Source organism: Martes martes (genome assembly GCF_963455335.1).
Source record: "Martes martes genome assembly, chromosome: 3".
Lineage (NCBI taxonomy): Eukaryota > Metazoa > Chordata > Mammalia > Carnivora > Mustelidae > Martes > Martes martes.
The window spans coordinates 75,161,958-75,233,896 of NC_137890.1; the positions used below are offsets into that span (position 1 = coordinate 75,161,958).

Genomic DNA, 71,939 nt, shown 5'->3' on the forward strand with positions numbered 1-71,939 from the left:
GCCCCAAAGTGGAAACAACCCCAGGCCCATTAACTGCCAGACATGTAAATAAAATGTGGTACATCCAGGCAGCAGTAAAAAGAAATGAGCTAACAGACCATGAAAAGACACAGAGGAAACTTAAATGCGTATGGCTGAGTGGAGGAAGCCAATCTAGAAAAGTTACATATTATAGGATTCCAACTCTATGATGTTCGTGAATAAGAAAACTTACCGAGGGGCACCTGGGTGGCTCAGTTCGTTAAGTGTCTCTGCCTTCAGCTTGGGTCATGATCCCAGGGTCCTGAGATGGAACCCCATGTCAGGCTCTCTGCTCTGCTGAGTGGGGAGTCTGTTTCTCCCTCTCCATCTCCCTCTGTCCCTCCTTCCGCTCCTGCTCACTTGCTCTCTCCAATAAACAAATAAAATCTTAAAAAGAAAAAAAAAACTTACGGAGAAAGTAAAAAGATTAGAGGTTGCCAGGGGTTAACAGAGCAGGAGGGATGGGTGGGATAAGTACAGAATTTTTTAGGGCAGTGAAACTATTCTGTTATGATCCTGCAATAATGGATACACATCACAAGCATTTGTCAAACCCTGTAGACTGCACGACGCCAAGAGTGAGCCCCAGCGTAACCTATGGACTTGAGTGACATACCTGTGCAGGTTTTTTAGTTGCAATAAATGTGCCCCTTTGGTGCCAGATGTTGATAGAGCGGGGAGACTGGCCATATGTGGCAACAGGAGGCTTATGGGAGATGTCTGTACTTTCCAATCAATTTTATGATGAATCTTAAACTTCCCCAGAAATTAAGTCTATTTAAAAAAAAAAAAAATGGAAGGAGACCCCAAGCCAAGGAACCCAGACAGCCTTGAGTAGCTGGGAGAGACAAATGGATTCTCCCCAGAGCCCCCAAAAGGAACACGGCCCTGCTAACACCTTGACCTGAGCCCACTGAGGCAATTAAGGAGCTATGAGGCCATAGTTCTGACCTCCAGAACTGTAGCAGAATGCATCTGGTTGTTGCAAAGCTCCATATTCGGGTGACTTGTTACAGGAGCTACCGGAAGCTCATACATCTGCATTTTTTGAAAATGCACCATGGCAGGCACGTAACAGGATAGCAATAGACAAAGGACACCAGGGCAGCATCTACACCATCTTCACAATACTTCTGTAAATCCAAAATTATCTTTTAAGTTTTTCTTAGAAAGAGGCTAAGAGTTGCCAAAAACCAGCAGGCAAGGCCACTTGTACACAGACCCGATGTGCCCGGGCCCTTGCTGGCTTCTTGTTCCCAGTCCCACCCCATCTCCCCACAAGGAGCCAGGACAGAAAAACCAAAGAGGAAGAAAACCACCAGTTTCCTGAAGGCGCTGCCCAGAAGGAACCCAAACAACTCATTTTAAACCACCAGTTTTAAAGAAGAGGCAAGTCACCCGTAGCCGTGACCTACAAGCCCCGTGCAAGAGAGAAATGTGGTAATTATTCAAAGGTCCCCCCTTCTTGTCAGTCTTAGTAGATTATCATAAAATTAAGTGAATTTATGGGGCGCCTGGGTGGCTCAGTGGGTTAAGCCTCTGCCTTCGGCTCAGGTCATGATCTCGGGGTCCTGGGGTCGAGTCCCGCATCGGGCTCTCTGCTCGGCGGGGAGCCTGCTTCCTCCTCTCTCTCTGCCTGCCTCTCTGCCTACTTGTGATCTCGCTCTCTGTCAAATAAATAAATAAAATCTTTAAAGAAAAATTAAGTGAATTTACAAGAAAAAAAATTAACATTTAATTCTCAGCTAAAGCACCTGACTCTCTTCACGGACAAGACCACCCCCCACTCCAGGGCTGTGGAAGTGCCCACTCCCCAAGGATGCACACCTTCCCAAGGCCACTCCACTCATGGGTCCTGCCTTATCTTCTGAATGGAGGGCATCTTCGTAACTCCTCAATTCAACTGCCCAGCCCCCTTGGGGTGCCCTCATTGGTAAAGAATGTTTCTTTTTCTCCAGTTGCCCCATGCTAAACAGGCTTGGTCACCTGTCACGCCCCTGTCTCCCTCACTCTAAACCTCCAGGCGTCCTCTTTCCTGTGAACTCTGACTTTAAGCCTCCCGCCACTTGCTGCTCACTCTTCCTGCCACCCCGTGATTAGGGAAAGTAGAGATGGTACTTTATTTATGTATTTATTTATTTATTTATTTATAAATTTGTTATATTATTTATATATTATACTATAATATATATTATGTTATAAATATTATAAATTAATTTATTTAATTAATTATTTATTTATTTATTACAGTTGATATAAAATGTGATGTTAGATTCAGGTGCACGACAGAGTGATTGGACAACTCTGTGTGCTATGCCGGGCTCCCCGCCAGCGGAGCTCCCCTCTGTCACCACACAGCGCCATCACAACACCATTGACTGTATTCCCTGTGCAGTGCATTTCATCCCCGTGACTTACTCATTCCTCAACCGGGAAGTCTGTGTCTCCCGCTCTCCTGCACCTGTTTTGCCCATCCCTCCTCCCCTTTGGCAACCCTCAGTGTGTTCTCTGGAGTTTTTGGTCTGAATCTGCTTTTCCTTTGTTTGTTCATTTGTGTTTTTTTTTCTTTTTTCTTTTTTCTTTTAAGGTTCTACGTATGGACAAGCTTCTACTCCAAATGCCTCCTTGTCTCTGAGCTTGTTTGAATCCCTTCCATCGGAAAGACGGGAACCCCCCTCACTGGCCATCCTGTCTGCTCCAGGAGCCCATGGCTCATCCCTTTCCGGTAGCTTCTGCCTGAGTTTGCTCTGAACTCTGTGAGATGCTTGTCTATCTTATCTTCTTTACAAAAGTGCGAGTCCTATCAGGAAGACTGTTTATTTAAGCCGCCAGCAGAATGGCTGGGTCGTGGCTGATGACAGCCTCTTGGGAAAGTCCTAGCAGAGAGCCAGGGACCCACAGCCAAGGTCAACTGGGCCTGGATCACAGCTCTGTCTCTCCCAACTGCTCGACCTGGGAAAAGCCTTGCAGCAGTGGTGGGCCCCTGTTTGCACTCTGGGCATGTTAAATAGTACATGCTGTTAATAATGTATTAGGAACACTAATTAGTACCAGTGTACTAATAATAGTACATGGCACAGGATCCTTGCGGGATAAAATTAGTTAATCCACGAAAAACTCTTCAGAGCAGCGCTTGGCTCTCAATAGGTTTTAGGCATTTTTCTTGGGTGATTTCCTTGGCCATGTGTCTGGGAATGGGCCCAGGAGACTGCATTTTCAGTGCACATCTCGAGGTGAGCCTACCGCAGGCTGGAACTTTTGGGCCACTAACGAAATGCAGACCTCTCGATTTATAACCGAGGAGTTTAAGGGCCAGGGAGGGGACAATGAGTCACCCAGGCTCGGCCAGGACCCGCACAAGCCACTGTCTAGTCTATCTTTCTTCATTCAGGGGCTTGAACAAGCCCAAGGAGACAACTTGTGGTTTTCAGACACATTCCCCACCCAGGGGTGCTTTTAATCTCGTGGGCAGCCCCAAGGAGACCAGAGGCTATAGAACCGGCCTAGATGGGAAGACCCATTCAGGGACAAACTTCCCCTTCCTTCCTCAGCCAGACACAAAGGAAACTCGTCTCTTCCTTGTCCTTTACTAACTCGTGAAAACCCAGACAACGAATCTGTCTTGAGATGGGTTTGGTGCCAGTGACTGCTGGTTGTCTCCAATATCCATTCTCTTGCCCCTTAATAATAAATGGCAGTAGAATTTTTAGCAGGGAGCAAGCTGCCCAGTGGAAGACGGCATCCCTCAGTCCCAGTATGGAAGGTGAGCGGAGGGGAAGGACTCAGCTTTTGGGTCTCCATCTTAAAGGGAAGGAGCCTCCCTTGTCTCATTCTTCCCAGTGCCTTTGTGCTCTCTAGCTGCAAACTGGCTGAAAGCTATCTTAGACCCCAGAAAGAGGGTGACACCAGAAAAGGCAGAGTGACAGAGTGGGGAGCCCAGGCCACCAACAGAACCTCAGAGCAGAACCGCACACCCAGCTTGAACCATATATTTGGGGAAGCAAATTCTCTCACACTGGGCCATTTAGACTTCATGTTGGCTAAGCCCACATCCTGATACAGAGGTCAAGAATGGAAGACAGGGTCACATTTCCTCTGCTCTGGGCTGCCATGCCTGGGGCAAGGTGTGCAGTGGGTAGAGCTCTGGCTTTAGGTTCCGACTCAAATATGGGCCCAGTCGTTTTTTTAACCAGACTAGTCTGGGCTGCCATAGGCAAGCGTCCCAGCCAGGAGGCTTAAACCACTGAAATGGACTGTCTCCTGCTTCTGGAGGCTAGAAGGAGCAGGTCAAGCTGTGGATGGAGCCACACCCACCAGATTCTATGGAAAGATCTGTCCCTGGCCACTCTCCAGCTTCTGGAAGTTCCTTGCCATGTGGTACATCACCCTAATGTCTGCCTTCGTCCTCATGTGGACTTCTCTCTGCATCTCTTCTTGTCTGTCACCTTCCCTCTGCACATATCTGTCTCTGTGCCCAAATATTCCCCAACTTTTTAACTATTTTTTTTTTCTAAAGTAAACTCTATTCCCAATGTGGGGCTTGAACTCACAACCCTGAGATTGAGAGTTGCGTGCTCTACTGACGGAGCCAGCCAGGCACCAAATTTCCCCCTTTCATAAGGACACCAGCCATACTGATTTAGGGTTCATCCTAAATGTGATTTTAATGTGATTATCTCTGTAAAGACCCTCTTTCCTAATAAGGTCACATTCTGAGGTACGAGGAGTCCAACATATGGTTTTTGGGAGGAACATGTTTCCACCCTTAATACTAACTCTCTTTACTAATAGAATTTGGGTGTTTACCTAATGCCTGAGAACCTCAGTTTCCCCAATGTCAGATTTATATGTATTCTCAGGGTCTAGTATTTAGCAAGTCCCTGGGACGTGCCTTAGATCTGACCTTTGCCAGTGTCACATCTGCAGTGGAGGACAGTCATCCCTTCCCGTCATCCAGACATCGTTAGATGGGTGTAGTGGTCTTTGCCACCTTCTCTGCCTGCTCAGTCTCTGAACCCCTTTCCAGTGTCTGGGGAGAGACTGAGCCTTATAGGGCTAGGTGAGAGGCTGGGACCATCCACCACAGCAGATGCCAAAAATGCCAGCCATAGTTTCAGCAGAGGCTGAAAACGCTGTGCAGCCCCAGACATGGTTCTCCTGCTCAGCCGGTGATGTTGTAAGCTACTTAGGAGCCTTTTATGGTTTTTTTTTATGATTTTATGTATTTATTTGAGAGAGAGAGTAAGAGAGAGCAGGGAGGAGAGGGAGAAGGTGAAGCAGACACTGCTGAGCAGGGAGCCAAGGTGGGGCTCGATCCCAGGACCCTCAGGTCATGACCTGAGCTGAAGGCAGATGTTTAACTGACTAAGCCACCCAGGCGGCCCCTCAATAACCCTTTAATAAAATCCTTTTTTATTAACGAGGCAGGACCTTTCCTATTGCTTGCAAATGATAGCCTTGACCAAGACACCATGTACTTTTCAAGGCCAAAATGCTTGATTAGGAGGATGGTAGCAGCTTCCAGATGACCTCTGACAATTGGCATGGGACGCGATACAGTCTGGTGGCCTTCCAGAGAGATATGGACTGGAATCTCCCCCATGTCCCTTATTAGTTGAGAGATGATAAGGAAGTTAATGAACCTCTCAGGGCCTCATTTTCCTGCTCTGTCCAGTGGTGGTGGGAACAATAAGCCGCTGGAGCTGTTTGGGAAGATTCAGTGAGATAATACAGCTAAGACTCTTACTGTGTATAATGGTTATGTGGACCTTCAACTTGACCGAGCTATGGGCTACCCAGAGATTTGGTCAAATGTTATTCTGGGTGTCTGTGAGAGTGTTCCTACATGAGGTCAACACTGGACCCAGTGAAGAGAGGCGGGCAGACCGCCCTCCTTGATATGCAAGGGTCCCATCCAATCCGAGGGGCTCCTGCATAAGATAGAAAGGCTGACCCTCCCTCAAGTTCGAAGGAGTTCGCCCAGCTTGCGTGCCTTTGGAGTCAGACTGTATCACTGGCTCTTCTCGGATCCTGAGCCCGCCAGCTTTCAGACAGGAAGTTCACCATCTGCTCTCCTGGGTCTCCATCTTGGGACTTCTCAGCCTCCATAATCACATGAGCCAATTTCTTATAACAAATCTCTTTATATACATATATATATATTTTTTTCCTGTTGATTCTATTTCTCTGGAGAGCCCTAACTAATACATTACATGGGAATACATGGAGTAGCACATACTCAGTAATTATGGTAGCTATTTGCTGTGTGAATTTTATTATGCGACAAATGACAAAGCCAGCACATGGCCCCCGGCAAAGGCCCCTCAGCCACCATGGTAGCATCCTTATATTGTCCCCACCTAGAGAAATTCATTGACCTTTCTCTATAAACCCTGAACCTGTTCCCTCTCTCTTCCCACCCCACCTCCCTCACATAGACACACACACACACACACAGACACACACACAAACACACACACACACACACACACACAGCGCACAATTCCTGGAGATGCCCTGGGCCACACTGAGTTGGACTGAGGAGACATCTTTAGCTCCCAGATGTGCATCGGCAACTTCTGCTCTGGCACCTTCCCTCCCTGTAGTGTGCCATTGGCTCCCACAGCCCCTTGGGGACAGTGACATTCGGTTGTCCCCCTCCTCCTCCGCCAGGTGCTCCAGGAGAAAAGAGAATGCCTGACATTCTGGGGGCCACTGTGAAGGCTGCTTCTCTGGTTGGGTCAGAGAAAAGTCTGAGGAGAGAATGCAGCCAGAGGAGGGGGATGTCTCCGACCTGCACTGACTTAGACAGAGCCCACTGCCCATCCCCCTCATGGCTTTCAAAGCAGTGACTCAGGGAGAAACCTCCCACCCCCACCCCGCCAAAGATGACTGCACTCTACCAGATGTGCTGAAGACTCCTGGGTGCAGCTCAGTGAGAGCAGTCCACCCCAGCCACCGGGGCCAGACACAGGGTCTCCCACCCCTCTGGTGTGGCACTCCCACCTTTCCCCCTCCAAGTCAGACATTCCTCTGGATAAACAGGAAGCATGGGGGAGCCCAGACTGGGATCTTGCTGAAAGCTCCAAACATGAAGCATCCGGCCTCAGTATCACTCAGGGAGCTTTTTAAGGCAGACTCCTCCTCCACAGCTGGAACGCAGAGCAGCAGAATCCCTGGGACTGTGCCCCAGAATCTTCCTTTTTAACAAGTTCTCCAGAAGACATTGGCAGGCTCATGTCTGGCCAGGGAAGAGTCCTGAGCTGAAGGGACCCCTTTCCCCTTCCTGGAGCCAGACCTGGTTTCTGGCTTCTGTGATTTTGCTCATGGCCTGACTTCTCTGAGCCTCAGTTTCCATGTCTGAAAGATGGGAGTGAGGATAGCTCTACCCCAAAGATATTATTGAGAAAATAAAAGTGCCCAGCACAAAGTAAAGGATCAATAATTGTGAGGAAATAACTGCTCCCCAGAAAACTTTCTTTTTCCCACATGTGACATGGAGAAAGTCATATCTTGCCAAGCAACGACTATAATTTTTAGACTATACAAACAAGTTCGAAAAGCATTCTTTTTCCAAAAACAGCTTCATAGTGTACCAAGGTACTTTTAAAATGACTACAACTTACTGAACACCTTCTGTGTGTCAGCTTTGTCAACAGATCTGCCTGATGAGCAGTATTACGTCCATTTTCAGAGATGGAAACTTAAAGTGCGCTTTGCCCCAGGTAAAGTGGGACTCGAACCTAATCTCAGTCTGGAACCCACACTCGGCTGCCTTCATAAAGCTGGCAAGTGACTGTCTCCTCAGCAGGACTTTCTGAAATTTCCCTGTTTTTCCACAGTCATAAATACATGTTAGTATTTCCAGGCAAAATTTGTTTATGTAAGTAAACATTGCTGTTAACAATGTTCTTCCAGTTTAAACAAAGAATGCCAACAAAAAAAGTGGCGTTAAATATTTTACAGTTTTAACTCATTCATCCTCATCTGAGCAAGTAATGCTCAAAAAAAAAAAATCCTTTCTAGTTTGTAAAGTAAGAAATGTCATTTTCTTTGGAAGGTTGCTTTTGCCCCATGTGGAATATTTGCCTCCACCCCGCCCCCCTCAGCTCTGTGATCTGTCCCCTCCCCTGATTTTGTCAACACCTTCAGATTTGGGTCAGAATTGTATTTTGCCTTTCATCCCACAGAATCCCGTCCTCGAGGCCGAGCCCCCAGAACTCCCACGGGACTGAATTTCTGGAAAGAGAGCGCTATCTTGATCACATTTAGCACAGAGCTTTGTAGGAAGCAAATTCTCATCAAAATGGTTCAAAATCAAGCAAATCACTATTGAGGCAGTCTTTAGACACATGTGAAGCAATAATAAGCCAAAGCAATAATACCTATTTGTGCAAGCAGCCCTGCCATGGAGAACGGGAAAGGACCAACTCTGCTAGCTGGACAAAGGGAACTCGGCACATAGACGCGCACCCCTGCACTCACAGCCATACAGAAGCGACTGGAGGGACGGACTCCTTGAGTTTTCTAATGGTTCGCCTTAGCAAATGTTTCTGGGGATCCTGTCTTATAGCGAACACTCCAGCAGGTGCTGTGGAGCCAAAGATGGTTGAGGACCTGTCCAGCCCCTATGGAGTTCATTCTCTCCTGAGGCAGAAGGACATGGGGGTGGGACCCCTGGGTGGCTCAGTCAGTTGAGTGTCTGCCTTCAGCTCAGGTCATGATCACAGGATAGAGTCCCACATCAGCTCCTAGCTCACTGGGGAGCCTGCTTCTCCCTCAGCCTGCCACTCCTCCTGCTTGTGCTCTCTCTCTCTGATAAATGAATAAAATCTTTAATAAGGAGAAGGAGGAGGAAAAGAACAATGACAACAACAATAACATGGGGGCATCCAGACATGAGGGCTGGTTATGCTATCTAGGATAGGCAAATTTCTGCTCGGTTTTTGCTGTTGCAAACTAATCATTGCTTATATCGGGTCATTTTTTTCTCAAACCCTAGCTCACTTCATGGTGTCTGGGTTTTTTTTATATATCATGCCTTTCTTTTTTTTTTTTTTTAAGATTTTATTTATTTATTTATTTGACAGAGAGAGAGAGAGATCACAAGTAGGCAGAGAGGCAAGCAGAGAGAGAGGAGGAAGCAGGTTCCCCACTGAGCAGAGAGCCCGACACGGGGCTCAATCCCATGACCCCGAGATCATGACCCAGATGAAGGCAGAGGCTTTAACCCACCGAGCCACCCAGGCACCCCATATCATGCCTTTCTTATTGAGTGTCAAGATAGCTTAAGACTCATTTTAACAAAGTCTTTAAAAATATCCCCCCTTTTGGAGACAGATCAAATGGTAAGAAAAAATTATTAATCATACAAAATATCATCACATTGGAAATCTGAATCAGTAACATTGCATAGTGAGAAGTAGAAATTACAACACATGCACAGAACAAAAAAGCTATTCGAGCCCCAAGTTCATGACTAAACAGTCATCCTGTCTTTTCCATTCGCTCTATTGTTTGCTGCCGCCTTCCACAGCTATTTATTTTAATCCAGTCCTCTAAAGAGATATTAATAAACTTTAGAACTTCCGTTGTGCCCTTTGCCTCGACACAAGCAAAGCAAATTTATTTTCTTATGCTATGATAGATTGATTTTCCCATTATTCAAGTTTGCTTTCCGTGAGGGGCATGGGAGGCACAGAATGTTGCAGGATGTACGGTTTAGCCATTTGGGTTTCATCTGCCTCTCTGGGACCACACCGATAGGCACGTTAATTAAATCATGCCGCAGTTTCAGAATAGAATTAGAACAGAGCCTCGACCAGAAGGAGGATGAGTGGTGGCTGTGGAGATGGAGACAGGGGTGAGGGTAGGCTGGTCTCAGAAACAGAGGCAGGAGGAGGGGGAGGGGGCAAAGACTGAGGAGGGGGCGTGAGGATGGAGATGACACTGGGGATGACACTGCAGAGGTAAGGTGAAACTGTGATAAAGATGTGGGGATACTCTTACCCACCTGCCCACCTTTCCAATATCCTGCCCAATGCTCTAGGAGCTGTGACCCACCCAGGGGTCTGATGGCTCTGCCCACCCCACTTCTGCAGGAAGGGGAAGTGGGCTCAGAGCTCAGCTTCCTCAAAGGGCTTCCTCAGCACCCAGCCAAGCCCAAATCCTCAGACCCTCTTTCCTACCCACAAATCGGACAGCTTTCCACCCTGACTGCCTCCTGATAACTCCAGGCTCCCCTCTCCTATCTTCAGGGCTACTATCCCAGGGTTCCTTCCAGATGCATCCCATGCACCTCACCCTCATCAGTAGGAGGCCTGCCTGGGGAATGGGAATTCGGGTCCTTCTGACACCAGAGATCCAGTATGTATGTTGGGTCGGTTCTGGGGACCAGAAATAAAGGAAGCTTTGAGGCCCCAGAGGAGGTCAGTTATTTGTGATGCTGAGGACAGGAAAAAATACCATGGGGAGTGCTTTCTGCTTGACCCTCCAGCCTGCCTGAGCCCCAAGAGACTGCTACCCGCTTTAGAACTGCCCTGTGACTCATCTTTTGACCCCTCTGGTCCCCACTGTGCTCCCCGCTGGAGAGTTCAAGGATACTTCCTGTCCTTACCATTCTCACTTGGAACTTCATCACAGGCTGCCTTGGGACATCTCTTATATTGTTCTTTTTAGCTTTTCCATGATGACTTTTCCCATGGGATATTCAAAGCTCTTTCCCATGGGATGTGTGATCTCCACTCCTTAGAGGCAAAGGAGCCCCGGGCACTGGGTGGCAGTCTGGGTGTGCTGGGGGTGTGGCAATGATTGGGTCAGCCTGTTGCTTCCTGTCCTCTCCTACAAAGTTAAGATGTACGGTAACAGAGGGAATGGCTGATGATAGGAAGAACTGCTTTTGTTTTGAGGAAGAAGAATTAGGCACTCTTTCAAAGATAATGGAATTCAAAATCGTATTTTTCCTTATTTGGACACTGCTTTAAACATGAATTATCTCATTTTTGTAATCCTTCATGCCATTTTGCACAGGTAGACACTCATCAACCATAGGGAAGAATGGTGTTAACAGCATAGACATGGACACAGGTGTCCTTGGAAGGTGGGGGTAATGGTCCACAATGGCCAGAAGCTAGATATGTGTCATTTCCTCTCTGTCACTGCTCATCAAGTACTTTAACTACTCAGAATATCTCTTGTCCTTGTCCTGCAGATGTGACAAGTTGTTTCATGCAACCTCCTGTTACTGTCCCTTGGCACCAAAAAATAACGCATTCAGCTATCGTATTATTCATGAAATATTTACTGGAAACCTACCACTCTGGGTGCAAGCACTAGGCCGGAAGCCTGGGTACAAAGTCATGAAATGCAGTTACAGGGGCACCTGGGTGGCTCAGTCATTAAGTGTCTGCTTTCGGATCAGGTCATGATCCCAGAGTCCTGGGATCGAGACCCACATCGGGCTCTCTGCTCAGTGGGAAGCCTGGTTCTCCCTCTCCCACTCCCCTTGCTTGTGCTCCCTCTCCCGTTATGTCTCTGTCAAATAAATAAATAAAATCTTTAAAAAAAAAAAAAAGAATGAAGTGCAGTTACAGCCACAAGCAGTGGTCCTTCCAACAGGGATGACAACTAGCTCCGTGACATGGTCGAGTGTCCCAGAAATGCTTCAGGCGTAGAGGAGGCCTTGGAGCGGGCAGCCCGGGGGCTGAACAGAGCACATGACTTGGGTCTTGAAAAATGAGTTAGTGATCTTTTAGGAGATAAGAAGAAAAATATTGCAGGCACAGGGAATAGTTCCTGCGAAGGCAGGAAGGCATGCAAGAGCCTGGTATATATGGAGAACAGCAGACTGTTGTGCTGAGTGGGCCTTCAGCCCCATTGCGCGAGGTGGTGTGTACACGTGCGTGAGCGTGTTTATCGGAGGGGATGATAAGGCTGGAGAGGTGGTAAAGAATCTTTTTGTTTTTAAGATTTTATTTATTGATTTGACAGAGAGAGAGAGATTAATAGCAAGAGAGGAAATACAAGCAGGGGGAGTGGGAGAGGGAGAAGCAGGCTTCCCGATGAGCAGGGAGCCCAATGCGGGACTCGATCCCAGGACCCTGGGATCATGATCTAAGCTGAAGACAGACGCTTAACCAGAGCCACCCAGGCGCCCTGAGGTAGTAAAGAATCTTGATGCCATGCCTCACTTATATTTTATCCGGCGGCTAAGGGGAACACAGCTGAGGTTTTTCAATCATGGAAATAAATGATTAGGGTTGGTTTTAGTCAGGTTGTTCTGGTGTAAAGAAAGAATTAGAGGGGTGTCAGTCCAGAGGCCAAGAAACCGGTCTCACCTGCACTTGCCTGCCAGTCTAGGCAAGAGCTGTACAGGCCTGGACTCTGGCAGAGTGATGCTTCAGAGAAAAACAGGAGAGAGAACTGACAGATCAGGTGCCCTGTTGGATTCGAGGGTCAGGGAGAAAGAGTAGGAAGGAGAATTTGGGGGGCAGAGTAGGGGGGAGAAGCACAGGGAGAGGGAGACTCTTAAGCAGGTTCCATGCCCAGCACGGAGCCCAATACAGGGTCCAACGTGGGGCTCAATCCCACGACCCTGAAATCATGACCGGAAGCAAAATCAAGAGTCCGACACTTAAGGGACTGAGCCACCCAGGCACCCCGGGAAGGAGAATGTTTAAGCAACTCTAGGTGGGGTGTACTTACTGACATGAAGAATTTCTGTTTTCTAATGCAGGTAGAGAGGGTAGACTTCCATTTGCACCAATAAATGAAACAGCCATTCGTGTTTGCAGCTTGTTAACACCAGCATACTATGAACCCCTTCCCTTAAAGATCACATGGTATCAATTTCATGCCGGTGGCAAAGTGCCCTAGTTGACAGACATCCTGCAGTTGCTCAAATCTTTTCTCCTCCACATTCTTTCCTTTCTCCCACAACAGATTCCCTCTACATCAGCCCCCCTAGTACCACAAGACACCAACAGGAGTTCAGACTGAGGGCAAGCATGGAGCTGTTCTGGGCTCTGGTGCAAGTCTGATTTCTATAAAAAGACATTTAGAAAACAAGCAGCAATGTTGCCATTTTGCCTTTAATGGAAAAGTGGCTAGTGGTTACAGTAAAAAAAAAAAACAAAAAACCATTTTATTTAAAAAAATCTCTACCAACTTCTAGGCAATCACTGGGTTTTCAGAAATACACATACACTTGAAAACCAATAGTCTGTATAAAAATAAACTTTGAATGTGCAATTAAAAAGGGAGGTCCCCAGTCTTTTTCAGCTGCACAAATGCACAGTAAAAAGGAGCCAAGTCGGTGTGCGATGGGTTTACCCCAGTGCAGAGGGCGATTTCACTTTGGAAGACAGAGCCTGTTTGAAGCGCCTCTTGAGGTCTTGCATGTTGGGAGAGCGCGGCCGGGGAATGATGGAGGCCCTCCTCCTCTCCCCGCTGAGGCTGTGCAGCTTGCTCACCTCTTTACAGAGATGCTGAAACACATCACAGACGTCCTCATAGTTTTCACTGGTGGAAATTTCAAGGAACAGGCTGCCCAGTTCGTTGGCCAGTTGAATGCCATCATGCGTTTGCACCTGACGGGCATGGAGAAGGTCCCCCTTGTTGCCCACGATGATGACAGGGGCCCTAGAGTCAGGGTGGACCTTCCGGATGTGGTGGTAAAGGGGGCGGATGGACTGGTAGCTGCCGTAGTCTGTGATGGAGTAGACCAGCAGAAAGCCCTCTGCCCACTGCACGCACTTGGACAGGGAATCAACTACTTGGGTCAGGTTGTCTTGGACCTGAGAAAAATCAAAATGAGTGTGGATCAAGGAAGCCCTCAGTGGGAGAGGACTCAAAATAACAACAGAGCAACGCTTGCAAAAAAGCATTCAAAAGAGAAATCTTAAATACAGATTGCAGACGCTACCTAGCTTCTGCAGAAGGAGGCTTTGGATGCAGGAAGCATGCTTGCAGGAAGCATGCAAGCTCCCTGCCTGGGTTATTTTATGGCTGTTGCCAATGCATTATCCTTAAACCCCTGCTTGGCGGGTATTCTGTGGTGAGCCCTGGCTGACTGCAGAATGACTTCAATGAGAACTTTCAAAGAAGAATGGCGCAATCTTTAGGGAACTGAGAATAAACAAAACTTTGAAAATAAGCCAAGATAAATATCTTTTCCCAAGCCCATAAAAATATTTTTAGCATGTCCTTTTGAGAATGTTACAGAAACAAATTCCTTCTTTCTGTTCTTCCACAAGACCTTTCCTCCCTCCAAGGGAGAGCAATTAATAACTTGTTAATCAAGTTAAATTCCTGACTGCTTGCCAGGGGGTTATCTGGTTGCAATTAACTGACTTGAGGGAACAGTTACAAACAGAAGCACTCTTGCTGTCCTTGCTAGGGGAGAAGACTCGCTCAGGAATCCCACTACCAACAGTTCGGTTAATGGGTTCATGGCCCGGCTCCGAAAAAAGCCGTGAGCCCCAACCTTGCAAGTTGTGAGTGATGTCTCAGCCAGAGCTGCAAAGAGGCTGTTAACTACCTCTCCCCTTTGGAGGTGCTGGACTGGAGGAAGCAGCCAGTCTAACCATCCACTCACCCTGTCCCCACCAGCAGGGTTTCTAACAGCCCCCCTGCGGACAGCCCACGCCTTCACGGAAATGCGAAACAGGTATGTTTACACATCTTGCTCCTGCTGGGGAGCCCCCTGGGTGTGTGGGAGGTGGTGAGCTGTTTTGCTGCTGGCCGTCCTTACCTGGATGCCTCCGGGGGTGTCCTGAATCTGCAGGGATAGCTGGTCTCCCTCTATGTAGACCAGCCGTGAATACAATTTGCCTGAAGCATAAAGGAGAGTTTGCTTTAAAATTCCTACACACGTATCAGAAAAAAGAAAATCGGAGCATGCGGCCACAAAAGCAGAGAGCACGAAATTATTCTAACCTGTATTCGGTTCATAATCGCCGATGAATCTCTTGGTCAGGAAGCGCACGATCATTGCTGAAAAGGAAAAATAGGAAAATCAGTTAAAGGACTAGGACAAAACAGTCAAGCCGGGACGCTCTCGTGGAAAAGGAGAGGGCGCCGGGCCGCAGAACAGCGGGTATTGCCAACGTCGCAAGGCTCTGCAAAGCCAAGGGTGCGGCCGTGGCGGTCTCCCGCGGGTTTTGCGGCGGGTGTGACCGCAGCTGTCCACCTGCCGCGCCAGCCCCCCTCCTCCTGCAGGGGGCAAGCCAGGCGCGAGCCCAGGAGTAGACGCCCCCGGGGAAGCAGCGGGGGAAAGCGGTCTGGCGGGGGAGAGCCGTGGCTGGCGCGGAAACTTCCAGGTTCTTCCTGGCGCTCCAGCCCCCTCCCCTCCGCCCAGAGCTCCAGCTCTTCCCCAACGCCCGGTCGTCCCCGCGCGGTCCCCTGGGTACTCACCGCTCTTGCCCACCCGGCCGGCGCCCAACACGGCCAGCTTGATGTCCTTGGGCAGGAGGCAGTCGGAGGAGGACTCGGGGATAGGCGCGAGCAGACAGTGCCCAGACATGGTTGGCGGCCGCATGGAGAACGCGTCGGTCGAGCGGGTTCAGCCACCGAGAGCGCAAGCCCGCCGAGCCCGGCGTCGGGCGCAGCGGAGCGGTTCGCGAGCAGAGAGCGTGGGGACACAGGTGCGCGGGGACGGCAGCGGCCGACCGGGGTTGCAGGGCGGGCGGTTTTTAAAGGGCTGGGCGCGCGCCGTGGGGGCGGAGCGGCCACCTCCGGTCCCGCCCCCTTCCCGCCCCTTCCCGCCCCTTCCCGCGGCAGTCGGGAAGGCCCGCGCTGGAGAGCGGAGTGGCCGGGCGCCGGGGACGGGCGCAACCGCCTCACCGCTTGCCGCGCTCCGCCCCGGGCCCCAGAGGGACCGCCATCGTCCCGCGAGCGCGTGGGCGGCCTCTCGTCAGGCTGTGCCGGCGCCGCCCTGGAGGCCCCTCCACCCCGCAGAAGCGAGCCCGGGTCACTATACCAGTGGGTGAACCTGAGATCAGTTATGAGCTGCGGGAGGGAAGAAAGAGGAAAAAGTGCCATCAGTCGGATATTTCTGCAACAATGGGAGGGATAAATTCCTGTTGGGTCTGTTGCCCTTTTTATTTTCAGAAGGTGCTGAGGGGTGACATTACTAAGGAAGAAGGAGGAGGGTAAAGCCCTGAATTAGTAGCCGTGTAAGGGAACTGCAGTCACTGTGACCTTGCTCCAGGTTTGTGAAGCCTTGGGGCAGTAATTGTTTGCTGCTCAGGCTCCAACCCCAGACCGTCGCTGCTGGCCTTGGTTAAATCCGTTCATTAGTGAACACTCAATACACATTCCATCCTCTGGGAGCTTTGGCTCTTTGGACTAATTGTCTGTCATTAACTGTCCTATGCACTTGAGTCATGCATTTGCTTTTATTATTCACATACTTATTTTTTTTTAAGATTTTATTTATTTATTTATTTGACAGAGAGACACGGCAACAGAGACAATACAAGCAGGGGAGAGGGAGAGGGAGAAGCAGGCTTCCCACTGAGCAGGTAGCCTGATAAGGGGCTGCATCCCAGGACCTCACTGGGATCATGATCTGAGCCGAAGGCAGACTCTTAACCAACTGAGCCACCTAGGTGCCCCCAAGTACTTACTTCTGAGTGTAAAATGAAGTTTAGGATAAGGATGGGGGAGTGGAAGAAGGGGACACAAAAGAGAAAAATGGCCTGGTGTTGGGTTTGGGGAGCCCACCATAGTAAGGCAGAAGGCTTGGGATTTGATCCTTGCAGGTTAGAACTTCATGCATATGGCCTCCAGTATACCAGCCTCGTATGCCGAATTGCCTAATGGAGGGCCCCATCCTTATCACTTTCTCTGTCTTGGTTGTATTAGTTAGCTTTTGCTGCAAACTGCTGGAAACTTAATGGCTTAAAACAACAATCCCCCCTAGTTGCTCACCTCTGTAGGTCAGTGGATGCGTTGTCCTAATCTAGGCCAGACTCAGCTGACCTCGGCTGGGCCCTTTCATGTATCTGCAAAGAGCTGGGAGAGGGGGGATGGTAGCCGGCCAGCTGTCAGCAGTGATGGGGGAGGGGCAGTGGCAGATTCACAAGTCTGAGTCCACCCACCCACCCACCCACACACATCGGCTGGCTAAGGTTTGCTCTCCCCGTGGCTGAGCAGGTTTCAGAGTGAAAAGGCCTCTTGAGCCCTACTCCAGAGTGGAAACCATAACCTCTGCTGCAGTCACAATTCCAGCCCAAATTCAAGGAGAGGGGAAGGGATCCACCCACTCCTCCGTGGAGGGCACTGAAATCACATTTGAAAGGGCTGGGTGGCTCAGTCGATTAAGCATCAAGCTCTTGGTCTCCACTCAGGGGCTCAGGTCATAATCTCTGGGTTGGGAGATGGAGCCCTTCCTTGGGCTCACCCCTCAGAGGGGAGTCTGCTTCTTCTCCCTCTGTCCTCCCCTCCCCTCCTCCCGGCTCATGCACTACCTATCTCTCTGAAAGAGAAAAAAGAAAGGGCTGGGTGGGATGCAGAGAGGGATAGAGAATGGAATCCACTTTCAGCAACCAGCTACACTAATGCATGTTTCCCTCCATCTACTCAGAATTCCAAACCAGCAACCTGTGAGCCATCCTTGACTCCAACTACTCTCACTTCAAGTTCCACCATTTTTATTGCCTACACCCCTTGGCATCTCCCCCTCTCCAACCCCACTGCTCTCTTCACCTCTCAGGTGAATTCTTCAGGACTCCCGCTGTAGACTAGGACTAGATGAGGACTTGTTTACTTGCTCCTCTCTTGGAAGCTTTCTTCGATCAGCCATCCCTGCCCCTATCTCCCAGTTCCTCCCTCTTAGGACACTCTTAGCAGCACTGATCTCAACTGTCACTTTCTGTAAAATTTGTTTCGTGAGACAGACCGTCTCGGTGGGGGTGGGGAGGGGTGCGGGGGCAGAGACTCTAGCTTGTGTCTTTAGCACCAGCACATAGTGGCACCTGGGACTTAGAAGGTCCTTTGTTCATTGACCAACTTTCTGAAGAATAAATGAATAAATGAATAAATGATGTCTTCACTGTGTGAACTGGAAAAGACAGGAGTCATGTGTGTAACCATCATCCCAATAGCTTGGTTTTGAGAGCAACCTACTCTTGAGAGAAAGTGTTCCAGGAAATGTCCTGAGATGAACTGCTGTATTTCAGTTGCACTGACTTTTGGCAGCTTACAAGGCAATCCCCTTCTGTTCAACTTCAGTTTAACTGGAAAGACTTAAAGCAGGGCACCTCATTCTTTGACAGGGGAGAGAGAACCATAAGGACAGTTACCATTTATAGAACAACCATGAAACTATTAGGCTCCAGGGATCCTTCAGCTCTTCAGTGATACAGGTCCAAGTCGTTGTGTCCCAGATGCTCTTGGCTCTCTTTGAACACAAAATGGCCCCTGTTTCACCAAACACCAAGTCCTCACCAAAGCAAGGGAGAGTGGGACTCTATTCATCTCCATTATGAAATAAAATAATTCTCGGAATCCAGCAGACCTTCTCTTACCTCTCAGTCTCCAGTACTGAGAAGCTGAGAGTTTATCCAAGTACTAGCAAAGAAGACTGGGATTATCACTACCTTAGAACAACCCTAACTCCTCCTCAGGAGCTAGCAGACAACTTGCTCCCCCATTTAAAATCACTAAATAGAAGAACGGATCACTGTTGAGCAGGAATCACCCAACTCTGCCTCAAACACCTTTCACTCTCCTGGGATTAAAATGCAGAACTCTCAAGGGAAAAGAGAGCACTTTCTTGGCTGAATCTTGGACTTAACGCTACACCTCATTCCATATCCTACATTCCCTGTCAGGAGTAAGATCATTTTAGTTTCAGGTCACCCAATAAGTAAGATTCCTACGACTGTTCTCTGTCCACTGATAATTATGTTCAATTTTGCATTCACATTCGCACCTTTGCTCAGAGCTCAAAATGTTACTTCATTCTCCTTGGAAAGCTCTTTGCATTTGCAAATAGACAAGATAATCCATGACCTTTTAATACAGACAGTATGTTACCGAAAAGTTACTGAACATTTATAAATAGCATTGCCTAAATTGTTGCTGCTTGAGTTCTATTTCATTTTGGATTTCTTTGTGTCCAGAGTTACGTAAAAATGTACAGCAACCAATGTAACAGGGGCATACTGAAGTGGTTTTAAAATGATAATGGAAATGCGTGGGTACAGATATGGATACACAAATCTTGTGGGTGTTCAGAATGAGTATGAAGGGCAGAATTTGGTAATTTGCAAATAACAGCCTTGGGAAGTTATTAACCCTTTACCAGCCAAATAAGCTTGATTGCTAGTCCTGAGGCAAAGCTGCCAAGGGTCCTCCTCCAGTTCAAGAACCCCTCTCCGCCATCCATCCCCTCCTAATACCAACTCTTTGTGTGTATCCTAAATCCTTGAACAATGAACTTACTGGAGACTCATAGACTACCTTTAGGTTATTTCACCAGAATAAAAACTGCTTTCCTACTAGCTCCCTAGTTTATTTCAACAGTCAAAATTACTGAAAATCTGCTTGCTGCAAGGCTCCTCTAAGTGCTGGTACAGAATACAAAGAACAGCTAATTTTCTATTACCAATCATCTACTGAGGGGATGACAAGGTATAAGATATTCCTGCCTGCCTTCACAGACATCTCCATAGTGAAGTTAATTATTATTTTTTTTTTTAAGATTTTATTTATTTGACAGAGAGAGAGATCACAAGTAGGCAGAGAAGCAGGCAGAGAGTGAGGGGGAAGCAGGCTCCCTGCTGATGCGGGGCTCAATCCCAGGACCCTGAGATCACAACACAAGCTGAAGGCAGAGGCTCAACCCACTGAGCCACCCAGGCACCTCGAAATTAATTATTCTTCATAAATTTGTCCAAAAAATTCCATTTCTTTTTTAATCTAAACCTGTAAAGTGGGTTAACTATCTCCTAAATTGAGGTTCAGACAAGGTTAGTTACTTACCTGAAGTCATTGAGCCATTCAGTAGGAGACACTCCAACCCCTCTGATTTCTCATCTTGGCATTTTCCATCGATGCAGAAAGCAGGATGAAAACACTCTGGTCATGTAAAAGGAATGACAAAGCAGGTCGGGTGCCAACTCCTAATAGAGCTGCCACAGGGAGAATTAAATCTGAATGGGGGAGGGAGGTGGTGGTAATCAGGGAAAGCTACAGGAAGAAATGGCCTGGTCTCTGAGCATGAGTAATATTTGGTAGGTGGAAACAGAAGGTGGGAGATGGCATGTCAAGTTGAAGGAACAGCATGAGCAAAATCCTGAAAGTAGAAGTATGATACAAGTCTGGGGAGCTATGAGTAGTATCAAACATTAAAAGGATGGGGTGGATGGTCCAAAAAGTTGGGGACCAGACTCTGGATGGCAATGCTTTATATGCTCAGGGATTCATCTAGAGGTTATGTAAAGCCACTTAACTCTTAAGGAGGGTAACCCTGACTGTAATAGGATCAGAGTTATGAGCATTTAAAGAACAGAGTATCATCTTGCTCTCAAGATCTTAGAACTGTTTACTTACTCATCTTCCATAAGCAATTATTTTGAACCTCCTCGCTCAGGAGCAAAAAGTTCAATCACCCTCAACTTGAGCTACACCATCACTTCATTTAGAATAGAGTACCTCACTGTTCTTTTCCCAATCAAATGATTTCCATTAAATCCTAATCTTGCAAGGAAAGTAGGTATCAAAGCATTTTCTCTATGCTTTTTTCACTTGGGGCTTTATGAGCTAGCCTGTCAGTTAATCCTCACCACACACATTTGCAGTTTGAAAAGAACCACAAGGGACGCCTGGGTGGCTCAGTTGGTTAAGTGGCTGCCTTCGGCTCAGGTCATGATCCCAGCGTCCTGGGATCGAGTCCCACATCGGGTCCTTGCTCGGCGGGGAGCCTGCTTCTCCCTCTGCCTCTGCCTACCACTCTGCCTGTGCTCGCTCGCTCTCTAACAAATAAATAAATTAGGAAAAAAAAAATTTAAAAAAAAACAAAACCGAACCACAATACGGAAACCCTGGGCTTATTCACTCCTCTGTAAACACTTTCCACCTCAGCAATAAGAGCTGCAGATGCTGCGTCACTGCTATTACTCATAACCCAGTAACTTGTCTAACAGATTCTGGGAAAGCTTTTGTATGAAGAATACCAATTGTTTTCCTTTTAAGTGGGGATGGGATAAACACGTGTATTCCAAATCTAATTGTTTTATTTCTTTTGTGCTCAAAAAGATAAACCTACCTCCTTCTTATCAACTTTTATTTCTAAGTTTTAGCAAAATTGTTTTTTTCTTTTCCCCCTTATCATAGTACAGAGAAAAGGTTGACTCTAGTGAGAATACAGTAGATATGAAACTTGAGTTTTCTGCCACAACTTTGAGAGTGCAATTTTATTCAGCCCTTGGGATCGGGCTCAAGTGAACAAAAACAGAAGTTCTCAAAATGTACCTGGCTACATCAGAAAAGATAGAATCAAAAGTTCAAGGAGCCATGCACCTTCATTTACCGTCATGGCTCTAATTTAATAGGGCAGAAAGTTTAAAATTTAGAACATTTTTCTTCATCCTCGCCAAGTGTAGAAAAGGGAATTGTACAGTAAGAGATTCTTTTATAATTCTACAATCTGTAACAGTTTCTCACTATTTAAAAGGACCTGCACTTCAAGGCAGGCACGTAATTTATCAGCACACACACATTACTCAAAGCTAGTGAGTTTGAAGCAATTTGTTTCTCCAATAATAAAACCTCTTCAAACTAATCTGAGTATTTCCAGGATATCCGGATGGAGCTGCCCAAGAGGGAGCTGGAAATAGAGGTTCAGAGAACATGGAGTTCCGAAATTTGAGTCTCAAGTGTATTAGAGATGACTAAATACATAGATCAGTGGTTCTCAAACTTGAGCATCAGTCACCCAGAGAGGTTCTGAAGCGTGGGGCTCATCCCCAGAATTTGATTTAGTAGGCCCACATTTTTAACAAGTTCTCCAAAAATGTTGATGTCAGGTAGGGAACCATACTTGACAACCATTGGAGCCTACAGCAAAGCCTGACCTCATGACGCTGAGACCTAAGCCAAAACCAAGTCAGACTGCACTCCAATACTAAAAATGTTTTATGTACATTCGCGGTACCACTATCGCCATTCACAGTGCATTAGAAAATTGCCACAATGTACATCAGATGGAAGAGTTCACTTTATGATGACCTGCCCTAAGAACTCCCCTAAACTAGTTATATTTACAGCCCTTTTTTTCTCAATATTTACCTTCACCAGCCCTCCTGAACTAAGGGACCCGATCCTCTGCCATGTCTTTTGTCACAATTGTCATCTGGTGGTCATAGGAATACGGAGTCATAGGTCCTATGTGCATAAAGGACCTCTGGGAATCATTTGGTCCAATCCCTATACACATGTAGATAATACCCTCATTTTACATGGGGCAACAGGAAGGTTAATACAAACTGCTGAAAAATGAACAAAGTTTGAGGTTTCCTGATCTTTCCACATCATGTAGGAGACTTAATAATCTCAATTACACATGAACAAAATTGTTATGAGACCTTTAAAATCCGAATCATTCTAGTTTGGTGAAGTCCATAGCAAAACAAGATTAACATACATACAGAAATTAGAAAGTATGTTTGGCGCACCTGGGTGGCTCAGCTGGTTAAGCATTTGCCTTTGGCTCAGGTCATACCAGGGTCCTGGGACTGAGCCCATCAAGTTCCCTGCTGGCAGGGAGCCTGCTTCTCCTTCCTCCCAGCTTGTGCTACCTCTCTCTCAAATAAATTTTTTAAATCCAAAACAAAAAGTTAAAAAAGAAAAAGGGTAGTGCTTTCCTCAATTCAAAAAACATTTATGAAATACTTATCGGGTGCCTGGGTGGCTCAGTGGGTTAAGTCTCTGCCTTCAGCTTGGGTCGTGATCTCAGGTCCTGGGATCAAGTTCTGTGCCAGGCTCTCTGCTTGGCGGGGAGCCTGCTTCCCTGCCTACTTGTGATCTCTGTCAAATAAATAAAATCTTTAAAAAAATTAATAAATAAAAGAAATACTTATTATGTGACAGGACCCAGGAGGACATATTAAGAGTTTTTAACCCCCGGTCTAATGTGAAGATCAAGTTTTTAAAAAATTGTGAACACACCTGTAGAGGGAACAGGCACAAGGGATTTATTCTACCACCCCAAACCATAATTTCTCTTCTCTGATTCCAAGCACTTCCATTCATTCCTCTCCATAAATTACTTTTTCTTTTTTAAAAGATTTTATTTATTTACTTGACAGACAGAGGTCACAAGTAGGCAGAGATGCAGAGAGAGAGAGAGAGAGAGAGATAGAGAGAGAGAGAGAGAGAGGAGGAAGCAGGCTCCCTGCTGAGCAGAGAGCCCGATGCAGGGCTGGATCCCAGAGCTCTGGGATCATGACCTGAGCCGAAGGCAGAGGCTCTAATCCACTGAGCCACCCAGGCGCCCCCATAAATTACTTTTATCAGGGAAGGTTCACCTATGACACTCAAGGTGAACAAAGGACAATCAGGAATTCACCAACTTAAAGTATAGGTATTTCAGGGAAAGATACAAATACAAAGGAACTGGGGAAAGCAAGCAATTCCAAGAATCAAAATTTTCCCAAGAGCCAGAGCAACATACAGAAAAACTGTTAACAGGAAATGATAGGGAAAACAACTTAGTAGGAACCAGAGTGCTTTAAACCATCTATTTTTAAATACTATTCTTCAAAGGCAAGTTCTTTAACCTCACAACACAGCTATTTAAGGCAGGATTCCAAGACTCAACTTTCCCTAAGCTTAAATGCAATTCAACAGATAACCTTTCATGTATTTTTTTAATTCTTTTTTCTTTGGGATTTGGAGAGACTATTTTCCAACCACAAATATTTTTAAAGTAATATCTGGCAGTTTTCTAACCAACTGAGTATATTCTTTTCTACGATAAACCACCTCAGATCTTTCAGCAAGAAAAAAGCCACTAAATTTTAATAAAGACATCACCCAATGAATTAGGACACAAAGTTTGCTTTAAATACTTTTTCAGGGAAAGGACACTACACTTCTACTCAATTAAGAGAAACAATTTTACAGTCTTGAGGTCTTTTATTTTCTTTATATTTATCATGCCATGAATTCATAGGGAATGGGTTCCAGCAGTTCGGGCTCCTTTCCATTGGTTCTCACGAAATGTGCTTCTCTGGGTGGAGCAGGCTATTTAAAAAAAAAAAACCAAGGGAACAATTACATCAGGGACAGTAATCAGTTTTGAAGTGTTCTCAGAAACAAAGAAATAAAATACTCAATTTATTCACTTTCATATGAGAAAAAACTACTACTGAGCACGTTTTAAAATTCCCAAGATTAATAGCAAAAATCATCTGTCAAGCACTCACCTGACGCTTCAGCTGAACCCAAGTACCTTTCTCTTTGGCTTCCTTCTTTTTCTGATCATTTTCCTTTACACGCTTCAGGAAACTATCTCGGCTCTTTGAATGTTTAATATGCTCAATGCGTACATTAATTCTCTTGGCAAGAATCTTGCCCCTGGGGAGAATCAACATTACTATAAATGCTTCAGCAAAAATTTAACAAAGTCCAATTTTATTTGGCAATTTCATTTATTAAATAAACCATAAACCTTTTACCTACAAATAGGATTACACAGCAAGGTGATGGCTAATTTATAATTATTAATCGTACTAGAAGAAACCTTGAAGCAAACACCTCCACTTTTTTTCTCTTTTTTAAACATTTATTCGCTGGGGTGCCTGGGTGGCTCAGCCGTTGAGCATCCCACTCTTGGGTTTTGGCTCAGGTCACCATCCCAGCGTCATGGGACTGAGCTGTTTTCGGGATCTACACTCAGCAGGGTGTCTGCTGGAGATTCTCTCTCTCCTCTCCCTTTGCCCCTCCCCATGCTGCTCATGTTCTCTCTAAAAATAAAAGGTTTATTAGAGGCAGGGGGAGTCTTAAGCAGACTCCATGCTGATTGTGGAGCCTGACTCAGGGCTCCATCCCACAAGCCAAGCCAAAACCAAGAGTTAGGTACTTAATGGACTGTGCCACCCATAGATCACCAAACATCTCCACTTTCAAGCCTCCTTTTTTTTTTTTTTTAAAGATTTTATTTATTTATTTGACAGACAGAGATCACAAGTAGGCAGAGAGGCAGGCAGGGGGGGCGGGCGTTGGAAGCAGGCTCCCCGCTAAGCAGAGAGCCCGATGCGGGGCTCATGATCCCAGGACCCTGGGATCATGACCTGAGCCAAAGGCAGAGGCTTTAACCCACTGAGCCACCCAGGCGCCCCTCAAGCCTCCTTTTGATGAGGTGACAGACCTTGAAATACCGTAAGCCAAAACCAAATCACTAATTGAATTTACTACTTACACTTCTTTTTATACTTTGAAAACTAGAACTGCTTAACACCAAACCCTAATAAAACTTTCCATTAAGTCTAGTTCAATGTGTTTCCTCTGACAGGATACAAGGCAAACACCCAGTTTGCTTGAGTTTTAAAAGGATGTTTCCTTTGCCCCACTTGAATGACCAATAAAGACATAAGTCCAATTGGCAAAGTGAAAAGGGGGTATGAGGGAATACTAATCTGCTAAAAAGAACTCTGACATTACTTACTTAACTTGTTTGTTTACAACAATGCCAACAGCATGCTGAGTAACATTGTAGACTCTTCCAGTTTTGCCATGGTAACATTTGTGGGGCATTCCCTTTTGAACAGTGCCCATTCCCTATTAAGAAAGCAGATGAAAGTTATGCCAGCATTTCCCCTTCCTTTTACATCCTGACTCTTATTAAAGTAACTAAGATACTCTAAAAATTTTTTCTTTCAAATGGCAACTCAAGAGCTTTCAGAGCCGGTGAAATGTGTTTTTCACACTGCTTCAAGCAATCAAAAAGACAATCATCATTAAGCTCCAGAGTACCAGGATACATTTAAATACTGGTCACAAAAGAACTTTTACTGTTTATTTAAAAAAATAACAATCTCTACCTCCGTCTCCATCAAACAATTAAATTTTACACCAAAGTATTATCCCTTTCTGTTATCAAAAAACTCTTGATTTTTTTCACAACTCGATAACAAACAAGTTAGGAGAAAATTCTTAGATTCTGGAATAGCACTTCAGAGACTCTGGTTTCTGAGTTAAATTAGTTATTCTACACTTAAGAGCTCTTATTCAGACCAAAGATTTTCCCTATTCAGGAGAATAAAAAGCCAACAGATGCAACATACATTTGAATTCCAATATTAGATTAAACTTTTCTACCTTCTAATATTATTCTGTAGCTTATTCACCTAATTTTAGAGTTTACCTTGATGTCCACAATATCACCTTTCTTGTAGATTCGCATGTATGTGGCCAAAGGAACAACTCCTGCACCCAAAAAAATCAGTATAGTCAGTATCAAGATTGAAGTCTACCTTATAAAAAAAACATGTAAAAGCTTACTAGCTTCCAACATATTTTATCTTTGACAGTTTTATTTTTAAATCTTGTTTATAAAAAACTACTGTATGAAATTTATGCTTTTTATTTATTACAAAAACAAGTTAGGTGCTGGTTAATCACTGCCATCTAATAAGAATGCATCGTATGAATGTATGCCATGTTTGCTCTCATAGGAGGGTAAATTTACTTACCATGTTTTCTAAAAGGCCTAGAGAACATGTAACGGGTACCTCTCCTCTTTCCCTTTGTGTTGGTCATTTTGGCAAATTACTGAAAACAGAAAGTATAAAACAGTCAAATGCAAATGCAAAACTGACATTTGTCTTTTTTTTTTTTTAAAGATTTTATTTATTATTTATTTGACAAACAGAGATCACAAGTAGGCAGAGAGAGAGGAGGGGAAGCACGCTCCCCGATGAGCAGAGAACCTGGTGCAGGGCTCGATCCCAGGACCCTGGGATCATGACCTGAGCTGAAGGCAGAGGCGTTAACCCACTGAGCCACCCAGGCGCCCCTCAGCCCTGCATTTTTATATGGTAGATTAAACCCCTTCTCTTACTTTTTTTTTTCTTGTTGGGGGACAGTGTATCTTACACAACCATCTGTTAACTGTCACGAATCCAAATCACTTCCTATTTATTTCTGACTACTTACTCCATCACTCACTAATAAACGTATGTAGAGCTGAAGGGGAAAAACACAGGCTTTATAACTTCTGACCTAATTCTGACTGAGATTCTGCCACTTGCTCCCCTGGGAAATTTATATTTAAACTCTGATCCTCATCTGCAAAATGGGAGTTAATACTCTTACAATCAACTGCGGTAAAATCTACAAAGCATTCACGAAGTTCTAGCCTATTTGCTTAACCACAGTAAGTTCATTATCATTATCTAAAAATTCACATACAGGCATTTCACATCGAATCTTTCACTGTTTCTCAAAAGTTTGAAACAATAGGTTTTCTTGCTCTAGGTCATTCAAGGGCAGAACTACCATTACTGAAAATTACTTCTACCACAAGGCAAATATATGTAAATCAGGCTTAACCGGACTGGATTCTAACATAATTTAGTCTCTTATTAACAGTTCTTTTTTAAAAAAGATTTATTTGAGAGAGAATGAGAGAGCGCACAAGAAGGGGGAACAGCAGAGGGAGAAGAAGCCCTGAGCCACCAAGGTACCCTTTTATCAACATTTCTTAAAGAGAGACTCCAAAGTACCTTAGTCATTAGCTTGAGAGATATGGAAACACAATGCTTCACCTAACTCACCAAAGCCAAATCACTGATACAACAAACGCTTCCATTACTTTTTAAAAAGATAACTAAGCATCTATCAAGTGCCAGATATTCTACTTTAATCCTCAAATTCTCTACATTTGTGTCAATTCATACCGAGGTGTCAAGTTCATAACCAAGGAGAGATACTCTGCAGGCTCAAATCACTAGTAATAAATAACACAGGACACAGCAATGCCGTAGATTCTGTAACAGGACCCACTGTAAAATGCAAACGGCAGTTTGCTCAACTCTGGTAGCTACTACTAACAAAACAGATTAAGAAATTAAAGAAAAAAAGAAAAAAGTGATTAAGGGGTAATTCAAGGACTTTCTCCCTAAGATTCCAAATGAAACACCTAGCTATTCACATGCCACCCCAGCGTTAACAAAACAGTATTCGTGGCAACATGAAAGCGCCTGAAAGCACTTTCCGTTTAACCAAATGCGATCTGGGACCCCAACTTTAAACAGGATTAATTTCACACACTAAAGCCAAGTAGTCTACAGCTCTTATCATGCAAGGCATCCTCTCTGTTCTGGGACCACGAGCCCAGGTTTTCAAACCCTAGGCCTCATCGGAGTTTAAAGTCCATGTCTTTACACCCGTAACATCATTCCTATCCCCTCATAAGCCCCTATCCAACAGCATCACAAGTTTAGACTTTACAAGACTGGCAAAACCACCACACTGAAGAGTTCGAAAAGCATTGGGCCATGCGGCTGCACAAAGCCTGTCCGAAGACCTAGAATACTGAGGCTGAAGCCGTGGAGACACAGGAAAAACAAATTCTTTCTCAGACTGACCCGAATTGCCTCACCCCAGTGACTCGGCTTCGCTTTTCTCGGGTCTCTCCCTTCTTAGGGCCGCGGCCTTGCCGTCCGGTCCTCAGCCCCCGGCCGACGCCCGGCCCAGGCCACTCCTGTTTTGGACGAACATAGCTCCACCACCCAGGTCTGTGGGCCCCGGACAGGCTAGACCGTCTCTCTAGGACCTGAATGCACGACCGCAGCGGCCTCAGGATCAGTACTCGAGTCTGTGGGACACGCGGCACCAGGAGCCACGCGCAGGTCCTACCTGGAAGATGGCGGTTCCGGCCGAAAGGAAGGAGGCGGGGCCGCAGCTCGCGCCTTACAAGGGCCCCCGGGCTGCCCGGAGCACCGCCTGAAAGAAATGCCAGGGGAAAGCTACTCTTCTGGGAAAGGGGATCTTCTCAGGGAACAAGGGGAGGCTGGCAGAATATTTTTCTTTCTTGTGAAAAAATGGCAATAAGCCAACACAAGCTGACACTTGGGTCTTTCCGGACAGCCCGGAAAGGGGCCTTCAAGGGCGTCAATCACGACGTCCACGTCCCAAGCGTGCTGACGTTCGCCTTTGCGCCGAGCCTACGCCGGAAGCGCGCTTGTGTCGGCGTCTCCGGGCGCCGGGGAGAGGTTGGTGTGACGGTGTCTCATCATTTTGCTGGGGCTTGTAACTGCTCTATTTGTTTGCAGAAGTAATTACGTGGGAACAAAAGAGAAATTGTAATTAGGCAAACATATTATCCAGTTCCTGTGTCTTTCAAAAGCTTTTTTTCCTATGAGCCAAGATATACCACGCTCTTGCTAGTGTGTGCGTAAATGTTACGTCGTTTTGAAAGCAGTTTGGCAAACAAAGTAAAACTGCAAATTTTTAAATACTGTACCCTAGCATTCTGCTTCTAAGTGTACATCTGGTAGAAACTTTGACAGGGAAGTAAGGATGTGCGTAACACCACTGTCAGTAAAAGCAAAAAATTAGCAAAATCCACCGAAGAGAATACAGTAATGAGATATTCGTATGATGGGATATGTCAGTAAATCAATACTAGACCCAGAAATTTGAGACAAAAAGAGGAAGGCGTAGAATGTACATAGTATGACAATGTATATACATAGAATCTTAACACATGTGAAACAGTACCGTATGCTGTTTAGGTGTGTGTGCATACGTAGTGGAAGTAGTCAAGAAATAAAAGGGGATAAAAATCGAATTTAGAAATCTATTTCACGTCCACTAGAGAAGCAACTATAAGAGAGGTTTTTGCTATCTTGACCGTTAGTAAGCTGAGTATTGGGAAATAATAGGTAGCCCTTGTTTTATTCACTTTTTTGATATGTATTTCTTTTAAAGGCTTTATCTATTTGTTTGTCAGAAACCGCACAAACGGGAGCAGCAGGCTACCTGCTGAGCAAGGAGCCCGATGTGGGATTCGATCCCAGGGATCATGACCCGAGCCAAAGGCTGACACCTAACTGAGCCACCCAGGCATCCCGATTTCTATTTTTAGAGGCATGTTTTTAGAGTAGTGTTAGATTTATTTTTAAAAATTTTTGAGAAAATAGTAGCAGAATTTCTGTATACCTGGTACCCAGTTTCCCCTATTAACATTTTACATTAGTATGGGACATTTGTTACTGTTAGTGGACCGATTTTGTACATTATTGATAATTAAAATCCATTGTTTATTCAGATTTCCTTCATTTATTCAGACTTCCTAATATTCTTTTTCTGTTAGGATTCCATCCAGAATACCACATTATATGTAATTATCATGTCTTCTTATGCTGTGGCGCTTCCTCAGACTTGCCTTGTTTTTGATAAGCTTGACAGTTTGAGGAGTACTGGTCAGGTATTTCACAGCATGTCCCAATACTGGAATTTGTCTGATGCTTTTCTCATTGTATTATTTTTATGACATATTTTCTAAAAGTCAGCTAAGCAACAAAAATCTTAATCCGTTTGAATTTAAATAATATTACTCCACTGATGTTTCATGTTTATTTGACTTACTCTCCTGATGCATTTGGATTTGTAATTTCTAAAAACTGCATAGGCTCCAGAATTTTGTTTTTTATATATCCTGTGACTGTAGTCTTTAGCCTTGAGCTCACTTTCTCAAGACCTTGAGAAATCAGGAGCCAGTCTTCATCAATTCCTTTTAATACATTGACTCCTCCTCCTTAACTGTAACTAATAATTCCCTTTAGCTTCTATATTCTTCTTTACCTGGCTTAATTTTTCGTAATCATTATTACAGTCACTCCATCTCAACTAATTCAAGTCAGTCTTCCCTATCACTCTCCTAACAAATGTACTATCTGGGGTAAAAGCAACCTCTATTTTCTTCAACACATAGTTTCAAAAATTAAGATATGTCACGTAAAAATCAAGATTTCTGGCTCCTCTTGAAAAAGGACGTGGCGACATACATAGGATTGATAGTTTTGGTGGTAGCAATCCAGTGGTCATCTCATTTAGATTGGATATATATTCTTGAGTTTCATCACCACTGAGCCTACTTCGCTTGTTTCCCTGTCTTGCCCCTGTGGCAATTGAGCTTTAAGCCCCTGCCACGTTCACGCTCAACAATTCTCAAGTGGCGCCTAACATCCCCACTGCAGTTCCCGAGTTAGTTTACTTACCTACTCTCTGTAAAGGTTATCTCACATTTTTTCTTCAATAACCAAATCTTCCATCCCTTTTCTTCACCTTTTTCTCAGCTGATAATTGCTTCATTTTTATCCATGTATGAACCTGTTTTGGCCTTTCCACCCCAAACCCACAACCCACAACCCACCTTCCACCTTCCTGGCTCTCTTTGACCTCATCTTTCCTTCTACACTGCTCCATATTTTCTTCCATCAACCTTTTTAAAAAAGAATCATTTGAAATGGCTGTTTTCGTACAACAAAAACTGTCCGATTTCAGCAAGGTCGTGTGGTTAACCTAATACATGAACATTACTATTTCTTATTGCCTTTTGTGTTTTCAGTTTAATCTGATTTCTGCCCTGGTTGTGCCACTAAACCTGCTTCTATGTTACCGAAACCAGAAGGTATTCTCTCTTCATGTCTTTCTTCACCTCTCAGAGCCTTTGGCCATTCCCTCCTTGAAACACTATCCTTTCTAACCACTTCACAGCCTATTTTGCTGGTTTTCTTTACTCTTCCTGTCTTCTAAATAATAGGCTACCTCAGGACTTGGAACTAGTTCAACTACCCTGCTCTTCTGTTTCTCCATTCTCTTCTTGGGGAATTCTATGTATACCTATAATTTTAAATGTTGTCTCTATCCTGCTTACTACCAGATTTATTTTTAAAATTCAGGACTTTTCTCAAAACTATTCAGAGTAACAACTGTTCTTGGATATATCTCAAAGTTAGTGTCCACAATAAAACTTACGATTTCCACTCCCATATCGGTTTTCAGTCCAATGTTTCCCATGTCAGTAAACAACATAAACCAGAATCCTTGGTTTCATTTTTAAGTTTTCCTTCCCCCCCTACCATATCCAGTCCATCAGCAAATTTTGTCCCAGTTCCACCTGCAAAATGTATTTACAGATGGCCTGCCTCTTTCCATCTCTGCCAGCGCCACTAGAATCTCTCGTTCGAACTAGCAATGGACCCATTAAGGTCACTTTTTTCTCTCTTGCTTCTTCTCTGTGCATTTTCTACATAGTAGCCAAAGCATAAGGAATAACGTGGAGGACATTAGGAGAAGGAAAGGAAAAGTGAATTGGGGGAAGTCAGAGGGAGAGACAAACCATGAGAGACTGTGGACTCTGAGAAACAAACAGGGTTTTCGGGAGGATAGGTGAGCCTGGTGGTGGGTATTAAGGAGGGCACGTATTGCATGGAGCATTGGGTGTGCTGCATAAACAATGAATCTTGGAACACTGAAAAAATAAAATTAAATTAAAAAAAAAAGAAATCTAAACCTGATTGTATCATGACTTTGCTTAAAGTCTTCCAGAGACTTTCCGTTAACAATAAATTCTAAACTCATTACCTTGGTTTACAAGGTCCTGCATAAACCAGTTCTTGGTTATCTTCTCAGGTTCACTTGGTTCCTGTCCCAATTCACTGTAGCTCCCACTGCCTTCTGTGTAGTTCCCTGACCCTGGCCAGGTCTTTGTAGCCTCAAGGGCTTTGTGCCTGCTCTTCCCTTCGCCTTTCACATGGCTCATTCTTTCTCATCTTTTTGTTTCCTAAACATTAACATACTACATTGCTTTATATATCTACATGGTTAGGAATTTAGAAAGATGTTTAGGTTATAAAGCAAATCCAAATGTGACCAAAATATTTGCAATTACTTCTATTTTAGGTAACTTAAAAAAAAAATCTTTGTCATAGGAAAAATTCAATTCTAAGTCAATAGTTCTGTTTTTTAGCATATTCTTTTATTTAGCCACTCATCAGTTGGTCCAGGCTAAGTGTAACCAAAATCGTATTACTTTTAGCCTAAGAAAATCATAATTAAGAAAATAAAAATAATAGTAAAACAAATACAGAATTAAATGTGTCCTTGCTGTGACCCATCATTTTAGACTTTGTACATTGTTCTTGACTTAATTGAATATAAGTAAATATTTGAAGCCTAGTATGATGTGTGTATATTTGTGTGTATATATATATATATACATGCATATGTGTATATGTGTGTATACTTACATATACATAGACATGTGTATGTATACATGAGAGAGAGACATATGTTTTACTTATATACACTAAAATGTACAGATCCTAACCACAAGTAGATGATTTTTTTAAACATTTTTCTTTCTTTCTTTTTTTTTTTAAAGATTTTATTTATTTATTTGACAGAGAGACAGATCACAAGTAGGCAGAGAGGCAAGCAGAGTGAGAGAGGGAAGCAGGCTCCCCGCCGCACAGAGAGCCCGATGCGGGACTCGATCCCAGGACCCCGGGATCACGACCCAAGCTGAAGGCAGAGGCTTTAACCCACCGAGCCACCCAGGCTCCCATAAACATTTTTTTCTAAAAATTTTATTTATTTGTCAGAGAGAGAGCACACAAGCAGGGGAAGCAGCAGGCAGAGGAAGAAGCAGGCTCCCTGCTGGGCAAGGAGCCTGATGTAGGACTCCATCCCAGAACCCTGGGATCATGATGACCTAAGCCAAAGGCAGATGCTTAACCAACTGAGCCACCCAGACATCCCCAAGTGGATAATTTTTGACTAACTTTTATAATTTTGTAACCAGTATTTCCAACAAAGGTATAGGGCATTGTCATCCCTATGGAAAATTTCCTGATGCTCCTTTCCAACCTTTCCAACGGGTCCTCTTCCTCACCAGAACCGCCCAGTATTTTGATTTCTATAATTATGGATTCATTTTGCCTATTCTTAAGTTTCATATAAATGGTGCCTTACAGTGTGTACTCTTGTTTGTCTGGCTCTTTTTGTTCAGCCTGTTTTTAAGATTCCATCATGTCATAGGTACGAATAGTTCAATTCCTTTTTTAATACTAAGTAGTATTCCACTATGTGAATATAGTACAAATTATGTATACATTCTTCTCTTCATGGAAATTGGGTTGTTTGCAATTTTTTGATCTATGAATGAAACTGTCATAAACATTTTGTGAATATGTTTTAATCTGTTGGGAAAATATCCGGATTTAACATTGCTTAACCATGAAGTAGGTGTGTGTCTAACTTCATAAAAAATTGCCAAATGGATTTTCAAAGGGAACCCCCCATTATAGTACATTTTCCTCTAAAGAGAGTAAGGCATTTTACTACAGGCTTTTAAAATCGGTTTGTGTCACTATCTCTTACCATACACGTCTGAAAACCAGAGTGGTTCCCTGACTCTCTAATAGTCAGTTTGTCTCTACTTTGAGATCATTAGTGTAAAAAGAATAAGAAAAGCATTGAAACTTAAAAAGAAAAATTGTGAAGTAAATTAAATGTGGTAAGAAGGAAAACTCAAAATTCATTCAATATTTACTAGCGTCTAGATTACATCAGGTTACTGCCCTGAGTGATGAGACTATAAATATGAATAAAACATGACCCTCACCCTCAAGGACTCCACAAAGAGTTTGGTGGAAGACAGAAGTGAGTGCATTCCACTATTCTAAATGGTATAATAGAGGACACTGAACATGAACAGTATGGCCATTCCACCATGCACCTACCTTAGAGGAAGGGAATGGATGAGAGACGAACCCCTGGACAGAAATGAAGTTTCCCTTAGAGGCTGAACTTGATGAAAGAGTAACGCATTGACCATAGAGCAAGTAGTAAGAGTATTTTAGGCAAAAATATTTTAGGCAGAGGGTATTTTAACTTCTGTTAGAGCACAGAGGTGAATGGCAATTTTAAAAACTCAGAGAAATGAAAGTCATCCAATAGCTTTAGAAAATAAGGTCAACAAATGAATAGGAATGTGACTCATTAAAATGAGGGAAGTTAATACTTTTTGTACCAGGCTTGAATAAAATACTAAACAAAACCCATAACTTTTGGTTATTAAGCTAAAGTCACATCTCTATTTCTATTTTCGTGTTTCCTCCTGTGAAGGGAGGGATTTTAATAAGGTATATGTTTTGTTCTATTTTGGTTTTCAGAGGACATTGGCAGTTTAACTCCAGCAGGACAGATTTTCCAGACTAGAAGGAAACCTGGATCCATCCTCTCAGTGTGAGGCTGTGGTGGGGAACTCCATAGGAGTTTCAGTCAACTCCTTTTGATATGCCCTTTGTCTTAGTAGACTGGTAGGAGAACAATTTCAAATGAGAACTGATTAGGAATTTCTAGTGTAGAAAGTCTGTAATGAGAATTCTTGTCTCCAGGGAAATGTCATTGTAATGATAAGTAATGGGAACTGAAATACTATGAATAATTGAAAAACATAGTGAAGAAGAATTACATAAAATAATCTTTTTTCCATAAAAATTTTCATTTGAGATCCTCAGAAGCCAGGGGCGAGGTAATGAACAAGATAAAATCCATTGTTTTAATCAAAGAGGGAAAGATTGCACTCTTCCACGGTTTGATTTTCTACCTGAAAATAGTGAAGCATAAACAGACTTGTGACCATGTGAGCAGACATTCAGATAGAATCTCAGCCCCCTAAACAATGGCCTCATGTCTGCATCCATATTTTTCTGTTCCCAAATCCTGCTTTTTCCTCCAGCTTCTAAAATATCTTCAACACTCTTAGATGTTAAGGCCAGTGCAGCCTATGGAAGAACCTAGTCAAATGTCAGAAGTTTGCAGATAGGAAAGTGTTGCAGTGCGGGTTGGCAAAGCCATTGCAATGATTTATGGAAGCCCAATTATGTTTAGACTGTAAAACACAATTTGGAAAAGTGGAAACAGATACAATGTAGAGTTTTGTGGTAGATAAGAAACATCTAGTGGACTGTTGAACTTGTAGTAAATTCAGGGAGACTGATCAGTTGGGGTCAACAAATCCTTACTCCAAATGATTATGTTAATCGTTTCTAGGTAATTCCATCACTTGGAGCTGTCCACATCTCTTCGTGGCCAACTTATATTTTGTATTTGTAACGAACGAGGAGGTTCATGCTCTGTTCCCGCACACATGCTTCATAATGATTTAGAGATGAGGGCTGACAAATAAATTTCATGTCTTTTGTTAGCTCTGATTGATTTATTGATTGATTATGGCTACTTGGACCTGAGTTAAGATGTTTCTGAGGCCAGTTTCAGGCTTACTGAACAGCAAAGATTATTAATGTCCAATGGGGGATCACTGAAGAAAAAGACCTCCTATGCCATGTCCTTGTTACCTCTGGCTTAGAAAACTGGTAATAAGAGAAGTAGTTCACTGGCAGAGTCCAGGGCTGGCCCAGACATGGAAACAGGCCAGAAGATAGTGTGGGGACATGGCTTATTATGGGGGAGGGGTGAGCACATTGCAAGAGGGTCCCTAAATCAAAGCTAGAAAGAGGATATCTTTTTCCACTGGGGTGGAGGTGGGCAGGAAATACGAGTTTTGGAGTCAGACAGACCAGATTCTTTATTCTATCTCTTCCTAAAGTTTATTTCTTTGTCCTTAAAGGGAAAGCACAGGTAATCATTTAGGAGGAGCTTGTATTTATAATCCCACACAAGATAATGAATGTAGAATATCTTTTCCATTTTGTACAGCACTGCCACTGGTACGTATAAAGCATCTCATCTCCCTTGCTGCTCTCTATAGCTTCTCCTCTCATAGTCCAAGGGTTCTCAGAGTCTGGTCTGTGGACCCCTGGGTGTCTCTGAGACCTTTGCAAGGGATGTGTGAGGTCAAAATTCATTTTCAGAATAGTGTTGAGACATTATTTGCCTTTGATACTACATTGACATTACTCTGATGATGCAAAAGCAATAATGGGAAAAACAGCCTAGAGCTTTACTATGAATCAAGGCTGTGGCACTGGTCATTATTGTACTTTTCACCACCATGCACTCTTAGGGTAAAAAAAAAAAGCCAGTTCCCTTAATAATATGCTAGATAAGGGCAGTAAAAATCATTAATTTTAATTGGTCTCCATCCCTGAGTACACATCTTTTTAACAAATTGTGTGACATAAAGTGGGAACCATGTATAAGACACTTTTGCTATAAAACCAGTACAACAATTGTCTGGAGGGAAAGCACCTGTTCTGTTGTTGGAGTTGAAAGCTGAACTCACCACCACTTTTTGCCACTGAACACTATTTTTACTTTCAAGAACAACAGATAAACTGTCTAGTCAGAGTTGCATGTTTGGCTGACATTTTCTGATCAATGAACTTAACCAGACTCTTGCTACTCCGAGGGAAAAAGCTGACAGTAGTGCCAATGAAAACTTGAGCTTTTGAGTAGAAATTACCATTTTAGAAAACTTGTATCCACCACTGTGAGCCTGACAGCTTCCTACAACTTAGATACCTTTCTGACTAGATCCTTGGTGATATGAACAAATAGAGTTGGTTTTATGTAATTAAATGTGTCAACATTTAGATTATCTGCCTGAGTGAGCCATATTTTCAGATGACCATTACATAATGTTACAAAGGAAGGAATGGGAAAAGACCATTTGCAGTGTAAGACCGAGAGATTTTAATGTGCCAGTGTGAAAATGTCACCGATAGCATTTCGGATTTCACACTGCAACTACTCTTTTAAAAAAAAAATCTGCCATTTGTTGAGTGTTGGTGTAGTATCTAATAAGATTAGCTGCAATTACCTGAAAAAGTTATGAAAATGCTCCTCCCTCTTATAGCATACCTGTGAGAGACTGGATTTTCTTCGTGTACTTCAAACAAATAACATGACAGTAGATTCAGTGCAGAAGCAGACATGAGTGTCCAGCTGTTTTTGATTGAGCCAGACCTAAAGATTATCCCAAAAAGTTAACAAAATGCCACACTTCTCACCAAGTGATGCAGTGAAAAAGAAATGCAATGAAAAAAGTTTACTGTGGAAAATATGGTTATTTGTTATAAAAAGATATCATGTTATCATGTATGAGGCTTCTATTTTTAAATAAATTGATGAATATTCTTAGAAATTACTCATTTTAATTTCTAATATGGTAAATAGTGATAGAAAAAATTCTTATAAACAAAAAGTTCCAATTGGCCCCCATTCATTTTTAAGAGGTAGAGGGGTTCTAAGACCAAAAAGTTTAAGAATACCATCCTAGTCCCCTACTTCAGCAACTGCTGGGTGTGCCTTGACTCCCTGAGGAGAGCCAGGGATGTCACCGTAAGTTCTGGAACTCATCTCCATTCATAGCAAACTTTGACTATTATACTACTAGGGTGGGTCCCAGGTCAAAATATGCAGGTTCCCATAGTAGGCTTGCGTCTTCAGAGTTATTCCGGAACACAGACACATGGGGTTATTTCCATTTTACTTGTGAATTCTGAACAAGCCATAGTACAATTTTGCTGACTTGCCTTGAGTGGCCAGTCTTCAGTTTTTAATTTATCCCGTAATTAAACTGATTCTGGTTCACTGTTACTCTGTCATGTCCCCAGATTGCCAGTGCAACTGCTTATTAGCCAAACATGTCAAATTTTGTGGAAAATCAGGTAGGGAACTAGCACTTGGTTGTGCTTGTTAAAATTCATCTTGGAAACACTTTAAAAAGAAACCCACAAAAGTTTTCTCGAAACCGTCTTTCTGGTTGTCAAATGAAATAGGTGAGCAATTAGGCTTCTGTCCTATGAGAGATTCAGAATTTTCTGCTGACTGGCATAGTGTCCTGTCTCAACCTCTGAGCTATTACTCAGGTACTTGGCTGTTCTCTGATGCAATAATAAGAATCTGTGGTTGAAGTATTTTAACTACTGTACTTGCTGACAAAAGACTAAAACATTTTTAGCCATTAGAAAAATTACTCTGGCTATGGTTTCATTTATGCCAGGAATTATTGAAAGAGGCTTTTGGGTGGTGGGGGGGGGGGTTGACAATAACTTTAACCATTATAATGGACCACAATGACATCAAAGTATTTTTGCAAAATAATTGGTACAAATGCTTTCAAAGGTTCTAGCACTGGGATTTGTAGCTGAAACATAAAATTATGTGAAGAACCTTTGTTAGACATCAGTTTAATGCTGCTAATTTGCACTCAGCTTTCAAATGTTACAGATACAATTCCATTGCCACCTATTCGAACTAGCTTTCAGGTATCTGTAGTGCTTAAAGCTAGGTTTCAAGGGTATTTGAAAGCTGATTTATGTGCATGAAATTGATAAGGTTCAGTTGAAATCATTTGTTAGAATTTTACTTAATTTCAGTTGGTCTAGGGGAATACTGAAACTGCGGAGATGGGTGTGCTGACTTTTGCACAATTTCAGAAAACTATAAGCTTCATAAACGTAAGGACTTTGTCACTCTAGGCTTACCACTTTGCATCCAGCGCTTAGCATACAGTGTAGTAAAGGCTCAAAAAACATTTGGAGACAGGTGGAAAAGATGGAAATAGAAGGGAGCAACAAGCTGACCCAACTAAATCAGTGTTAATATGGGTAATTTTAATAACATGAATGGAATTTTAAGGAAATGATCATTTACAGTTGCAGAGTCTTGTAATAGAATGATTTGATATCTAGGATCCACTTGAAATTGACAATGAATCCAACTTAGCCTGCTGCCCAGCTGGCTGGTTTCCTCAAGCCGTGCTCAGGGCATTTGTTCATTCATTCATGGAGTATACATTCATTGAGCACCTATTATACGGCAACATTGATCTAGGGCTGGACATACAGGGCAATAAAACAGACAAAATTCCTGTGCTCTTGAAGTTTACATTCTAATAGGAGAAAGATAATGAGGAATACCCTATTTATAGCATTATGTTATTATATATACATTATGGCAGATGGAGACAAGTGCTATGGAGAAAAAAAATCAAGCAGGAAAGAGGAAATGAGATGTTACAACTTAAAATAGAATGATTAGAGAAGACCTCACTGAGAAGGGTATTTGCCCAAAGATCTGAAGAATACGAGGAAGGGAGTCATGCAGGTATCTGAGAGAAGAGCATGTTAAGCAGCAAGAATAGCAAGTGCAAAGATCCTGTGGACAGTGTGTCAGACATGTTTAAGCAACCTTGGGTCAGGGGTGTTTGATTGAACAGAAGGTAATTGAAAGGAGAAACAGACAATTGAAAAAATAATAGAGACTTCATTACCCCATCTCAATAGTGGGTAGAACAACCAGACAAAATTAGCAAGCATTTAGCACCCTTAATACTATCAGTCAACTAGACCTAACTGACATCTATAGAACATTCAAACAATAATAGCAAAATAGACATCTTCTTGAGTACACATAGAACATTATCCAGGGTAGACCATATACTAGGCCATAAAACAAGGTTCAAAAAATTTACAAAGTATGTTCTCAGTCCACAGAAGAACATAAGGAAAATTCTGGAAATCATAGTCATGTGGAAATTAAATAACACACCAAAAGTTACCAATTGGTCAAAAAAGAAATCACAACAGAAATTAGAAAATACTTTGAAATAAATGAAAATGAAATATTATGAAACGTGTGAGATACCATGAAAGAGTGCTTATAGAGAGACTTATAGCTTGAATTCTTTTTTAAAAATATTGAGGTATAATTGACTTGTAACATGTTAGTTTCAGGTGCACAACACAATGATTCAGTCTTTGTATATATTGTGAAATGATCACAAACAGTCAGTTAACATCTGTCACCATACAGCTTTAAAGATTTTGAAACACAGGACACCAAAATGAGAAATTACTATGATTGTATGTAATAAAAAGTAAACTTTGGGGGTGCCTGGGTGGCTCAGCAGGTTAAAGCCTCTGCCTTGGGCTCAGGTCATGATCTCAGGGTCCTGGGATCAAGCCCCACATTGGGCTCTGCTTAGCAGGGAGCCTGCTTCCTCCTCTCTCTCTCTCTGCCTGCCTCTCTGCCTACTTGCGATCTCTATCTGTCAAATAAATAAATAAAATCTTTAAAAAAAAAAAAGTAAACTTTGCTCTAATTGACATTTGACTGGAAGTTGGGAAAGAAAGAAAGCCTCAAATGCTAGAAACTTCCATTTGCTCATGCCTTCCTCAGTAGTATGCACCCCGTTCTCCATTCTTACTCTCTATACAAACCAGAAGTAAGACAACTTACAAAAACTGTGGAGTCCTTTCTTTATAAAATTCTCTGTGGTGTGACATATTTACTCATTAATCTTTACCAAACCTTTAATTATGTGCCTGCTTAATACTGGGACCCATTCCCAAGAGGGGAACAAAGTCTATGTCTTTAGGGAAATGAGGTATTCTCCAGGGAAACAGATACTAAACTAGTCATTAGGTTATTTAACAATAATCTTTTTTTTGTACCATGAATGACCAGCCGAGACTATGAGAACATCAGTAACACATGATCTTTGTCTGGGACATCAGGGAGGACTTGCTAGAGGAGGCTGCATCAAGCTCTAGGAATAGGCGAGAGAACATTCTTGGGACACATGTACTCAAACACATTTTGAATTACTACCTGATTTACATGATTATGTCCCTACCCTTGAGAAGTATATTTTATCAGAGGCTACAAAACTGTGAACAAATTATTTTCACTCAGTAATAAATGGTCTAGCAAAAGGATCTACACATTTCTAGGGCTTGGGAGATATTTAAGAATTTGCTATATAAATAACAAATGTTGAATTTTTCTGTATGGTGATATTTTTCTAGCTTGCTAATTGTTTTTTATTGTGTGTTTGTATGTTTAACAATTTGTAAAATGGGTACATATTCTTATTTCTGGTGTGGATGTGGATGTGTATTTCATCATGTTGAAAATGAAATACAGAACCACAAATTAAAGGAAAACCACCTCAACCCTCTGGGCCCTAAGTCCAAGATCAATAGGAAAGCGCTCCTTAGGCCACTAGACTTCTAGACCCATCAACTGTGATGGGAGGCAGAGCTGTGTGCGTGAAGTTGTACCACAGCTGTAGCTCCTCAGAGAACAGTCTGGGTGGTATGAAGGGGACGTCCTCTCAGAAGGAGGAGGCAATCCTAGGAACAATCACATATGAATCTCTTCTGGGATTACTGAGAGACTAGGAGTCAGTGATGAATGAGGGACTCGTGTTGGACATTTTATGTGAGGTAAATGGAGTAAAGAAGGTCAGGAGATTTCCCTGAGAAGGTAAGGAAACCTGAGAAACTTTGGACATGCTGGGACGTCACCCAAATGTTCTGCCTCATTTACTTTCAAAAACTTCAGTGAAAAACAGGTGAAACAATGGCAAGATGTTACTATTAAAATGAGGCAATGCATATAGGTGGTCATTATTCTAGTCCTTCTGTATGTTCGAAAATTTTTCATTAAAAAAAAGAAAAGAGAATCAGATTCCAAAGTGGATCTTGAAAAAGAAGTAAGGAGCTTGTGAGGGAAAAATTAGTCAGTAGTTGGAGCCATTATAGACCATAGAAACCATTTTAAAAATTATCAAATAATGTGCCTGACAATAAGGTAAATAAGGTAAACACCCTCCTTAACGCATAAAAAGAAAAAAGGAAAAAGAAATGAAGTACTGATCCATGCTCCATCATGAATGAACTTCAGAAACTTTATGCTAAATGAAAGAAAACAGATGCAAAAGGCCCTATATTGTACGAGTCCATTCATATGAGATGTCCAGAATAGCTAAATCCAGAGACAGAAAGCATAAAAAGGATTTTCAGGGGCCACTTAACTAGTACAGGATCTCCTTTTGGGTTGATGCGGTGCTCTGGAAGTAAATAGCGGTGATGGTCGTACAACACCCCAAATACACTAAATGCAGCTGAATTGTACATTTAAAGATTTTTTTTTTTTTTTTTTTGACAGAGATCACAAGTAGGCAGAGAGGCAGGCAGAGAGAGAGGAGGAAGCAGGCTCCCTGCCGTGCAGAGCCTGGGACTCTGGGATCACGACCTGAGCCGAAGGCAAATGCTGAATGACTGAGACACCCAGGTGTCCTTGGCATTGTCATTCTTGAAATATTTTTGAAGCTATTTTTCAAGAAGATTCTAAGGTATAATTTTTTTATGGTGGTGAAAAATACACAACATGAAATTTACCATTTTAAGCATTTGTAGGAGCACAGTTCAGTCCCATTAAGTACATTTACATTGTTGGGCGCATCACCACCATCCATCTCCAGCATGTTGTCATCCTGCAAAACTGAAACTCTGTCCCCATTGAAACTTCCCATTTCCTCCCTCCCCCCACCCCCTGCCAGCCACCATTCTGCTCTCTGTCTCTGTGAATTTGACTATTCCTGGTGCCTGGTACAAATAGGATCGTACAATATTTGTCCTTTTGTGATCCGGCTTATTTCACTTAGCATGATGTTTTCAAGGTCTATGCATGCTGCCACCTATGTAAGAATTTCAGTTCTTTTCATGGCTGAATAATACCCCATTGTATGGATATACCATTTTTGTTTATCCATTCATTAGCACATGGACATTGGGGTTGCTCCCACCTTTTGACTCATAAATATTGCGGCAATTCACATTGACATACGAGGATCTGTTCAAGTTCCTGTTTTCAGTTCTTTTGGAATTCCACATAGGAGTGGAATTGCTGGGGTTTTTGTTACTTCTTTGCTTAATTTTTGGGGGAACCACCGAACTGTCTTCCAAAGCAGCTGTGTCATTTTATGCTCTCGCCAGCAATGTATTTTTATATCCTGGCCAACAATTATTTGCCATTTTTTTCTTGGTAGATCCATGCTAAAGATATAAAATGGTATCTCATTGTGGTTTTGGTTTGCATTTCCCTAATGACTGATGCTATGGAGATCTTCCCATGGCTTAATTGGTCATGGATATATATCTTAGTTGGAGAAATGTCTATTCAAGTCCTTTGTGGTTTTTTTGTTTTTGTTTTTTAAATTTATTTTTTTGACAGACAGATCACAAGTAGGCAGAGAGGCAGGCAGAGAGAGAGGGGGAAACAGGCTCGCTGCTGAGCAGAGAGCCCGATGCGGGGCTCGATCCCAGGACCCCGGGATCATGACCCTAGCCAAAGTCAGAGGCCTCAACCCACTGAGCCACCCAGGCACCCCACCCCTCCTTTGTGTTTTTTTAATTTGGGTTGTTAGTCTTTTCGTTGTTGGGTGGTAAGTGTTCACATACTTTGGATATATATGATTTGAAAATATTTTCTCCCTTTCCATCCATGGGTTGTCTTTTCACTTTCTTTCTTTTTTTCCCTTTAAGGAAAGGTATGTGTATTGCCAGAGCAGAAATGGGGAAATCATAAGTGTGTGCAAGGCCTCATTTCCTGAAATGGATCCTCATTCCTTATTCTTTTTAATCCTGCTAACTGCTCCAATGTTATTCCTGCATTTTCAAAATCCAGCTAACATGGATATCTCTGCTACTGTTTTGGCCTTTGTGGCTGCTTCCTCTCTCAGGCAAGCTTTCTTCTCCAAGTTCAGTCTTGTTAAAGACTCGTTTCCTTTGATGACCGCCTTCTTGCCCTCAGTAACCACCAAGATGCGTCCTGCCACAGGGCAATCATTACATAGCTGATCTTCCTCCAGATCTTGTTCTTGGCAGCATCAACCGTCTTGAACGAGATAGCCACTGGGATCTCATCTTCCTTTTTGAAGCGACCTGGCGATATCAGGATCTTCCTCTCCCAACTTGTAGGTTTGTGTAATGGCACTCTGCAGCTTTAAGTATAGGGTGGAGCTTTTGGTCTTTCCTGTGGTTTGGTGTAAAATCCATTTATTGTCTTCAAATCAAGATTTCTGGTAAATCTTAGAGATGAGGAAACATCTCTTTCATATAAGCTAAAATAACTTCCCACCGGTCTATGCAGGCCGCACAAGGCTCCCCATGGCCGCCTACTCCACCCGACCTGCCAGTGCCTCGTGGGAGGTGACAGTGCGGGCCTGGTCAGTGTCACCAAGCACCACCTGTCTTTTCACTTTCTTAATAGTATTTTTAGATGCAGAAAAGTTTAATTTTGATGTGGTCCAATTTATCTATTTTTTTTCTTTTGTTGCTTGTGCTTTTTGTTTTGTATCTAAGAAACCATTGCCAAATCCAAGGTCACAAAGATTTGCCTTTATGTTTTCTAATACTTGTATAGTTTTAGCTCTTACACTGAGGATTTCAATACATTTTGTGATAATTTTGCATATGGTATATGTAAGGTAAGAGTCCAATTTCATTTTTTTACATATAGCTATCTAATTGTTCAAGCACTATTTGTTGAAGAGAGATTTTTTCCCAACTATATGATCTTGGCATTCATGTAAAAAGTCAGTTGACAGAGATGTTTGGGCTTATTTTTGGATGCTCAGTTCTATTCCATTGATGCATATGTTTATCCTTACACCATACCACATAGTTTTGATCACCGTGGCTTTGCATTATGTTTTGAAGCAGAAAAATCTGAGTCTTTCAACTTTGACCTTACTTTTAATGATTATTTTGGCTATGTAGAGTCCCTTGAAATTTCCTAAGGATTTTAGGATCAACTTGTCAGTTTCTGGAGAAAAAGGCAGTTGGAATTTTGATAAGGATCATAGCGCATTTGTAGATCCCTTTGAGAATTTTTGCCATATTAACAATGACAAATCTTCCAATCCATGAACACAAGATGGCTTTCCATTTATTTAGGTCTGCTTTTATTTCTTTCAAGAATGTTTTGTAGTGTTGTGGCATGCAAATCTTGAACCTCCATAATTAAATTTATTTCTAAATATTTTATTCTTTTTGATGGTTTTATAAATGAAATTGTTTCCTTACTTTGTCTTTTAGGATTGTTCATTCCTGGCACATAGAAATACATCTAACTTGTATGTTGGTATGGAATCCTATAACTTTGCTGAAATCATTCATTAGCTTGAAACGTTTTTGTGTGGATTCTTTATGAGATACTATATAAAAGATGATGTCATCTATGAGTAGTTTTACTTGCTCCTTTCCTATTTGGATGCCTTTGTTTCTTTTCCTTGTCGCATTCCTTTGGCTAAGACTTTTAGTGCAAATGTTGAGTAGAAGGGGAAAGTGGGCAATTTTGTCTTGCTCCTGATCACAGAGGGAATCTTTTCAGACTTTCACCACTGTGTATAATGTTAGCTGAGGGTTTTCTAAAATGTCCTTTACTGTGTTGAGGAAGTTGTCTTCTATTTCTACTTTCATGAGTGCTTTTATCATGAAAGTATGCTGAATAGTGTTGAATACTTTTTGTTTGTCAATTGAGATAATCATGAAGTTTTTTTTCCCCCTTTATTCTATTTATGTGCTGTATTTTATTGATTCATTTTCAAATGTTGAACCACTCTTACAATCCTGGGGTGAATGAAATCCAGGACTCTGTTTGGGTTCTGTTTTCTAGTAGTTTGTTGAGTTTTTGAATCTATATTCATAAAGGGTGCTGGTCTGTAGTTTCCTTTCCTTGTGATATCCCTGCGTGGCTTTGGTATTAGGGTAATGCTACCTGATAAAATGGATAAGCAAGTGTTCTGTTCTGTATATTTTTTGGAATACTTTGGGAAGGATTTGTGTTAATTCTTTTTTAAATATTTGGTAGAATTCACCAGTGAAACAAGCCATCTGTTCCTGGCCTTTTCTTTTTGGGAAACCTCTTAAATACCGATCAAATCTCTTCATTTGTTATAGATTTGTTAAGATTTTCTATTTCTTCTTGAGTCAGTTTTGGTAGTTTCTACCAAAACTGTTTCTACTTCTGGTAGTTTCTACTTTGCTAGAGTCTGATTGTTCATAATATTTTTTTAGTAGTTTCAGAGGCAGAATTTAATGATTCATCAGTTGCATATAATACCCAGTGCTCATTACATCGAGTGCTCTCCTTAATGCCCATCACTCAGTTACCCCATACCCCACCCACCTCCCCTCCAGCAACCCTCATTTGCTTCCTAGAGTTCAGAGTCCCTTATGGTTTGCCTCTCTCTCAATTTTCATCTTATTTTATTTTTCCTTCCCTTCCCCTATGCTCATTTGTTTTGTTTCTTAAATTCCATATATGAGTGAAATCATAATGGTATTTGTCTTTCTCTGACTGATTTATTTCACTTAGCATAAACCCTCTAGTTCTATCCAGGTTTTTGCAAATGGTAAGGTTTCATTCTTTTTGATGGCTGAGTAATATTCCATCATATATATCTATATATATATATATCTCACATGTTTTTTATCCATTTTTCTGTTGATGGACATCTGGGCTCTTTCCATAGTTTGACTGTTGTGGGCATTGCTGCTATAAACATTGGGGTGCAGGTGCCCCTTTGAATCACTATGTTGGTATCCTTTGGATTAATACCCAGTAGCACAATTGCTCAGTCCTAGGGTAGCTCTATTTTTAACTTTTTGAGGAACCTCCATACTGTTTCCCAGAGTGGCTGTTCATAGTATTTTCTAATCCTTTTTATTCCTGCAGTGTCAGCAGTTAGGTTCCCCACTTTCATTTCTGATTTTAGTCATCTGAGTCTGCTCTCTTTTTCTCTTTGTCTTCTGGCTTAAAAATTTGTCAGTTTTGTTGAACTGTTTTCAAAGAACTAGGCTCTGGTTTCCTTGATTCTTCCTGTTCTATTTTCTGTTTGGTTTATCTCCACTCTAATCATTATTATTTCCTTTCTCCTTCCAGCTTTTTTTTTTTTTTTTTTGGACAGACATATGTCACAAGCAGGCAGAGAGAGAGAGGCTCCCTGCTCAGCAGGGAGCCCAATGCGGGGCTCGATCCCAGGACCCTGGGATCATGACCTGAGCCAAAGGCAGAGGCTTTAACCCACTGAGCCACCCAGGCACCCCTCTCCTTCCAGCTTTAGATTTATTTTGCTTTTATTTATCTAGTTTCTTAAGGTGTGCAATTAGGTTATTGATTTGAGAACTTTTTTCTTTTTTAACATAGGCATTCACAGCTGTACATTCCCCTCTGGGTGCTGATTAATTCATTCCATAAATTTGGGGTATATTGTGTTGTCATTTTCATTTGTCTCAAAGTAATTTCTAATTTGTCTTGTGGTTTGTTCTTTGACCCAATTGTTGTTTCATGTAATTTTAAAATTTCCAGATTTTCTTCTGTTACTGATTTTAAGTTTTATTCCATTATGATCAGATAAGATACTTTGATTTTAATCTTTTAAAATTTATTAAGACTTCTGGGCGCCTCAGTGGGTTAAGCCTCTGCCTTCAGCTCAGGTCATGATCTCAGGGTCCTGGTATCGAGTCCCGCATCAGACTCTCTGCTAGGCAGGGAGCCTGCTTCCTCCTCTCTTTCTCTCTGCCTGCCTCTCTGCCTACTTGTGTTCTCTCTCTGTCAAATAAATAAATAAAATATGTTTTAAAATTTATTAAGACTTCTTTTGTGGCTTAACATATAAACTACTCTGGAGAATTTTTTATGTACACTTGAGAAGAATGTGTATTCTACTGTTTTTGAATGGAGTGTTCTATGTATTTCGGTTGTTCCGGCTGGCTTATAGCATTGTTCAAGTCTTCTATTTCATTGATGATCTTTTGTCTAGTTGTTCTATCCATTATTGAAAATGGAATATTGAAATCTCCAACTATTATAATAGCACTGTCTATTTCTCCATTTAATTTTGTCTGTTTTTTGCTTCATATGTCTTGTGGCTCTCTTATTAGGCATTTTTCCTAGGTGCTTCATATGCTTTGGAGATATTTTATTAGGATTTATATCTGGAGGTCCTTGTACATTTTGGAGCTTTTTTATTGGGAATCTTTTATTAGATATAATTGTTATATCTTCTTGATGGCTTGATGCTTTTATAAATATATAATGTCTGTTTTTCTTTTGTAATAATCTTTTTCTTAAATTCTACTTTATTTGATATTAGTATAGCTACCCAACCTTCTTTTGATTATGATTTACATGGCATCTTTTTCCATCTTTTCATTTTCAACCTATTTGAGTCTTTCGATCCAAAATGAGTCTCTTGTAGAGACTATATGGCTGAATCATTTTAAAATGTAATTAATTTAATTCTGTCAATGTCTATCTTCTTATTAGAGAGTTTAATACATTTCATTTAATGTGATTATTGATAAGAAAGTACTGACTCTGGCCATTTTGCTATTTCCTTTCTATATGTCTAATACCATTTTTGCTCCTCAGTGCCTCATTCATGCTTTCTTTTGTGTTTAACTTTTTCAGATTGTACTGTTTTGTTTCTCTTCTCATTTCTTCCCTTATATACATTTTAGTTATTTTCCTAGTGACTACCCTGGCTGTTAATTGTTAACAATTACTGTTATTTGTAAGAATCTGGTTTGAATATATGCTAAGTTAGTTTCAATGACTTCACTCCTGGGGTGCTTGGGTGATGTAGTTGGTTGAGACTCTTGGTTTTGGCTCAGGTTGTGCTCTCAGAGTCATGAGATCGGACCCCATGTCATCGGCATATGGAGACTGCTTGAGATTCTCCTTTACTCTCTGTTGCTCCCACTCATGCTCTCTCTCTATCTAAAATAAGTAAATAAATCTTAAAAAAACCACAACTTTGCTCCTATGTAACTCCATATATGTTATGTCCCCCTTTTATGTTGCTGTTGTCACAAATGATATCTTTCTATATAATGTGTGGATTAAAATAGATAAACAACTATTTTTATGCATGTGTCTTTTATCATATATGAAAAAGAAAAACAAGAAGTTACAAACCAAAAATATAATAATGCTGGCTTTTGTATATATGTATATAGTTACCTTTACTGGTGTTCTTTACATCTTTAGAAGGCTGCAGGTTACTGTGTATTGTCATTTTATTTTAGCCTAAAAGACCCACATTAGCATTTCTTGTAGAGCTGGTCTACTACTGACAAATCTCCTCAGTTTTTGTTGATCTGGGAATGTCTTAATTTCTATTTAATTTTTGAAGAATGTTTTTGTCAAATATAGAACTCTTGGTTGACAGTTTTTTTCTTTCAGTACTTTAAGTTTGTCATCCATTGCCTCTGGCCTCCATACTTTCTCATGAGAAATCAACTATTAATTTTATTGATAATCCCTTGTACCTGAGGAGTTGTCTCTCTCTTGCTGCTTTCAAGATTCTTTCTTAGTCCTGGGCTTTTGATAACTTGGTTATGATATGTCTTAGTATGTATCTCTTGGATTTTATGTTTCTTGGAGTTCATTGAGCTTCTTGGGTGAGAGCTTCATGTCTCATCAAATTTGGGAGTCTTGGCCATTATTTCTTCCGATTTTCTTTCTGATCCTTTCTCTTTCTTCTTAGCTTCTGGGGATACCTATTCTGTGTATATTGGTATGTTTGATGGTATTCCACGGGTCTCATGGACTCTGTCCTTTTTTTTCATTCTTTTTTCCTTATACTCCTCAGGCTGGATAATCTCATATTTACTGGTTCTTTCTTCTGCCTACTCAGATCTGCTTTTGAAACTCTCTAGTCAGTTTTTCGTTTCAGTGATTGCACTCTTCAACTGCAGACTTTTTGTTTGTTTGTTTGTTTTGTAATTTCTGTGTCTTTATTAATATTTTCCATTTGGTGAGACATCATCCTCCTAGTTCCCCCCCCCCAATGGTTTCTTTAGCCATTTGAGTATATTTAAGACAGTTCACTTAAATTCTGTATGTTAAATCCAATGTCTGGGCTTCCTCAAGAACTATTAATTTCTTTCTTCCTATGAATGGTTCTTTCTTTCTTTTGCATGTAATTTTATAATCTTTCATTGAAAACTTAATATTTGGAACTGTATAATGTGGCAACTTTAGAAATCACTCCCCCCTCCATGATATGAATGCCATCAAACATACCAATATACACAGAATCCCCAGAATCCCCAGAAGGTAAGAAGAAAGAGAAAGGATCAGAAAGAACATTTGAAGAAATTAGAGCCAAGACTCCCAAATTTGATGAGAGACATGAAGCTCTCACCCAAGAAGCTCAATGAACTCCCAAGTAATATAAAATCTAAGAGATACACACTAAGACATAACTGAGCTGTTACTGTTTGTTGTGACTATTGTTGCTTGTTTTTTAAAATGACTTTTCCGAACTAATTTTTAAACTATATTTTTTGTTCTGTGTGGCCACTTACGTTTCTATTCCATTAGCTTGCTAGTGAGCTAGTGGTTAGACAAAGATTTCTTTTAATGCCTGGAGCCAAATAACAACAACAACAACACTAAAAACTCTTTTTAGTCTTTTCAGAACCCTATCCTATAATGTATGCTTATAGCTTCTGTCTAAGGTGCCTTGATGCCTTGGTGATACAGACTGACAAAAGGCTTTTCATACTCAAAGTGCTTTCAGTTCTCCTGGAATAAGTAAATCCAGGAAAACCTGGCAGTGGGACACTTGGTGAGCCTTTTCAGAGAGTTGGAGTCCAGAATACAGCACTGAACAGGGGCCTTACGATGGCAAACATCTGTGTGAACATAACAGAAAACTCAGGAAAGAATCTTTCTCTTCCTTTTACTTAACTATTTTTGAAGACCTCTGCTTGATATCTTGGAAACAACTTATGCTTCACCTGCCTATAGCATTTGGTGAGAAAGAATCAGGATGGGCTATTCATTTGTCCTCAGTGTCTTGACATTTTTCAGATACAGAAGATCCAGGTCAACATGGCCCTTGGGAGGCTGGTGCCTGAGACCAGGGTGCTCATGTCTGTGGTAAGCACTTGATGCTATATGCTCAGATTTTATGGGGATATGATTTTGGATCCACTAACCACCAGTTGTCTCACATTCTCTGAGATATGTGGGGTGTCAGATGTTGGGGTGGGATAGAAATGGGATACAAGTGTTTGCTTGGAGTCTGCCCATTGTAAAGGAACATTCCCTATGTCTTCAGAGCTTGAATTCCGAGTTGTGAGCCTGAGGGGAAGATATGAAGTTGTGTTATCTAAACCCAGCACCATTCTCCACATGAACCTAAACTTGCAGAAGGTGGACATGCTCCAGGTTTGACCTAAAAGCCAACTCATTTTGTGATGCCCCTGACGGTTTCCAACTCATTTTGTGATGCCCCTGACGGTTTCCATTAAAAAATGTGTCTACCTTAGGGCCTCTACATCAACCTTGTGTCCTAGGACCCCAGGCAAGGGTGAGAATGTGAAGATCTGTCCCAAGGGAGCCACAAATATTGCAGTTTGGCCACAGCCATCCTAAGAAGACTCTGTCCAAAATAAAAAGCAAATGGGAGAAAACTGCTGACTCATATAGGCCCAAGATCTTTCATTATTACAGGTGTTTATAAGGTTGAAAATACTGTTGTTTTTTTTCCCTACTGATAAGGAAGCCTTCAGATTTTTAAAAAATTGCTAAAATAAGTCATTAATTTAATGACTGACGTAATTCTAACTGCTAGGTTTTGCTTAGGTTCAGACAGAACAAAAAGCATTACAAGTGTGGTTTTGTTTCCTCTTACATGTTTCTGAGAGAACATACCCATGGATTGCTGCTTTAGGAGGAAGCCAAGAGCTCATTTGTGGACAGTATCCAGGATGAATCTGTGTAAAATGCCAATGAAAATACTCCCAGTCAAAACATGAGGTGTGTGGGTGAGCTGTGAACAAAGAAACCGTCATCACACTGAAAGCTTGAAGTACCAAGCAAGAAAGATGACCAAGAAGCAAATGAAGCATCCGACTGAACAATGCCAAGGAGGGCTCAGAGACACAATTTTTAAAAGGGAAAGTACTTGTAAAGAAAACAGAGAAATCAGACCTCAGAAGGATTGGCTCTCCAAATAGAGGACCCAGTAAACATTTGATCACATAAACCACAGAGTTATTAAGGTTTGCAAGTTTATACTAGTGTGTTAATGCTGGCCATAGACAACTTCCTTACATGACTATAGTCATAAAGACCAAGGCATATTCTCAGATATCAACATAGCAAAATCACAAGTAGAATTGCTTTTGTTTGGAAACCAGGTTTACAGGATATTCAATATTTTAATTGCTTGGTGGTCCAAGCCAATGAGGGTGGCCTTGTTATTTTCATTTCAGAAGGCAAAGTACTTTACTTTTTTTCCCAACTGCTGTCTATGAAATGCTCAGTTATGTTGGAAATAGCATAATGTGTCAGTGTTGGCTTCCTGCATCCCTCCTTTGGTCAAGTTCCTGCCATTAAGATGTAGACTTGATAGAAGAGTTGGCTTGTAGTTGTTGTTTTTAAATTCAGTATCATTAGTTGGTTGTTTTGTGTTATTTGGTACAATTACGTAGGAGTTACTAGAGTTGTTGTTTTCATAGAAAGTCCTTTTAATGGTTATCAAAACTGCAGTCATATAACATGGAGGCCTAAAAGTACACCTTTTGAGGGCATTTTGTTCAGTGCTTAGGGTTTATGTTCAGAGGTATTTTATTGCCCTCATCAGATCTGTTGGGATTGAGAACTGGGAAACTACTTCACTCTACCAGGTCAAGCTGAAGTAACTATGATAGTAAGGGTCCCCATGTTGGTTACTGCTCTTGGCTTGCAAGGAAGTGAGACTCAAAATATGTGTAAGAGGAGGATTTCATAAGCCACAGAGCAGACACTAGGCAAGTTTTCCTGGGAGACATTTGTGGCTATCTTTGCCACATGTGAATAGTCCTTCAGAGTGGGCATTTGACACTGAATTCCAGAAGGATTAAACATTGAAATGTATGAAGTCTTCTAGAAATAGAAGACTATCTTTTTTATCTTTGTGTAGGGAAAAATAGTAAAGACATAAGAAGTTCTAATCAGAAAGATAGACATCTCCGACCTTATTAAAATTGAGAACTTTTGTTCATCAAGAGACACCAAAAAGGAAGGGCAAAAACAAATTACGAACTGGGAGAAGATATTTGCAACGCCGGTAGCTGAGGAAGATGGTAGTATTCAGATTAATCCTATAAAACAAACAGAAAAAGACAACCAATGCAGGAACTGTCCAAACAGAGATTTCACAGGGAGAAGAAATACAAAACATGAATAAACACGAAAAATTACTCAACTTCTTTAGTAATGAAGGAAATACAAATCCATGCTGTAATGATATAGCACATAAAACCCACTAAAGGAGCTAAAGTTAAGAAGTCATATAATCACAAGTCTCAAAGATTAATAGAAACTCTTATACACTGCTGATGGGACGATAAATATACCCACCCACTTCGGACACAATTTGGTAATATATTGGTAGTTGAATACTCACATACCCTATAATCCACAACTCCACCAGTACACATGACTTTTGCATGTGTGCATAGGGAGACTCCATAAGGACACACATGGCAAGAGTAAAATATCATATTTCTACCTTCCTTTCTGAAAACATTGGATAGATGCAGACTGCTGAAGTCACCTAGAAGGTTCCTTCTGCATAATAACTCAGGGAAGTGCTTGAGAATGAACAAAGAAGATGTTCATACAACTACCCATTCTTTTTTTATTCTGGATAATTTTAAATATCATCCAACTGGCAAGTCACCTCCAATAAAATATAAACTGAAAATAGATGTTTCTTCTTCCTTGTCTAGACTATTTAATTTTGTTCTCCTGTGCTATTGTCTAGTTCCAAAAGCAGCAGCTTAGTGTGAAATTTGTGGGAAGGATGCTATTCAGAGTTTAACTTCATTATGTAGTAGGTAACCCAGTGAAAATCCAGTAGAAAGAATGTAGATATTTCTAGAAGATGCTAGAAATGTGAAGAATTCATAGATATAATTTCTCTAAAATAGAACATTCAATCATTAGAGTTGGAAATTGAATAAATGAATGGATGATTGAATGAATGGTTCATTCAGAATGCATCATCAGTGCATTGGAAATAATAGACTATGTCACTTGGTCCTAAAAATATTCCTCTAAGGAATTGTTAAGGATATATGGGAGACTTTTAAAAAATAATACCCAAGCTCTAGTTAAATTGAATCAGAATCTCTAGAAGAACTTAGCCATTAGCACTTCTTAAAAGCCCCCAGGTAATTCTAAACTGTAACAGCTCTGTGCACCACAGAGCCATGGCCTGTGCTCCAAGTGGGGTCCAAAGACAACATCACCTGGAATGTGGTTAGAATTTAGAATCTTGGCCTTGACCCAGACCTATTGGATCAGCGTTTGACCAAGTCCCCAGGTGATGCGTAACATAGCTTGAGCAGCTCTGGGTAGTCAGAATTGCTTTCCTTCCTGCATGCCATTTTTCCATATCTTCGATCAGGAAGATTGGGAGAAAGGTCTTTCTTTTTAAGATTCTTATTTCCACTTTAATCCAGAAGCAGCTCAAATTACCATTTTGGTATTTAGTACCAAATACTAGACTTGGTAAATCTGATCATAAAGAAAGAATTGAATAAAAAGGTACATGAAAGAGCTCAACATCATTCATCAGAGAAATGCAATCAAAACTGCAATGAAATATCACCTTACACAACTTAGAATGACTAGTATCAAAAAGACAAGAAATAGTAAGTATTGACAAGGATGTGGAGAAAGGAGAACCATCAGCAGCCACTGTGGAAAATAGTATGGAGGTTCCTCAAAAAAAATAAAATACATAGAACTATCATATGATACAGCAATTTCACTTTTGGGTATTTATTTGAAGGAAATGAAACACTAACTTGAAATATATGTGCACCCCTATGATCATTGTAACATTATTTACAATAGTCAAGATATGGAAACAACCTGTGTCCATTTATGGCTGAATGGATAAAGAGAAAAAATGTATAAAATTCAGTCAAAACACAAGAAAATCCTGCCATTTGTGACAACATGGATGGATCTTGAGGGCATTATGCTAAATGAAATACGCCAAAGGTAGAACGATAAATAGTGTATGGCCTCATGTATACCTAGAATCTAAAGAAATAAAAGCAAAACAAAACTCACCGAGAAGAGAGTGGTGGTTGCCAGAGGAAGCAGTTCAGGGGTGGGGGAAATGGGTGTAGGGGGCCAAAAGGTACAATCTTCCAGTTATAAAGTAAATAAGTCCTGGGATGTAATGTATAGCATGATGACTATAGTTAATAGTACTGTATTGTGTATTTAAAAGTTCCTAAAGAGGCAATCTTAAAAGTTTTTATCACAAGAAAAAAAAATTATAACTACATGTCGTGATAGCATTAGCTAGAATTCTTGTGGCAATCCTTTTGCAATATATACCTATATCAAATCCTTATATTGTAAACCCAAGACTAATATAATGTTACATGTCCATTATATCACAATTTATCTTTTTAAAAAAGATTTTATTTATGTATTTGCGGGGTGGGGGAGGGCTGAGGGAGAGAATCTCAATTGCTGAGATTCTGCAGAATTCTCTGCACTCCATGGTGAGTGCAGAGCCCAATATAGGGCTCAGTCTCACTGTCTTGAGATCATGAACTGAGCCGAAATCAAGAGTTGGGCGCTTAACTGACTGCGCCACCAAGGCACCCCTATGTCTCACTTTAAAAAATAAAGAAATAATCTGCATTCCACCTCCCCATGGGAAAAGTCAGTATCTACAAACTAACTTTGAGAGAAAGTGCCAAGTAGCATCCTCTTGTCCAGCTGCTCCAACATTCTCACCCCCATCCCAGGATGACTTCCCTTTGAACTCCACTTTAAGGCTCAATGCTTTATATTTTTATACTGATTGCTAAAGATTAAGAAAAAAAATTCTTTTTTAAGATTTTGTTTATTTATTTGACAGAGAGAGATCACAAGGAGGCAGAGAGAGAGGGAGAAGCAGGCTCCCCGCTGAGCAGAGAGCCCAATGTGGGGCTTGATCCCAGGACCCTGGGATCATGACCCGAGCCGAAGGCAGAGGCTTTAACCCACTGAGCCACCCAGGTGCCCAAGAAAAAATTTTTATTACAGAAAACTTCAAACATATATAAAATTGTCTAGTATAATGAACCTTCATGTACTAATGATCCACTGTCAATAATTACCAACTCATGGCTAATCTTGTTTCATCCATGCCAGCACCCACTTCCTCCTCTTCTAAATTGTTCTGAAGCAAATCCAATCATTAGCTCATTCATCTATAAATACTTCAGTGTGCATCTCTAAAGGACATAACCTAAATACCATTATGACACTTTAAAAAATGAACAACAGCCCCTTAATACCATCAGTATCCAGTTACTGGTCACATTTCCCCAAATGTCTTACAATTTTTTTCATGTGTTGAAACCCTAACCCTCAGTGTTTCTGCATTTGGAGATACAGTCGTAAGGAGGAAATAAGGTTAAATGAAGCCATAAGAGTGGGGCCCTGGATGAGTAGGACTGTTGTCCTTTTAAGAAGAGGAAGATTCTATGTCAATTATGTCTTAATAAAGCAGGGGGGAAAGTTATAAAGAAATATGGAAATAAATGAAGAAACAAACACCCAAAAACCAAGAGACATCAGAGAGCTCTTTCTACTCACATGTGAGGACACAGAAAGAAGGCAGCCTTCTACAGGAAGAGAAGTCTCACCAGCAGCCGACCCTGACAGCAACTTGATCTTGGGCTTACAACTTTCACAACTGTGAAAAAGGAAATGTCTGTTGTTTAAGCCACCCAGTCTGTGGAATTTTATTATGGTGGCCTGAGATGACTAATACAATTACTGAGCACCTCCTTCCCAGTAGATGCTCTGGGGGGTATTTACGTGGGAGATATATATCTTTACGCTCCATGCACATTCCAGAAGCCCATCCACATACCGGTGCCCCAGCCATATCGCCGAACATGCAGTTTTCTCCAAGTCCCTAACAACCTGGTGCACCTGTTAGCCACCGCCCAGGAATAAGATGGTTAGTCTTTAGACCACTTTCCCTTCCATACAAAGTTAACCAGATGTAATAGCTGAGGCTTTGCCCACTGGGGAGGATTGCCTTCACTCTTCTCTAGACGCCATCCCTGAGTGGGGCTATAGTTGGGTGGCTTATCACTTCTGTCTGGGTCCATCATACCACGTACATCCATTAATAAATTTGGCCTCCACTTTTTCCTCCATAAGTGGCTCCAGGGAACTCCCCTTTAAAGCCATCAGTGTGAGTTGAGAGAGGGGCACTGAGGCCGTGGGAAGAGGCACCATGGCAGCCTAAACCACCCGATCCTGAAGTCTGTGGTTTCCAGATCTGCTAGAGATTGGCCTCGCATATATCATTTACATTTTACAGTGAATCCCACTGAGTACACCCAGGTCATGAGAGTTCAGCTCACATAGTCATTTGTGACCCAGGGTTAGATGTTCAGGCTCTGTTGGGACTTTCAGGCAGTCCAGGAGCTGCTTTTCAAGTGAAAATAGTTGTCAGCAGTTGACTTTATCTGTTTCTTTGTGGGTGTGAACAAGGGCTGCTCACGGCATCTCTGTTGGCCACAGATTCTCCTTCTCTATTGGCTCAACTGCTCAGACTGTTTGTAATGCAGCCTGGACCTGTTTCAAAATCTCCTTACAGGGCACAGGACCTATGCCCTCTCAAAACTGGGAGCCTTGGGCTCCTGGGTGGCTCGGTCAGTTAAGCATCTGCCTTCAGCTCAGGTCATGATCTCAGGGTCCGGGGATCGAGTCACACATTGGGCTCCCCGCTCAGCAGGAAGTCTGCTTCTCCCTCTCCGCCCCCTGTCATGTTCTCTCTCACTCTCAAAAATAAATGGAATCTTCAAAACAAAACAAAACAAAACAAAACAAAAAAAAACGGAGCCTTGTAAGCTACCCAATAATTAGGTCAGAGCAACATATCAAACTATGGTTTGTGTTGCCTCTAAAATCCAAAGAAACCCATGAAGTGTTGTATTTCCTGTGTAGCATTTAGGGTAAGGTGCAAGAACTGTGCCTCTCTTGTAGGAGGAGGTATCCCAGCATGCTCCAGACCACTGGACCCCTATGAACCCCATCGATATAGCAGCCCTGGACTTCCGGGGGGTTATCTCCCAACTCCTTGGCATGCACGTGTCTCACCAGTGTGCCTAAGATGCTTGCCCCGTCCTGCTCCCTGGATCCAGTTAGCATAATGCCATACACGTAATGGACCAGTGTGATGTTTTGCAGAATAGCAAGACAAACAAGTCCCTCCAGATCATATTACGACAGCAGGATTTGATTTAGCCCTGAGGCAAGGCAGTTAAGATACAGTGCTGTCCCTGACACGGGAAGGCGCACCACTTTTAATTATTTTTTGCTGATAGAGAAGGGGAGTAGTGAAAGCATTTTCTAGGTCATTAGCTGCATACCAGGTGCCAGAAAAGTGTTGCCTTTGGAACAGCCAACCCACAGCAACCCGTGGAGAGAAAGCCAGGATAATAAATATGCCAACCACTCTCCAGTCTCCTGCTAGTGCTCCAATGAGCCAAATCCCACTGAAAGCCAACCTAACGGGTCAGCCTGTAGGACACAAGGCAGAGAGGAGAAGGTGGCAATGGGGTCTGCAGATGTAGATGGCAACCACCTCCCCGTACTGGTATGTGGTACAGTACAGTTCACTGGTACATGCCCACCATACTGGTACTTTTGTATATGAATGAATGAATGAATGAATGAACCGTGATCCAATGTTAAAGAAGGGTTCTTTCTCAGACATAGAATTTAAAGAGTCAGGTCACTGAGCAGGAAGCTCTCTGAATCACATTGATTAAAGTTATAATGCCGGAACATGGTGTACTTTCTGACTTTTTAATATATAGTGGAGACAGATCATATACACTAGTCACTGCAAGATTCGAGGTTTGGCAAAGTCTGGGATCCTGTGCTGATTCATCATAGTTTCAGTAGTTTTCTTAATAATATCAAGTTTTACCACAACCTGATCCTCCCCGTTGCAGCTCAAGCTGGGACACATTCTTCCTTTTAGAGATTATCAGGAAGTACAGGGGATGAAAATGATATTGGCATCTGTGGATGAACCTTGAGGGTATTATGCTGAGTGAAATATGCCAGTCACAAAAAGACAAATGCAGCGCAATTCCGATGAGATGAGGTCCCTGGAGCCATCAGTCACATAGAGGCAGGAGTTAGACTAGTGGTTGCCACGGCTGGAAGGAGGAGGCTCAGTGGGTTAAGCCTCTGCCTTTGGGTCGGGTCATGATCTCAGGGTCCTGGGATCGAGCCCCACATCGGGCTCTCTGCTCAGCAGGGAGCCTGCTTCCCCCTCTCTCTCTGCCTGCGTTTCTGCCCGCTCGTGATCTCTCTGTCTGCCAAATATAAATAAATAAAATCTTAAAAAAAAAAAAAGATAGTGAATGTCATGTTATGTGTGTTTTACCACAATTTTTAAAGTTGAAAAAAAAAAAAAGATATCGGCACCTAATGCAGAAAAGCATGTAGATTTTAGAGATGCCCTAACTGATTCAAATCCCAGCATTACCACTTCCTAGCTGCGTGATTGAGGCAAGTTACTTAACCTCTCGGATCCTCGATTTCCTTACTTCTAAACTGGTATTGATAATGTTTATGCCACCAGATTACTGAGAGAATTAGGGGGATACTGTGCACAAGCATCTCCAGGAGAAGCCGTTTTTAGATGCTGATGGCTTTGCCATAATACTTGCTCGTTCTTCAGATCTCAGCTGAGACACCCTTTCCCCTTCCAGGCCTTTTCTTACCCAAAAATCTGGACCAGTGTGATGTTCTGCAGGCTGCAACACTGACTGTGAGCAGGCCGGAGTTGTCTGTTCAACTCTAATTGCTTATTTACTGCTCAAGAACATAAACTCCGTGCGAGAAGGGACTCACTGACTGTGAGCAGGCCGGAGTTGTCTGTTCAACTCTAATTGCTTATTTACTGCTCAAGAACATAAACTCCGTGCGAGAAGGTTTTCTTCTTGGTTGTAACCCCAGAGCTGAGCAGATCCCACCGAAATGGGAAATGATATAGAAAAACAGTGGAATGACAATGGGAGCCTTGAATATAAGAAAGCACCATCCACAGACAAGACATTTTGAAAAGTTTATAGAGGAGAGAAAGTAGATGGGATCATAGCAGGATAAAATGGTAGCCCCAGGCCACCACGGAAGTAGTGGCTGTTTTTCCTGGCAGAATTCTGGAGAAATTCCTAGACATGGAGACCGCAGGTTGGGAGGAAAGAGGTGGTGGATAGAAGGACCATGTATAGAATGGCTCAGCCACTCAGTCCCTGCCCTCCATCAAATGTCTGGAGCAGCACCATTTGCCCCGGGTACAGCTCTATGCACCCCTCCTCCAGCAAAGTAAAAGCTATGAAGGTGAGGGAGGGGGTAGGAGCTGTAGATGGAGGCAGAGCAGGCGCTGAGAGACCCAGGGCCCCCACAAAAAGCCACAGATAGGAGACACCCCTCTCAGGCTCTCCAAGGCAATTCTTCTTTATTCTGGCAATTCTGAGAATCCTGCCTGTGGGAAGGACACACCCATTTACCCAGAGTCCTTCTGCTTGCCTCTTGTGCTGATGGGGGTGTGGAGGATAGGAGTGGGGTGAAGGAGAAGGCTTTTGGGTAAACAGGCCTGCCTATCTGCAAAGGCAGCTCAGGTGAGTCGACCGGAAAAGTCAATATATCCCATCATCCATCATCCATGTCAATCAAAATCACGAGGCATTTAGAAGAAATTCATGCTGTGAAAGACCAATTTGCACAAACAGAACGCATCGTTTCAGAGAGTGGGAGACAGATAATGGCAAGAAATAGAACTTGAAAACACTTTCTAATCTAAGCTCCAAAAGACATACTATCTATTGAAGAAAAGAATAGAAACAGATGGCCATGAAAAAAGAACACTCAGAAAGTGAAAAACTCTCAAAAATTAAAAGCATGATTACTAACATGGAAACTCTGAATAAAAGAACTGAATGAAGCAAACGGTCAAAGAGTGACCCGGAAGGGTGCCTAGGTGGCTCAGTGGGTTAAGCCTCTGCTCAGGTCGTGATCCCACGGTCCTTGGTCCGAGCCTGCAATGGGCTCTCTGCTCAGTGGGGAGCCTGCTTCCCCACATCTCTCTCTGCCTATCTCTCTGCCTACTTGTGACCTCTCTCTCTGTCAAATAAATATATAAAATCTTAAAAAAAAAAAAAAAAAAGAGCGACCTGGAAGAGATGGACAGAGAGGGGTTCCAGAATATGGAGCAGCAACGAGGGAAGGTTAAGAAACGTGGATCTAACGTCTCTCTGTGAAGAGCTCCAGGTGGAGAGATTAGTGAATGAAGAGCAAGTATTTAAGGAAACGGCAGCGTGTAATTCTCCGGAAGTGAAGAAATCCAAGTGTTTGGATTAAAAAAACTTCTTGCCCACCTCCCATTCTGGTGAAGGTGGAGGGCGGTCTGTATCAACATTTAGATGTGTTCAGAGGAAAGAAAAATACTAATGTTTTGGAGAAAGGAAAGAAAATAAGTATCTCAGGTGGAAATGAGGAATACATCGGCCCCAGATTTATCTGAAGAAACGTTGCCTGCTAGAAGACAGTGAAACAATGACTCGGAGTTTTTAAGGAAAAATTATTTCAACCAAGAATCCTATATCTGGTCAAACAAGTAAGGTGAGGATAAACTAAAAATGGTAAGCACCCACAAAAGTTATCTCTACCTACACCCTTTCTGGGGGGAAAAAAATCATTGAGGATGTATTCCTCTCAAGCCGAGAAGGAATCCAAGAAGAGGGAGACGGGAGAAGCTGAGAATCAAGGGAACTAGCTCAGGAAATCATTGAAAAGAAACCGCAGGGGGTCATTTGTGCAACAGGCCTGGAAAGCTGTCAGTTCAAATTAAAGCAGGAAGTGAAAAGTCTCCATGAAGAACTTTAAGAACAAAATAGATTTCATTACACACGCTGAATATTGAAGAACCTGCAAGTTCTTAACGATAAAGCGAAGACATTTCAACAACCACATATAAAAAAAGACGCACGCACACGCACACACAGACAAGAAGATGAGAAACTTCCATTGGGGAAAACAAACGCTCTGTAAGAAAGTCATGATCCAAACAGGAAGCTAACTAAAGCACGACATGATTCTGAGTGTATCTAGAATTCAGAAAAATCTTCTGTTTAATCATGACACGGGTTTAATGACATAGGGTGCTTTTCCTTTTCTGTGGGTTCAGTCACATTACTTGTTTTTGTAACGAACATGAATCCAGAGCACGGAAGACTTGATCGGAGTTCTAGAAGAGAATGAACATGTAAGAAAGGCGGCAGACTTGACAGGAAGGAGAGGGAGGGGAAGAGAGGCGGGAAGGCTTGCAGGTGGCTGTGTGTCCTCATGCACTGTGTGACCACCGGGAGAACCCAAAAGGGAAAGTCACCAGCCCCTGGGGAGTGGGGTTTGGAGAAGAGAAAGGGAAAAGAGGAGGGAAGGGGATTTGTCCCAGCCTCCGGCTTCAGCCAGGAGTGTGACTTGGGTCTGCAGCCCCAGGTGGAACCCTAGAGAGGAGCCAGATTCTCATCCACAACTGCCTGTTTTGAGACCCAGGGCCCGGGGCCCAGTTTCCTCCTCCCAGGCTCTTACTGTTTCTCTTCTGTGTCTGGCCCGCCTAAGCAATACCTGTTTCTAAGCCATGCGCTCTCTCTTCGTTCTTTCCTCCTCATATATTTTGTTTGGCTTTGCTTACTGTTTGCAGTGGGTGGAAAGCACCTTATTGTACCATCTTGACTAGCAAGCAGTGGTATCTTAACACAGAAAATTCACTCCTCTCTCCTTGTCGCGTCTATTTCGTGATATGCTGATACTGGGTAGTTACCATTCTTTGGTCCCCGTGCAAACCAGAACTTAACTTTCAGGTCAACACAGCCAACCGCCGCCGGCACGTTTCTCCTCACGAGTCACCCTAAGTCACTTCTGCCCCCCGTTTCCCCTCCTCGGTCCTCAGTGGAGGTGAACAGCTGGCCAGCCTCCTCGTCCGCCTCCTCCTCCTCCTCCTCTCCCCGCCCTTCCTCTGCGTCAGAATCCTTTCTGTAGCGGAACATCATTATGTAGTCACCTTCTCCCCATTCCTTTCTCTGACTGACTCATTCCCATTCCTGAAAGTCCATCCTGTATTGTTTTGAGCTGTTGGTCATTCTGGTGGCTTTTCTTTGAAATCCTCCCCAGAGCTTTCCTTCTCTTTTAAGCCAAGGAGAGCAGAAGAGGAAGGACACTCTGGTGAGCATTTCTAGGGGGACTGAGAACATAATCCTTTTGATGATTTTTTGGACTGCAGCATAAAACGTAATAAAATAAACCATTGACATTTGTGCCTCTAACAGATAAGTAGGCAAATACATAAATCTTGGGGTTGTCTTCATTTCCCTTGAATATTGTCATTATGTTTCTCTCTCAGAGCCAGTTTGTTATCTATTGGGCTGTGGTAGGGAACCCTATTTTCCTTCCCAATAGTCATTCTCTCCTTTGTTATTCTGGAGCCCCCAATTACTGGCTGGGCACAGGACCACTCAGAGTAAAGACTACTTCTTAACCTTCCTTGTAGCTGGATGGGACTCTGAGACCAAGTTCTGGCCAATGGAATGTTCATGGAAGTGTTGGATGCAGCTACTGGCAAATGTGTTTAGAGCATCAGGACAGGGCTATCCCCCTACCCCTCTTCTCCTTTCCACTGCTTGGACAAGATCACGTGGTCAAGCTACCTTCCAGAGCCATGAGCAGATCACTAAGCAGGGAGAAGCCGTTCGAGGAAAAGAACTTGGATCCAGATAACGGTGAACCCACTGACCAGCCCTGGGCTGCCTACCTCCTGGTTTATTTTATGCATGAGAGAAATTGATTTCTGTTTTTCTAAACTGCTGGTTTGAATGTATGTATGTGGGGAAAGGGTATTTATTTATTTCATGCAGCTAAACCTAACCCTGACGGATTCAGTAGCCTTGAGAATGTATTATATATACTTTGTTTTGTTTTGTTTTGTTTTACTTGCATAGGCTGATACAGATAGGAAATATCTAGCGGGTTATGCTTTTCTTTCCTCTGTGTGTGAATAGCTCAAGTATACCAAATATTTTCTGCCACTTATTTTTTATGCTTTGTCTCATTTAATCCTGACACAAAGCTATGATGCTATGGTTATTTTCGTTTTTGTTTTCAAAACCAAAACCAAACTCAGAAGTTAGGCATGTATGTTCAAGGTCACACCATGGGTAAATAGCAGATCTGGGATTTGCCTCTGCACAGCCTGACCCCAGAGCCCACCCTCTTGGTATACCTTTTCAAGTGGATTCCATTCCTGAGGACCTACCAAAAGGCGTTCCTAATAGCTGCCATTCACTGAGCTCCCACTCTAAGCAGGTACTGTGCTGGTACAGAAAGCAAATTCTAGAAAGGTTGAACTGAACAGGGGGGAAGCAGAGTCAGCCAAGCAGCCAGGGTCCTTAACATGTTCAGAGCATCTTTCAGCTGGGCTGCTGAGAGCAATTTTCTTCTCCTTCCATTGATGTGTTTGGAAATTGTGATTGATGAATTCTTTTTGAAGTTCAGTAATCTAGGACCCTTTTTTGTACTTTTGTCTGAACTATTACATTGCTTCATCCGAACTTTCCCTTTGTTTTATGGTGAGCATCTCGCTATCATAAAAATCTTATTCATCATATGCTTATAATAATTCTGGAAAACAGTTACGTGTCTCATTGACTCACATCCAACTCATTATCAGACAAGAGAATATGGGATGAGTAAAAATGTGGTAGTTTAGCAGCTATTAACCTGGAGATATTCTATATGAGTTAAGCTCTGAATAAAGTAAAATAAAAGATTCTTTAGTGTCACTTTTACAAACAGGTGAACACTTAAATAATTATCCCCTTTTAGAATAACAACCTTTGGAAAATTTGATACTCAGTATACTCAGGAAACTCTATCGATTGATGACACATGAAAATGACTTCTTACTTGTTCTCCTTACTCTGGAGCTACTCTTGAACAGGAGAAAACACTTCTCCATTTCCATATCAAACAGTTCATGAAGTGAAATTTCCATCCAAATTCAACTATTTTTCCCTGTGAAGTTCTATCATACAATTTAATGTTTATATATAATTTTTAAAAACGATTTTATTTATTTATTTGACAGACAAAGATCACAAGTAGGCAGAGAGGAAGGCAGAGAGAGAGGAGGAAGCAGGCTCCCTGCTGAGCAGAGAGCCCGATGCGGGGCTCCATCCCAGGACCCTGGGATCATGACCTGAGCCGAAGGCAGAGGCTTTGACCCACTGAGCCACCCAGGCGCCCCTATATATAATTTTTTAAAAAGGTTTTGGCTCTATTTTATTGGTTCAGACAAGAAAAGATGATGCTCCTTTGCTATACATGATTCTCGAATATCAATCTCATCATCATTTTAATTGAGTTTTATGGATGAAAACATTACCCAGAACTTAGCATGGATAATCCTACATGTTATAACTTTGAACCAATATTGAAAACTGGATTCTACGAGTCATTCTTTTTCCTGTTGATGCACCATAATGACACAGATAACGCCAGTTGCAAGATCAAGATGTGAGAACTACTTTTCATAGAAAAATTGGTTATTGAAATCATAGGGCAGTGTACTAGCCAACTAGCCTTGAATATAGAAGTGAAACAGGTTCTGTAGTACCATGCGGTACTGCTTTAAAAAAAAAAAAAAGTTATTCTCTGGGCTGGGACCCAGTTTGCAGCGACTTGGTAAAACACACGAAGAAGGTAGAAATCATTGATAAATATGGGATTCCCCTTCACCTCCATATGGTGCCTCCCTCAGGAAAATCATGGCAAAAATTGAAAGAAGCCAGCATGCCGAGTACGCTTGCTCTCTTTGTGGCAAAACCAAGATGAAGGGACAAGCTTTGGGGTTGTGGCACTATGGTTCCCACATGGAATGGTAGTCTGTGGTGCCTGGACACTCAGCACCATTCTTGCTACCACCAGCAAGTCAGCTGGCAGAAGACTGAAGGAGTTGAGGGGATGCCTGCCTGGCTCACTCAGAAGACGTGGGACTCTTAATCTCAGGGTTGTGAGTTCAAACCCCACGTTGGGTGTGGAGCCTACTTAAAAAAAAAAAAAAAATTAAATACTGGAGAATTTGAAAGACCAGTAGCTGCTCCACTGTTTGAAACCTGGCTAGCCTATAATAAATGTGTCGATTTATGTAACAACAACAACAAAAAGAAGACATGGTTAAGCATAAACACATTCTAAAAGAGACACTTCAATAGTTTCTCCCACAAAAAATAAAATGAAGTGAAATAAACTTCTGTGTAGCAAAAACATGGCATTCAAAAAAAGGCAACAACAAAATTTGTAGCAATAAATATTTAAGACAAAAATTCAAACAGCTTATAGAAATAACTTAAATAGCTCTAGGATACCAACAGGCAAAGACTACAGGTACATGATTCACAGACGAGAAAAGGCAAATTGCTAATAAGTTACTCTGGCAAAGAAATGCAAATTAAAGAGTACAGTGGATTTAAATATCTCCTATTAATAAATATTAAAAATAATACGCTGTTGAATAAAAGTGGTGGGAGTGGACATCCCTGCTTTGTTCCTGATCTTGGGGGGGGGAAAGCATCTGGTCTGTCATTGTTAAGAATGGCGCTAGCTGTACATTTTTCACAGATGCTGTCGATTACATTGAAAGCTCTTTTCTATTCCTAAATTCCTTTTTGTTCTCTATTTTAACAATAATGCACCATGTTCGCAACAATCGAAAAGACAGACACAGTATGCTCCGCTGGGGGAGTGTTAAGGTCACACACTTTCTAGAATCAAGTTAGCAATATGTATCAATTGTTTTGGGGCCATATTTTATGTCAATACATTTACTTTGACATATCTGAGTTAAGAAAGTCATCTGATGCATGCTTAAAGATTGTTTACAAAGATATTCATTACAAAGTTATCCATGATACTGACAAACTGAAACTGACATAAGGTCAATATCAGGAGAATGGTTGAGATAGTAAAGTGAATAAAATGCAACTATTCAATTTTAATTTACAAATGCTTTTTAATATCACGGGAAAATGCAGATATATGTAAAAAATCATAGTAAAGGTCAGGGGTGGCCCAAGAACTTGGTTTCAAATAAAAGTGGTAAAGTAAATGTATACAAGGTGATGGGGCTCTGAGATCCTGATCAGGGCCATGATGTTGGGACCAGAGATTGGAGTAAAGACTCCAGTTAGGGTCATAGGATCAGAACTCTGGGTACGGTGGGAAAAGGGCGAGAACAAAAGGTGGGAAAAAAGAGAGTCATCAGTGAGGAAAGTCAGAGCAAAGACACCACTGCTTTAATATAGAAAACAAAATGTTCTCCATGTATAAGCCTACCCATTCTCAGCACCAGTGTGAAATCTAGCACTCCAGGGCAAGCTTTTTCTACTTGCTGAGGAAAAAGACCAGAAAAAAACACACCAAAATGTTAAGACCGATTTTTTTTTAAGATTTTATTTATTTATTTGACAGACAGAGATCACAAATAGGCAGAGAGGCAGGCAGAGAGAGATGTGGGGAAGCAGGCTCCCCACTGAGCAGAGAGCCCCAAGGGGGGCTCCATCCCAGGACCCTGGGATCATGACCTGAGCCGAAGGCAGAAGCTTTAACCCACTGAGCCACCCAGGCGCCCCGTTAAGACCGATTTTTGTCTGACTGGTGGATTATGGGTGATTCTAATTTTCTCCTTTATGTCTTGTTAGGTTTTCATATGCTCATAATAGAGAAGTATTTTTAAGGACTTCTGATTGCAGAAAATCAGCTTTTTAATTCCATGTGCCAAGTTCAGAACCATACCCTAATGGAAAAAGATAACTAAAAGATGGAAAAGACTTTGAGGTATATCCTTTTGATCTCCAGGCCAATTCTCAATTGCTTTATACATGGACTTTTACCCCCATGTGTCCTCAAAGTACTGTAATCACTTATACTGAGTTGAGAATGTCTGGAATATACGTTTGCTTATAACGGTTGAGGTTTAGCAGTCACAAGATGATTTTTTTGTGTTCCTTTTTTTTCCTCTTAGTGCTCCTGGTAAACCCTTTCTTTCTTCTTCTTCTTCTTTTTTTTTTTTTTAAGATTTTATTTATTTGAGAGAGAGCACATGTGAGACAGTATGTGAGGGAGAGAGCATGTGCCAGGGGGATGGGGGGAGAACAGAGGGAGAGGGAGAAGTAGACTCCCCACTGAGCAAAGAGCCCAATGCCAGGCTCGATCCCAGAACCCTGAGATCATGACCTGAGCCAAAGGTAGACGCTTAACCCACTGGGCCACCCAGGTGCCCCCGGTTATACCCTTTCTCTTTGCCAACATAATATTAGGCCAGACCAACTGCTAACAGAGGTTAAGAGAGAGCTGTCCTCCCTGAGGATTGAACTCAGGACCTTTACATGATGAGACTGACACGTTGTCAGCTGCGCTAAGAGGGAAGGCTGAGAGTTTTGGTTTGTGTATTTAGTAACTGTTCTTAATGTATTCATTTACTCATTCATTATGTTCCCATTAGACGTTGAAGATCTTACAAAGATGATGTAATGATGCCTACAGGTCTTTTATTTAGATTCATCATGTGGTATAAACTCAAGGAGCACTTCAAATGAAGCAAAACAGGACTTTTAGAGAAGTGAGAGAATAATTCTGCCTGAAGAGATCAGGGCAGACTTCACAGAGAAGATGACATTAGGACTTCACCTTTAAGCACACGGGATTCCAGCAGGTAGAGAGGGCAGGATGCCCATAATCTCCCTGTGAGGGAGGGATTCGTGCTTATCTTGTTTACCTGGATTTTCTGGCTACCAAGTAGTCCCTGATGCCTAGTAGGTGTGCAACAAAGATTTATTTAATAACCATTTGCATGTAGGGTAAACAGAAGAGACACATAATCAAATTCTCCAGAGTCACGGAAGCCAGGTTTATTCATACAAAAACCAGTATACATTTGCTGAAGGATAAGCTGCATGAAGAGGAAAATTGGAAGCTGAAACTGGAAGTTATATATTGAATCTAGGTTCTACTAGACTAAGGAGTACTCAGTAGATAGTCATGATGATGGATTGGAAATATTCACCCAGGGTGTTTTTTAAAAAATCAATGGGATAGATCAAAGGTAAAGAAACCAATTCTAAATCTATTAGAATTGGGGAGATGTGGGCACAGACTGGATATTTGATAATGTTAAGAAATTATTGTTCATTTAAGAGTGATAGTAATATTTTGGTTATCTTTTAGAGAAACATAAGAAAATATTTACAGATAAAATAATCTGATGTCTGGATTTGCTTCAAAGTCATCCTGGGAGTTGTGGGGTAGGGGTACAGATGAAAACAAAATGGTCATGTGTTGATAACTACTAAAACTGGGAGATGGCAAAGGAACTTTCTGGGGTGATGGGAATGTTCAATATGTTGGTTGGGGGTGACAGTTAAACAGATACATATATTTGTCAAAACACATTGTACCCTTAAAGTTTATGCATTTTACTATATATGTTTTATGTAGAAAAACTGGATGATGGTTAAGTTGGGTTCATCTTACTAGTCTCTCTGCTTTTTAAAATATATTTGAACATTTCATAATAAAAAGTAAAAGGAAAGAAAGAAAGAGAAAAGAAAAAGAGAGGAAGACATCCTCTGCGATACTGAGAACAGGAAACTTACCCCAGGTGATGGCATGGGATAAAAGGGGATTGATTGAGGGTGACATCTTTCAGGTCAAAAGAGAAAATCACTTGGATTGAGCATGGTTCTGCCTCATTGGAACACTAGTGCGGTATCGCAGAAAACAGGATGGGCAGCGCTGACCCAGGCATTAATAGGAAAAAGCACACAGAATGATTCATTCAGTGTTTTCTGATCCAGTTCCCGTTTTCTCCAACCAACTTCATGATCAACATCATCAAAATGCCTATTTACTATTCTCATCCATAAACTAGTTACTCCATCATATCATAAGGAAAAAAACGAATTAAAGAAATTTCCTTTGATGTGCTTTTGGTAGGATTGAGACTTTCTTAGACCATAATTATGGACCCGGGAGGGAAGGTATTTAGGGCTTTCCAGGTGGGGGCCTAATCCTAAAGAGATCTCTCTTAGAGATTAGCGTCCCTGGGTGCCTTGCTTCTAGCAGAACTAACATCTGTGGAACAGACTATATTATCATTTTCATGTTTGTAGATCCATTTTTATTTCAATATGTGAATGGTAGCAGTTTCTGTGGGTATGTTTTTCTACAGATTTGATATTATGGTGACTAAAAATACTATTGATGCAGAAGTTAGGGAGCAGCAACGGTCAAAGAAAGTTTTATTTATTTTATTTTATTTTTTAAAAGATTTTATTTATTTGACAGAGAGAGACACAGCGAGAGAGATAACATAAGCAGGGGGAGTGGGAGAGGGAGAAGCAGGGAGCCTGATGCAGGGCTCGATCCCAGGACTCTAGGATCATGACCTGAGCCAAAGGCAGATGCTTAATGACTGAGCCACCCAGGTGCCCCCAAAGAAAGTTTTAATGACAAGGTTGAACAATCTTGACCATGAACAAATATGAAAAAACAGGCTCTCGTGTCATGCATGCCATAGAAGCCATTCATCCAAGCCTCTACAATAACCTTATGAGTTATATTCAGATGAGGTTCTCTGGAACATACTGTCCCAGAGATAGCCTGACAGGAGTGAAAGACGATGTTACCAGAGGCAGCTGTGGCCTAGGAGTGAATTATTCCCCCAATCCTACCCCAAATGGACACCGTTTCGTTGGCATCTATTCTCTGCTTCTTCTCTTCTGACAGAATGCCCGTATTGTCCAGAGTGGCCCCCATCCCTCGGATAGCCCTCAGCCTCAAGGGAGGTGACTCCCATCCCCAGTTCCAGGAGCGAGCCTGCTTAGTCAAAGCAACTCCCCTACTTACATCCTCACCAGGGATTTGTTCAGAAAATAACTTATGTCTGTTTCCTCCACTTAAATGTAAACTTGATG

The 71,939-nt window shown here is 42.1% G+C and overlaps 2 protein-coding genes across 4 annotated transcripts; both read right to left on the minus strand.

The window, feature by feature from the left end:
* Positions 1-13,091: 13,091 nt before the first annotated feature.
* RASL11A (RAS like family 11 member A) lies at positions 13,092-15,719 on the minus strand. The gene is made up of 4 exons (XM_080798975.1): positions 15,433-15,719; positions 14,956-15,012; positions 14,771-14,850; positions 13,092-13,814 (listed from the first exon to the last, which is right to left on the minus strand). Exons 1-4 carry the CDS (start codon positions 15,554-15,556, stop codon positions 13,347-13,349), a joined length of 729 nt encoding a protein of 242 aa, XP_080655101.1. The 5' UTR covers positions 15,557-15,719; the 3' UTR covers positions 13,092-13,346.
* An 8,298-nt stretch (positions 15,720-24,017) lies between these two features.
* On the minus strand, positions 24,018-57,576 carry RPL21 (ribosomal protein L21). Of its 3 annotated transcripts, XM_080798646.1 has the most exons (7): positions 57,475-57,576; positions 28,888-29,289; positions 26,721-26,799; positions 26,393-26,454; positions 25,694-25,806; positions 24,453-24,603; positions 24,018-24,270 (listed from the first exon to the last, which is right to left on the minus strand). In XM_080798646.1, the coding sequence occupies exons 3-7, from the start codon at positions 26,785-26,787 to the stop codon at positions 24,181-24,183; spliced, it is 483 nt and encodes a 160-aa protein (XP_080654772.1). In that variant the 5' UTR covers positions 26,788-26,799; positions 28,888-29,289; positions 57,475-57,576; the 3' UTR covers positions 24,018-24,180. The 3 variants fall into 3 exon arrangements, with proteins under 3 accessions (XP_080654772.1, XP_080654773.1, XP_080654774.1); XM_080798647.1 differs by lacking the exon at positions 57,475-57,576 and having other exon boundaries at positions 28,631-28,915; XM_080798648.1 differs by lacking the exon at positions 57,475-57,576 and having other exon boundaries at positions 28,617-28,915.
* Positions 57,577-71,939: the final 14,363 nt, after the last annotated feature.

Coding starts and splice junctions, on each gene's coding strand:
- RASL11A (XM_080798975.1), bottom strand. CDS start 15,556: ATGCGGCCGCCAACCATGTCTGGGCACTGTCTGCTCGCGCCTATCCCC. Junction 14,851..14,955: donor CGATTATGAACCGAATACAG/GTTAGAATAATT, acceptor TTTATGCTTCAG/GCAAATTGTATTCACGGCTG. Junction 13,815..14,770: donor ACACCCCCGGAGGCATCCAG/GTAAGGACGGCC, acceptor GATTTTTCTCAG/GTCCAAGACAACCTGACCCA.
- RPL21 (XM_080798646.1), bottom strand. CDS start 26,787: ATGACCAACACAAAGGGAAAGAGGAGAGGTACCCGTTACATGTTCTCT. Junction 26,455..26,720: donor TAGGCCTTTTAGAAAACATG/GTAAGTAAATTT, acceptor TTTTGGGTGCAG/GAGTTGTTCCTTTGGCCACA. Junction 24,604..25,693: donor GTTGTAAACAAACAAGTTAA/GTAAGTAATGTC, acceptor GATTCTCCCCAG/GGGCAAGATTCTTGCCAAGA.